This window comes from Hibiscus syriacus, unplaced genomic scaffold (genome assembly GCF_006381635.1).
Source record: "Hibiscus syriacus cultivar Baekdansim isolate YM2019G1 unplaced genomic scaffold, ASM638163v2 tig00111644_pilon, whole genome shotgun sequence".
Classification (NCBI taxonomy): domain Eukaryota; kingdom Viridiplantae; phylum Streptophyta; class Magnoliopsida; order Malvales; family Malvaceae; genus Hibiscus; species Hibiscus syriacus.
This window is the reverse complement of record NW_024063144.1, coordinates 628-72716: the sequence shown is the minus strand read 5'-3', so window position 1 is coordinate 72716 and position 72089 is coordinate 628. Positions and strand designations below refer to the sequence as shown.

The following is a 72089-nucleotide window of genomic DNA, read 5'->3' as shown; positions in this document are numbered from 1 at the left end:
TAAGCGGTCGGAGTCTAGGGGTGTGTGTGTTTTTGATCTCCTCTTGACAAAAAGCTGTTTTAACTTATTTCATTCTATTTATTATCATATGCCATTTATGTCAGACTGAAGATAATAAACAAGCTGCTGCCGATGTACTATTTCAATATTCAAAATTTGCAATGGCATGCATAGGAAACCATGTCCGACCTTGTGATCTGAGGCTGCATTTAATGAAGGTAATTTGGAAAAGGGGTTACAATGATTCTCTTTTCGCTTCTATTATATGCATTGTAAATGGTATTATGGAGTGGCTGCATGTGCTACCATGCATACTGTGATGTGAACTCACCTGTCATGCATATGAAGAGTAAAGGGTTCAATATCAAAGGGCTGAATTTCTGCCCAAATAAATGATAATAGCTTTTTCCACCTGTTTAGGAAATATCAGGGATGCCAACTTCTCTGAAGATAGCTTCATCCTAAGTTGCTGCTTCTCCCGATTCAATGGGTGAGTCATCAAGCTCAGGTACAACAAGACTTGATAAGAAAGCTGATAAATGAGGTGAATTGAGAGTGTTTCTTATGTCACTTGAAGCAGCATTATGATTTGTGAAATTTCAAGTTCTAACAATGTAATTCTTATCGTACTAGATCCTTACTGCAACTCAGGATGTTCATGTAGTACTCGAATCTACCAGATTCATGTGGGTCAGATTAGGGTGTTACATATCCTTTACCTATCTTTCCTATAGGTTTTGGGTTTACTTGAAAATGGTAAGAAATTCTCAATACTAAACTTGGATCACAAACTGTTTTCTCAATGGATCTTTGCTGGTCGCCATCAGATTGGCTTGAAATCAGGATGACAACTTCTCCTCTTCCTTTTCTTTTTGACTTCTATTTTTCTTTACTTTTTCTTTTGATTGTTGATTTGCTTTTCTTATTGTTTTGTTGTTGATATGTACTATCTTGCTAGGTTTCGATTTTGATGCGGGTATGAGGGAGTTAGGGGATAGGTTACGAGTTTATGAATCGATTAGTTTAGGAGAATTATGGTGGCTGAGAGGTCATCTTTAGGTATTTATCATCTTTAGGGATTTAAGTTACTAGGTTTAGGGACTACCTGTGAAAGTTTAGTGGGGTCTAGGGAAATAGTTCCAATATGGTAGCTAGGTATTGAGCGAGGCTAGTGATGGTGATGGTAATGGTAATCTCTGAACAGAGTATCGTTCTTTGACATCTGATAATGAGATGATTAGATTCATCACTGACATTGATTCAAACAATGATGTTATTGTTGGGTGTTGAGCTTGCATTGTTCTACATCAACTTAAATTGGTTTTGTGGTATTGTTCCTCACAAGTTAGTAATTTGATGATATTGTTCTAACTGGATCTTAGAAACAATCAATTCATTAGTAAGTTTCCTAAGGTAGTTATCCGATTTTTGACCCTCAAGTTTATGGATTTGTGGTTTACTGGTTTAGCGAATTCAAAGGAACCATACCTTAAGAGCTTTTTGACAGAATTTGTTAGTTTCAATGATTTGATAAGGCCTTTGCTAGCGAGTATTTGTCGATCTTAGGGCTTTTTTTTGCTAGTATTTCTCAGTTATGTAGGGGGAGTGATGGTCGTTCGATGGTTTGGAGCTCGGAGATAGTAAGTGATGAAGATGGCTCGATGGACAGTGAAGAATGGAGGTCAATAAAGAGTTAAATGATTAATTTATTTTTATGTTCGGAAGTTACAAGTATATTATTTAATAATTTACAGTGTCACGTCAGATTTTCGTGAATAGGGTAATAAAAATTATCGGGTCATTGATTAAATTTTAACCAAATGATATATAAGTGAACAAATACAACAATTGAAAGTTTGATAATCAAAATAAGAAGAAACACAAGCAAAAATGACCTTAAGTGTTTAGCCTTTATTATATGTAAGTTGAAGTTCAATATCGATTCATCAGAGCATTTGATGGGCACGGAAGTATAAATCAAATGACGTTAGTGATTAAAAAAATTTATTATTGTTTTTTAGTTTTAAATTCGAACATTATGCATGTTAAAATATGTTCATTCGTTGTCAATTGAATAAGAATTTTGATCTGTTATAAAAAATTTCTGCATTTTGATATCCAAATCCTTTTTACATTGAACTTACAAAACAAAACAAAGGCCTTAATATTTATCACCTTTACTTCTTCCCATCTTCACATATTTGGTATCATCACATCCACCACCCGATGTCTTCTCACGCGTCACTTTCACTTATCACATATCAATCTAAATTTGCCAAATTAAGAAGCCATTGTCTACTAATTGTTGAGCTTAGGATTAAGAAAACAAGATCTAAGTGTTATTTCTGGGATTGTCTTAGAAAAGGTGGGTTAATAAACGGCGTTACCAGATACATTAAAAGATATTTAACAAATTCGGTTTAGCGTTACCGGAAATGTTGAGTAATAATAATGTAATAGGTCTAAATCATGAAGAAATATTAAAAAATTTGGCAACCGGCAAACTTAGCTTGTCGGTTTATGTCGATACTTTATAAAAATGTATCGATCCACATCAATATAACATGTAAAAATATGACAAAACCGGTCTCGAAAATACAAAACCGGTAAAGCAGTACCAGATATATTGAAAGTGTCGATACTTTAATATAAGTATCGACACTTTGTGAATTTAAAAGAGAAGCAGTTTTAGCGCCTATAAAGTGTCGATACTTTATAACAATGTATCGATCCACAACGATATAACAGGTAAAAATATGACAAAACAGGTCTCTAAAGGACAAAACCGGTATAGAGCGACCGGATACATTGAAAGTGTCGATACTTTAATATAAGTATCGACACTTTGTGAATTTAAAAGAGAAGTAGTTTTAGCGCCTATAAAGTGTCGATACTTTATAACAATGTATCAATCCACAACGATATAACATGTAAAAATATGACAAAACCGGTCTCTAAAGGACAAAACCAGTATAGAGCGACCAAATATATTGAAAGTGTCGATACTTTAATATAAGTATCGACACTTTGTGAATTTAAAAGAGAAGCAATTTTAGCGCTTATATAGTGTCAATACTTTATAAAAATATATCGATCCATAACGATATAACAGATAAAAATATAACAAAACTGGTCTCGAAATGACAAAACCGGTAAAGCACTACCGGATATATTGAAAGTGTAGATACTTTAATAAGTATGCGTAATAAATTATCGATACTTTCAAAGAAATAGGTAATTATACTATCGAAAGTATCGATACCTGACATAAAAGTATCGACATTTTGGTAGTTGTATCGATTAAATATAAATAACATATCCGGTGAAAATATAAAGGGCATAGTTAAATATCCTCTGAAAAATAGATAGAACGGACGAGTTTTTGAAATTGAAGCGTAATTGTTGCTGCATTTCAGAAGGCGTTTCTAAAGCGAAGTTTGTTTGTTTGTTGTTGCAGTCGAATCGAAAAGTACGTTGTTGAAACTCTAGTTTTTTATTATTACAGTAATCGAAAAAAGGGGTTTTATGTGTTGTTTGAGATTTTGGAGTAAATAAGCATTTGAGACCGATTACAGGTAGAAAGTGATATTCTAGGTAAAATATAAATATTGATACTTTTATTAAATATTATAGGTAGAAAATGATATTATAGGTTGTATAAATGTGACAATACTTGTAGTATTGAGTGTTCCTATTCGTTTGAAGGAAATAGGAATTAGGGTTTTTGGATTTGGTTTGGGGGTTTCAAATCGAATCCAAGAAGGATTTGAGACTGTTTATATAATATTGTAGGTAGAAAATAAATATGGATACATGTATATAATATTATAGGTAGAAAATGATATTTTAGGTTGTATAAATGTGCCGACACATTTTATAGTGTTCATTCAAATTCTTTTGAAGAAAACCGTTTTACCACAAGAGTAGTTATCTATATTTGTATATTGAATAAAGTGTATGTAACAAGTATTTGATTTGATTTGCGTAAACTGATATATGAAGGAAAAATAGAGTCGATGGGTGGAAAAATTATTGGTGGCGCAAATGACTTTGAAATTGAGGCCGATACTCGAAAGTAACCAAAGGGTGGATATAAGTATTTCTAGTAAGTATCAATTTTTTGTTATTATTGTTGAAATGGTAATTGAATTAAAGTATTTAAGAACTTTAAATTGATTACAAATTTTAAATGTTGACAGTATGACCGAATTCCAAAGGATGAAGGAAGGTGGAGAACACATCAGTTCAGTACGTAAATTGAAATTTACATTGAGTATTATTTAGCGTTAATGTATTGATTAAGAAACGTTTATGCTTAATATTAGGTGAGAAATGATGTGTTGGAGAAATGGAATTTGATGAGTGATGCTGATAAGGAACCTTACATCGCACAGTCAAAGATGAATAGTGGAGAATACAAAGAATGGAGGAAAGTACATGAAAAGAATGTATTCATTAAACTTGTAAATACGTTGATAAAAAATATATAAGAACTATAACATTATATATTGTTAAAAAATGTAGGAAGTGTCGACAATGTGCAACATTAAAAGGGTGAATTCATTAATTAAACACCTTAAGGAGAAGGGTAAGTTGAATGTGCTGGGAGAAATAGGGTTTGGATCGTTGGTAAGAGTAAGGGATCGACCTATTCGGAGGGAATTGTGTTGATCTTTGATGGCGCAATTTGATGTCGAACAATGTATTGCTAAATATGGTGATTTTTCATTTCCTCTGGGGATCCCATGTGCTGCAGCCGTCTTGGGGGTAGGAAATGAAGGCAAAAGTGTTGTAGAAGTCTTTAAGAGTAAGAATTGGAAAACACTTGCCTCCAAATATGGTTTGCAGCATAAGGTAACATATGTTGAACTTGAAGAGGAAATCAAAAGTGGATCTTACGCGAGGGGGGGTGAGCTGAAGGCCCGAGTTCTATTGTACATTGTTGGGATCTTTCTTTGTCCAACGGGTGATACGTCAACGAACAAGGACTATATGAAGCTCATTTGCGATGAAGGCTTGAAGGGTGAATTCACTTGGGCTGAATATGTCCATTCGAGATTGATTGAATCAATAATCACCTTTAAAAAGGGCAGCCAAAGATACCTCAAAGGGTGCATAGCAATCTTAAAGGTAAATGAGTTGAAGAACGTTTTTGTTTTTTTATATAAAATGATAGTATAGTTATTATATAAAATTATAAATTTTATTATAAATACAGGTTGCACTGTTCGATTTTTGGTCGGGCCGTGAGGCAGTGCCGGCTTATGAAAGAACTGGAGTGGCACACATCCGTGCATGAGGGAAGGAAAAGGTGGTTAGAGTGATGACGAAATTGAAGTTGGATAGACTGAGGAAGCAAGAAAGGGTAATAAATGTAATTAAATAATATTAAAAATATAATCAATGTCTTAATATTGTAATTTAATTTTGAAGGTTATTGGCAAGGAGGTAGAGGAGACAGATGAAAAGAAAGAATAGATGGTTGTATTGGGGGGATGACGGTGAGGGGGATGATGGTGAGAGAAAACAGAGTAAATTCAACATTTTGATGTCTGAATTGGCTGATATAAAAAAAATCCAATTTGATATCATGCAAAGACAATCAAGAGTCGAAGAGACACTTGAGAGGCATAAGGGGGAAATAGAGGGAAAAATAGATGGATTTATGAAAGAAGTTGAGGTGTTGAGGGGTGAAGTGGTGAAAGAAGTTGAGGTGATGAGGGGTGAACTTAAGATGGTAACGGGTGAAAAAATTGATGGAGTGGTGAAGGAGGTTGTGGAATTGAGGAGTGAACTTACGGGGGTGAAGGGTGAAATAAAAGAGATGAAGAGCTATGTAGAGCAAAAATATGATGAACTGAAAAAATATGAAGAAGAAAAGATGGAGGAAGAAGAAAAGATGGAGGAAGAAGAAAAGATAGAGGAAATGATGAGGAAGGATGTCGATGTGATCTATACACCGGAGAGTGTTATAGATGCATATTTGGTTTCGGAATGTCCTGCACCCCTGAAGAATAAGAAGAAGGTAAGTTGAATAAAAGAAAACTTAATTTGATCTTTATCATGTTGTTATGACAAAAATTTGTATACAAAATTGTAGGTTAAAAAAGCGGATATTCCAAGTGGAATTGATGACCTCGAAGCTGCAATTTGTGATTATTTATGGAATAGTGGGTTAGAATCGGGGTAAGTGAAATATATTACTTTGTTAGTGATATTTAAATATTTCATGACAAAGATATTAATCCTAATGATTCATACTAATATTATGTAATCTCAATGGGAAATCAATTCGCTAGTGTATCCGACGTTGCAACGTTGAAGCCTACGGAATGGGTTGGCGGTATGGTAAATAGAAAGTACAAAATGTTAAAACCTATTGAATATGTTCTGATTCTGTAATTAATTTTTTTAGGTTATTGATTTGCTCGCCTGGACAGTATGCTACGATTTAAAAAAGTCACTCCGGAGGATAGGCTACCTTCCATACCACTTAGCGGTGAGTTAAATTAATAAATGTTGAAAAGTAGTGTTATATACGGTAAATTAAAAATTCGTTTGTGGTTAAATTGTTAAAAGTCATAGATTGAATGTTGTGGTTTACAATACTTAACGTATTGACAATTTGAATATAGGTTGTTGGACAGTGGGATCGATCGCGAATATTAAACGATCTCGTTAGCCACAATCAAAATCAACTAAGAGAAAAGATAACAAAAGCTGCCATGAGACACAAGAATAAAAAAAGGAAGCGATGATGTAAATGTAGGGTTAATTTTGTTTAAGATTTATAATTTTTTATACGATTTATAATTTTTGTATGTGAATGTAATTATGTATGATATGAGAAAAGTTAGCAGTATGTTGTTGTACATGTTTCTTATACACAGTAAGAGTCATGTTGATACTTACGATATATGGAGATCGTTGTCTGCATTATTCCAAATGTCATCATAATTGTCATCATGTGCGGCACTGAATGGCCATTCCATATTGAGGGTATGTACAATAACTACAAAATCCAATAACTTTCAAGTAAAAGGTAAATTTACAATGTAGGTGGTAAAAATAAACTTTCTTAATGACAAAATTAATAAACACAAAGATTTGTTTCCAACATTTTGTCCAGTATAGTTCCCAAATGTAAAGTTTCCAAAAAATAGGTAAGCAGATGTGTCGATACATTTATAAAAAGTATCGATCCCAAAAACATCGAAACACATAATTATAATGTAATAGGTACTTTTGTAATATAACCAGTATAAATATACTGGTTTTATGTGAGAATATGTCTATATAATGTATCGAAACTTTTGAAATTGGTGTCGATACTTTTTGTCCAGAATGAATGCCCAAAATGGTGAACGCATAAAGTGTCGATACATTTATAAAAAAGTATCGATCCCAGAAACATCGAAACCCATAATTATAATGTAATAGGTAAATTTACAATGTAAATGGTATAACTATACCGGTTTTATGAGAGAATAGGTCTACATAATGTATCGACACTTATGGAATTTGTGTCGATACTGTTTGTCCAGAAAGAATGCCCAAAAGGGTACACCCATAAAGTGTCAATCCCAGAGGCATCAAAACCCATAATTATAATGTAATAGGTAATTTTGTAATGTAACCGGTATAAATATACCGGTTTTATGTGAGAATAAGTCTACATAATGTATTGACACATTTGAAATTGGTGTCGCTACTTTTTAAAAATCGTGTGTTTTCCCCCTTCATTATTTATAGATTATAATCGATACAAACTCCAAATCGACAAGCCCTAAACCTAAAGGCAGAAGAGAACTCTTCCTCTCCGACGAATACCAACGTTCTCATAACAGTGAAGATCAGATATTCAGGTAAATTTATCGATATTTTATGGGTTTGATTGATTTCTAGATTGGAGTTTTTTTCCTGAATGTGTTTGTGTTCCAATGTAACAGCATCCACACCCAAAATGGCTCCAAAACGTCAGCGTCAAAAGCGCGGTCTTTCTCAAAGCTCTTCTCATCCCAGTTCTTCTCAACCATAACCTCATTCTCAAACAATCGCTTCTTCTGAGGAAATCAGGTCATTCGAAACTCTGAACTTTAGATCCGATACGAAGAAATAAAGATGGCATATGAGTTTTAAACTAAGGAAGATTCGTCCTGAACGTGTCATTGACTTGGGTTTCTTGTTCGATGATAAATATGCATTTAGTTTTAAATCCACATTTACATCTTGGGGTTGACTTGAATTCCTTGGTGTAGAACCAAAATATTACCCCAACCTAGTTAATGTCTTCTACAACAATGCTTCTTTACAGCAAGAGCCTAATAAGACTAATATAATAGGAATTAATACTCATGACATGGAGAAGGATATATATATATATATCTCCAGATACTATTGCAGAGGGTCTAGGTGTCGAGAATAAAGGGGATTCAGATGAAAATGATTTAGATACTACAATACAACAAGTTGCTAGAAATAGCCAAATTCACCTAGATGTAGAGTCGAGAGTGTTTCACAAAATGCTCACTTGTTATATCCGGCCTACTGGGGGAAACATTCAACACTTCGAGACAACGATTATTGGTGGATAGCAAAGTATAAATCCAAAACGGCTCCAAACATTGCTAAACTGATATTTAATACAATTGTATATATGGTCACAAAGGGAGCAACAATTTCAACTTCACTACCATATGGATGTGTCATCACCCATCTGTTGAATAAGAAAGAAGTTGATTTTTCGCATGACGCTCTTGTTCGATTAACCCGTAAGATTGACATATTATTTATTAAAAAAGCGAGATATGATTTTGTTGAAAAAGTCAGTTAGAAGCACGTCAAGAATGTCGGATTAGATCAAGAGAGGGAGGAAATGGACCCCATTGGCCATGAAGACAACCAACCAATTGGAGACGCAATGATGGAAGAAGCTCCAGTTGGAGAGGATGTCACAATTAAGACGGTGATGGAATACATGGTTAATTTTCGGGAGCATATTGATTCCCTTGTGAGTGGAATGCGAGCCGATATTTCATCATTGCGTGATGAAGTCTCCATGTTGTGTGACGAATTACGTCAACGACATCAAACGAGTTAGGCAATTAATTATTTATGTTTCTAAACATTTACACATTTTGAAATGTATTTTATTTTCTTTTAACAGATGTGAACAACCAAGAGGTCAATGAAGATGAAGATGACGATGAAGATGATGATGATGATGATTATGATGATTCAAACAAGTATATCGTGTCTGCAACGTCGCCTGCAAGAAAACTTGTAATTTTTGGTGTCCTTGCTTACTTTCCAAGACATCCAAAAGATTTTAATTCTGTTCTTTTGTATCCATTATTTTAACATATAAGCGTAGAACTTTAATATCATTTTCTTCATGTTGTAGATGTTGTCTTCAGAACATGATTATATGAATTTATGCATTTTTGTGTAGACAATTTTGTTGTTGCCATTTGGTATAACAAGATGAGGTTAGAACTGTTGAGTAATTGAATTACTGTAGTCAAAATCGTTAATATACAATTAAATGTTAACATTCAAACTTGATTACAATCTCAGGCATAACATCAACCCTGTACTTGAGAAACTACCTTTATTGTCTGACCATTTTCTTTTCACTTGGGTAAGATGATTTTTCATTACAGTTTGCTTACTTTTATTTGTCTATGATTCCTACATATTTATGTTCGACTGTTTGTGAACAAGATCAAGCAAATTTCAAAACATACGATAATGTTACCTACTGTAAAGATCTAAATGATGTTTAGAACGTGTTTCCTTATTTTAACAACCTAAATACATTGTTGGTCGATGATTCACCGGAAAAAATGATTTATAATCTGGTAAGTTACATTTATACAATATGTTTTTTCCAGTTAAACAGGTGTTCATACATTGATTGATTAACAATTTATATGTTTATATAGAAATACAATTACGTATGTCCACATTCCTTTGACACAAATTTATTCCTGCTTATGCGAATTTAGTTTATTGTTAGTAAAATTGCATATCATTAGTTTGATAATTGAAATTATTTATATGTGTCCTTAGAAAAGGCGGTAACATACGAGAGTATTTGGAAAATTTGTTGAATGCGCCTAATGTTCCGGACTTCGTTAGAAATAACCCTTTTTCATCGGATTAATTTCGTTGTGGGTACATTATTTGAACATTGTTATGTATAAATTTCTTGTGTATGTATGTTTTGGTTTGATTATATTGTGTATATCTTCAATCGGATGGGATGGGTTGTGCATAACAAAACAATCTATATATCTCTTCCATGTGAGTACTTTATTCCCACCATGTGACAAGTGTGACAACCCAATCAACTCATAACTCAGCTTTGAACTCAATCAATATTGTCTTTTACCCGCTTGATGGTTCATAACGCATGTTACTTGAACAGTATGAATCAATTATGCAATTTCCATGTTCAATTTAACACTGCATTTCAAATTCATTTCATATGTAATTGGAGTTTGAATTTAAATTTCAATTTGAGTTTCAATATAAATTTCGGCTCCACTATAAATATTAGCCCGAGCCTTTGTTACATCCAAACAACAGCTTACTCAATGGAAGCATCGAGAGTGTTTCAAATTTCATTTATAAGGTAACAATTTACTTTTTTCAAAACTTATTAACTTAGCTAATATGCATGTTATCATTGATTATTCCTAATTTCAATTGTTTTTTTTCAACTTTAACTGCGAGGGAAATCCGGACCATCGTAATTTTTGGTTAACAAGTAGGAAGATTGGATATCCGAATAATGCCTTCCGGATACTATCCATTTCAGCCAGCTCACTGAAGTAGATTAACCCTAAACCAAAACTATCTTAGCCAAACATACTTGATGTAGAATCAGTTGCAGATTTAAAATCTCAACGGTGATGCATTTGGTTCTGAAACAGTTAAATCGTCAGAAACGTTTCGGACGTATGATCTAGGTGGTATACGGAAAATGCAACAAATGACAACTAAAAATCCCGATAATTGAGGGCTACAACTTGTAATAATAACAAAAAAAATTGAAGGGTACATGTGTATAAACTATCGATACTTTGCTAAATTAACAATGTAAATGGTAAAATTCTACCGGTGCAATGGTAATAGGCGTACATGACAATCGTCGATACTTGTCATTTACGGTTATTTTCATTATACCAGAGAACTTTTATCCGTTTACATTGTTAATTGTATCGGTACTTATGCTTTACGTGTGTATCTTCAATTATTTTAACATTATTATTAAAAGATCTAGCGTTTAATTATCGAGAATTTTTTTATGCATTTTGTTGCATTACTCGTGTACCACCCAAATCATAAGTCCGAAATGCTTCCGATGTTTTAAATGTTTGAGAACTAAATGGATCGCCTTCGAGATTTTAAATATACAACTGCTATGTTTCTCTCAGACTGTTCGGTTTACGGTTATCATATCTTCATGAGTTGAATGAAATGAATAATATTCGAAAGACATTCTTCGTATATCCAGTCTTCCTGCTTGTTACTCAAAATTATGATGGTCGAGATTTCCCTCGCGTTTCATTTAGGTTGATTGCTCCGAATAAATAACGACATTTGATCTCTGAATCGTTGTTGGTTGATTGGTCAGACTTTTATATCCATATTTGCTTCTCTGTATCAATACTAGTTATTAATGTATTTTACATCTGCGTGCAAATGTATCGAAACACATTATTAAAGAATCGTTTCTATAATCTCCACAACAAAGTTTTCATACTTAGAAATATCGATAACTTACAAACATGTATCGACACATAAAGTTTCTAAACTTAAAGTTTCCCATAAAGTGTCGATACATTTTTAAAAAGTATCAATCCCAAAAACATCGAAACCAAAAATTATAATATAGTAGGTAAATTTACAATGTATCCGGTATAAATATACCGGTTTTTTGAGAAAATAGATATACATAATGTATCGACACTTGTGGAATTTGTGCCGATACTTTTTGTCACAAATGAATGACAAACGTGGTGGACGCATAAAGTGTCGATACATTTTTAAAAAGTATCGATCCCAAAAACATCGAAACCCATAATTATAATGTAATATGTAATTTTGTAATATAATTGGTATAAATATACTAGTTTTATGTGAGAATAGGTCTACATAATGTGTCGACACTTTTGAATTTTGTGTCGATACTTTTTGTCCAGAATGAATGCCCAAAATGGTGAACGCATAAAGTGTCGATACATTTATAAAAAGTATCGATCATAGAAACATCGAAACTCATAATTATAATGTAATAGGTAAATTTACAATGTAACCGGTAAAACTATACCGGTTTTATGAGAGAATAGGTCTACATAATGTATCGACACTTGTGGAATTCGTGTCGATATTTTTTGTCCAAAATGAATGCCAAAAGGGTTGCACGCATAAAGTGTCGATACATTTTTAAAAAGTATCGATCCCAAAAACATCGAAACTGATAATTATAATGTAATAAGTAAATTTACAATGTAACCGGTATAAATATATCGGTTTTATGAGAAAATAAGTGAACATAATGTATCGAAACGTTTTAGATTTTTGTCGGTATATTTTGTCCAGAATGAATGCGAAACGGGGTGCAGGCATAAAGTTTCGATACATTTGAAATTGTATTGATCCCAAAAACATCGAAACAGATAATTATAACGTAATAGGTAAATTTACAATGTAATCGGTATAAATATATCAGTTTTATGAGAGAATAGGTCAACATAATGTATCAACACTTTTAAATTTGTGTCGATACTTTTTAAATAGCACGTTTTTTTCCTTCATTATTTATATGTAACACTATACAAACCTTAAATTGACAAACCCTAAAGGCAATTCTCTTCTCTTCCATCGAATACCATCGTTCATAACAGTTACGATCAGTTATTCATGTAAATTTATCGATATTATGGTATTGATTTCCAGATTGGACACTTTTTTCCCTTCTTGTGTTCGATAGGTATGTTGTCGAAACCCTAATATTTTTAGAAAGTCTTCGAAAAGAGGGGTTATATTTTAAAGTTTGTTGTTTGTGAATGGTTATAGGTTGAAGGTTCAATCTTTGTTCGCGAAGATGATGACCATCAAATAGAGCCCTAGCGTATCAATATTGAAGAAAATCGAAAGCGACCAATAAGTATCAATGTATTCATGTAATTGTTCTTGAAATGGTAATTGGATTAAAGTATTTAATCTAATTTAATTGATTCAAATCTCTACAGTCTGACTGAATGCGAAAGGATAAAGGAAGCTCATAATCATGTTTACAACATAGCCAATAAAACCCCTTGCAGGGTCCAAATGGTAAGCTAGGAATTGGTAAGGCAAGCTTTCTTTGAGGGTTTAAGGTTTAGAGCCCTCCAACGTAAGGAGTGCATGATTGAACATTACATATAATAGTTGTATTCAGTTGTTGAAGAATTGTTCTTAATATATATAAGGATAGTTGTTATGATATACGTTCACATTTCGGGACTAATTAGTTAGATGCGTTCAGTAGCCTATATCCTCGAGGCAGAGCACAAGAAATCTGACACTTAAAGATTTATCAAGAGCGGTAGCTTTTGCTATGCATGAAGACCAAACCTAGAATCAACTTTGCAATTATGCCTATCATGCTGAAGAGAACCTGCTGAATAATAGGATTTGCACATAACTGCAAGTATTTTAAACCCTAAACCCAACTACTCACATGAAAATTATACAACAGAGATGTCAATCATTTTATGGGAAATCCTGACATCTCTGTTGTATAATTTTCCATGTGAGGAGTTGGGTTTAGCATTTAAAATGCTTGCAGTTGTGTGCAAATTCTATTTTCAGCAGGTTCTCTTTAGCATGATAGACATAATTGCAAAGTTGATTCTAGGTTCGGTCTTCATTCAGAGCAAAAGCTATCACTCTTGGTAAATCTTTAAGTGTCAGATTTATTGTGCTCTGTCTCGAGGATATAGGCTACTGTACGCATCTAACTAATTGGTCCCGAAACGTGAACATATACTATAACAACTATCCTTATATAAAATTAAGAACAATTCTTCAACTACTGAATACAACTATTATACGTAATGTTCAATCATGCACTCCTTACGTTGGAGGGATCTAAACCCTAAACCCTCAAAGAAAGCTTATCTTACCTATTCCTAGCTTACCATTTGGACCCCCAGGTTTTATTGGCTATGCAGTCAACATGATTAACCTGGATAATCCCAGTTACAGAACTGATTCTGGCCATGATTGCAGGAGACTATAGTCTACAGATTGTTTGGCATTTATGTGATGATGCGGATGAAATATTAAACGGTCTCGTAAGCCACAATCAAAATAAACTAAGAGAGAAAATTTTGTTAATGTAGGGTTAATTTTGTATAAGATTTATAATTTTACATACGATTTATAATTTTGTATGTGAATGTAATTATGTATGAGATGAGAAAAATTAACAATTGATTGTTGTACATGTTTCTTATACACAATAGGAGTCTTGTTGATACTTATAATATATGGAGATCGTTGTCATCACGTGTGGGACTGAATGGCCATTTCATTCCATCTTCAAAAAACTCAGTTGATGTATGTTGTGTGCTTGTATTCAAAATGAGCTTGACTTGAGGACATGTTAGTTTGTTATGTCTCTAACCGTTGCAGTACCCACATCGCCTAATTTTCTTCTAGACCTTATTATTCGGTACTTCTTTTCGCTTGCATTGTTTTCATTGAGGGTCGCAAACGTTGTTTACTACACTGCTCTGGTTGACTGAATCATTCAAACCAAACGAGTTTTCAAATTCTTCTATTAGTCTTTTCATCTCATCTCTTGCGGTTTTGAAAGACGCGTCTCTCTTTGATGCAATGTAGCATAACCTACTTGACGTTGAACGTAGAGCAGCGAACCTTGCCATTTGCATCACTTCTGGAGGCACATTCAAGTTAACATACCTGGGTACAGAAGCCTTCGCATCCTTAGTCCACCTACTTTGAATCAAAGTCCCGAACAAATATGTGTAATCCAAGTGCTTCAAAATGTGAAGTTGATGGCGACACGGAAGTACAACGGTCTTGAACTTTTTGTAAGAGCAAATTAGGGTTTCTGTACGAGAATCAAAACAAATTTCAAATGTCCTATTTTTTTCTTTGTACTTTGTCAAAATATAATGTTGACATTCATCTGATAAGGACTGAATCTCTTCGTCAATCCGGTACAATGTCTCCCCTTGAAGTTCATCTTGGAACGCACGAAAAGATTCGAGGGTAAAAATCTCAGCAATATGGCTTTCAAGGTCGACCAGTTTTGTGATCTGAAAGGGCTTCGTCTGGGAACTTAAGTAATCCGCTTTCAACTTTTTCATACGCATTCTACTAATTCCATCTTCAATTGCATGGATAACATCTAAATATGTTTTCTTGTGTTTCAGTGAAATCGCTAGTGAAGCATTTATAGACTCGCACTTTTGTGTGGAGCGAATATTGGCAAATAAATTATCGGTTAGATATGCTTGTGCCCATAAGTGCCGAGTATTTCCCTTCTCAATCACCCATGGATACTTTTCGACGTTGAATTCTGAAACAACCGAACGCCATTGAATATCAAATTCCTCGATTGTCCACCAGGAAGCCATGCATTTTTAGAATGCTGCTGTAAATTTTGGGTTACCAATGTTTGCTTGTGCATTGCGAGAAAGATGCAAAGAACATAATATGTGCTTAGTATAAGGGATAACAGATTTGATTGTCCTCTGCATTGCCCTATCCCCATCGGTGACAACTGAAATAGGTGATTTATTCATCATGGCTTCTAAAAAATTCTGTAGCACCCACTCGAAAGATTGTGACGTCTCATCAGTGATTATGGCAGTGGCAAACACAATTGTGTTATGGCGATGATTGACACCGATAATAGGCATAATTGGTCGACCATATAAATTATCTTTGTATGTTGTGTCGAACGTAATTACATCACCAAAGCATGTCTAATATGATCTCGATGTAGAATCCGACCAAATAAGATTATGCAATGCCCCTGATTCGTCTACCGAGTATGTCATAAAAAACCCGGGATCATCATGTTTCTTATAATCAATGTACGTAATAAGCACATTCACATCCCCATTGACAAATTCCTTTGCTTTACCTCTTTGAAGTGCATTGTAGAGGTCTTTATGTGTAAATCCAACATTATGATAGCCTCATGCCTGCTGCGTTAAATAGTTCATTACTTGTGACGTGCCAACACCGACCTCTTTCAATGTTGTTACCTCATCGATATCAGCCTTACTTACAACTCTATTAGAACGAATAAATGGTGTCATAGCAGGTGTGCACAATGCATGATTATGTTTCTGATAAGACTTACTTATAACCCAGTGATAGTTTGTATTTGTTGCTATAACTACGACTCTAGCCTTGCATCATGTTCTTGTGACTGGCGTATGAGCACGTTGACGATCAACAGTATTGACTTTTGATACTCGAAACCCTTCTTTGGAACAACAAAATTCTTGTGTCTTCACATTCCCTTCTACGCCAAACCGTGTTGTTCCCTTACGTGCACTAAACCCATGTTCCCGTGTGTATCCCTTGTAAAAGTACCAAGCTTGATCACGTGAAGAGAAGAGCTGACCAACCAATCTGTCAAATTCATCAACATTATGTACTTTGGCTTAATATTGTCTGCATCAGTATGATCCATGACAAAAAAAATTTTGTGCAAGTTCAGTGGTCCCAGAGTTGATGGAGATGTAAGTAAAGGTTCATTGAACATGTTTCAGTCATGCTTTCAATAGGATGTGGTATTGGTAGTGGTAGTTGAAGGGTGAGTACAACATTAAATTCGCATGACATATTTAGGTATGTACAATAACTACCTAAAAATGTGTCGATACATTTTCTAAAAGTATCGACCCAAAAAACATCGAAACCAATAATTATAATGTAAGAGGTAAATTAACAATGTAACCGGTATAAATATGCCAGTTAATTAGAAAACATGTCAACATTATGTATCGACACCTGTGGAATTGTGTGTCGATACTTATTGTCCAGAATGAATGCCCAAACGAGGTGCACGCATAAAGTGTCGATACATTTATTAAACATATCGATCCCAATAAAATCGAAACTGATAATTATAATGTAATATGTAAATTTACAATGTAACCGGGTATAAATATACCAGTTTTATGAGAAAATAGGTCAGCATAAAGTATCGACACTTGTTAAATTTGTGTCGATACATTTTGTCCATAATGAATGCCAAACGGGTGCATGCATAAAATGTCGATACATTTATTAAAAGTATCGATCCCAAAAACATCGAAATCGATAATTACAATGTGATAGGTAAATTTACAATGTACCTGATAGAAATATACCAGTTTTATGAGAAAATAGGTCTAAATAATGTATCAACACTTTTTAAGTTTGTGTCGATACTTTTTTCCAAAATGAATGCCCAACGATGAGCACGCATAAAGTGTCGATACATTTCAAATTGTATCGATCCAAAAAATATTGAAATCGATAATTATAATGTAATAGCTAAATTTGCAATGTTAACGGTATAAATATACCGGTTTACTTATAAAATATGTCAATATAAGCGTTATCTATTACATTATATAAGCGCTACCTATTACATATATAAGCGCTACCTAATATGTTATTGTACTTGATAATATTTCCGTTAAATGCCTATTTTATTATATAAGCGCTACCTATTACATTATATAAGCGCTACCTAATATGTTATTGTACTTGATAATATTTCCGGTTAAATGATATAACATAACCGGTCTAAATTTTAATCGGTCACTTATTTAACCAGTCACGCCGTTTTTAGCCGTTTTTTAGGCGCCACACATCAGAAGTTCCCGTTATTTCTTATTTATAAGTTTTAGGAATAAAGTGATCTCAATAATTAATGGATTGTAGTTATCTTTTGAGATCTTGGGTTCAAGCATGATGTTTGTTATTTCGAACATATAAATTTTAGTATTTGTTTGATCCAATGAGATCATTTTTTATTAGTATTTATTTAATTAATGAATGTAATCAAATGGTTGAGTTTTTTAAATCGATATTATTATTTATCTCATACTAATAAAAAAAGTTATCTCTTAAATATAATTATAATAATTAATTGAATTAAATTTAAAATGTTAGACCCAAAAGCTCCTCATATTGACCATGTCTTGAATTGGAGTAAGAGTACATTTACAATGACGAAATTTGAACTTTTATTGCACTTTAAGTAGTGCAAACAACAAAAAGTGACACAAAAGGATTCCTTTAGGTTTCAAGTTTGAAGGAAGTCCCCCAGAATTAATGGGTGGAAGATGCAAGGGCAAGGAACAGCTACGTAGAAGATGCGTAAAGGTGGATATATAATAATAATAATAGATTTTTTTTTACATAGAATGACCGCAAACAAAATTTTAAAGTGAATATTATTAATAAAATAAACTTGTGATACATTGGATTTCAACATGAGTAACTCGGGAATGCTTGCATCGCCACTAAGTATTAGGTGGTGCTGCATTTCCCCCACAACCTGTAAAATAGATGCAAATTCAATTTGATGGTTTTACAACCTTAAAGCGTAGGGGTCATTTGTCTTGTAGCGAGCAACCTCATTTCCCAAGCACAGCCTTAATACCGGCTGAAAGAATATAGAATTCTATGCAGATTCCAATTCAAAATCACATATAGTTGGATTAGTGTATTTGCCCATCAAACCACATGGACAGCATCAACCCAAAACCTAATGAAATAGTACTACTACCAATACTAAAAGGTTCATTTCTGTATTTATTTCAATTTCTAGCATATGCGATGGTTGGGTATGCTTTTCTTTTTAGGTGGAATATCACCCCGTGACATTCATCTGTATATTTTATTTCAGCTTGCCCGAGAACATTCATTATTCCTATTAGGATACTAAAATCCGAATATAGACTGAATTAAAGAATCGAATTCAAATACTTTACCCTAATAACGTCCTATTGTCAGGATACCATTTATGTACTTTACCCTAATAACAATGACCTGCAAACCAAACGACGCGTGAACTACTAGTCAGGTAATTTGATCACGTCGCGTGTTAAGGAAAAAGCAAAATCTTTTATCAAAGAAAACTACCAGCTAAATCAACCAACTTTGTTAATCTCCAAAATAGACCCTTCATCTTTAAATAACACTTCCATGCAATCCTCAAGTGACAACTAACATTGCTTCCAATGTTTTCTTGTTGGGAGAGGAGTATTGTCAATCGTGTTTCCACCGCCTAACATTCATTACCCATACAATTCTAACTAATGTTGTAAACTGACGGATCCAAAATTTTAAGAACGAGGTCCAAAATTTTAATTTTCTTTTCTTAAAAACAATGGGTATGCAAGATTTTTTATTTTTTCTATTTTTCTTTAACATATTAAATTGAATTTCACTTTTTTTCCTTAAATAATGGGATGCACTTGACCCCCTAAGGAGCTTAGTGCATCCGCCCCCGGCTTTAGAATGAAGTCGAATTTATCATATCATTAATTTATTTATAATTTATTAATATAAATTTATCTATAATGATAATGTATAATTATATATACTTCTAATTTAATTAATAACAATGCACGAATCAAACGATCTTAGTGATTAAAGAATTATTTTTATCCTGTTAAAATTCTTTAATCATATACTATCTTCTTTTATAGTGATTATATATAATCTTATATTCACTCCAAATTAATCAAAAAAGAAGTAGATAATAACATTATTACTATAACAATTTTGTTAATGGAAAAGTGAGATTGTGAAGGTTATAAATAATTCATTTTGTTAAAATTTAAATGGACATTCACATTCCATGATTCTACAAACAAACTTAAATGCATGAAGATAAAAATACATAATAGTTTCTAATTTGATTATCTCAGCTGAGGCACGAGCTCGTCAAAAGAAGTCAGAGAGAGAGAGATTATATATTATAGTTGTTGCTCTGCTTACTCTGTGCAAAGCAATGGCCGTTAGTTCCTCAATTTAATGCACCTCTTCTCCTAAATCCTCACTCCTTCTCTTCTTGAAGATATAAAACGAAAGCAGAATGAATTTAATAAATTAATTAAAGCAAGAGAAAAAGTCCCGCTCAGAAGCAGGTGTGTGTCTCGGCGCATTCTCTCTAATTTTCTTTCTTTTTACTATAATGCAATTTCTGGCTCTGAAGAAATATGTAAACGATCTTCATCACAGTTCATAATGGGTTTCAGATTTGATTAAAGAGGAAAAGGATGGCATCTTGGGAACATTTTGGAGAACTTGCAAATGTAGCCCAGCTCGCAGGATTTGATGCAGTGCGGTTAATAGCAATGATCGTCAAAGCAGCAAGCACTGCCCGAATGCATAAGAAGAACTGCAGGCAATTCGCAAATCATCTCAAGTTGATTGGTAACTTGCTGGAGCAGCTCAAGATCTCGGAGCTTAAGAGGTATCCCGAGACACGTGAGCCGTTGGATCAACTGGAGGATGCATTAAGGAGGGCTTACGTATTGGTACATAGTTGTCAGGATAGGAGCTATCTCTATCTCCTGGCCATGGGGTGGAACATCGTATATCAGTTTAGGAAAGCCCAGAATGAAATTGATCAGTATTTGAAGATTGTTCCTCTTATCACTCTTGTGGATAATGCTCGAGTCAGGGTATTTATTCGCTTTTCTTATTGTTGTTTTGATATTTACCCCTTTTTATTTTATTTTTCCTTATTTGCATGACTCTCGAAACAATTTTGAAATGATGTTTGGGGTTGGAATTGGTACTTGAAAATGAAGGTAAGCTTTAGAAATGCATGTATGATTCCTTTATTGAAATTCAGTGCTGTAAATACTATTGTCTTGTTGAAATTCAGTGCTGTAAATACTATTGTCTTCTTATGGATCTCTCCATAGCTTTTGTTTCTTTGTTTGGCCATTGTAAATCAAGGGATGATTTTTGATTCCTTGCTACAATGGTCAACCATCGAAAACCGACTAATTTACATTTTAATATCTGGTTCTTCATTAGCTTGGGGAGGGTTGAGATAGGTAGTGGAGAAGGCAAAATAGGGTGGGACCAGGGATTTAAATAGAAGTCTGTTATCGGAATAGTGATTGTTATATAGTGGTAAAGGTGATGTCCAATACCATTATTGCACGACTTAGATACCGCAATTGCGATTGCCGCAACCGCGATAAACACAACGCAATAAAAAACGAGACTGTAACCGCAATTTAAATCCCTAGGTGGGACAAACTTCATACCTTCAGTCATATGTCCTTTTGAATTCCTTTGATATTTAAATTTTTTGGAAGGATAGGCGATCATATATGTTTTCCTCCCTATTAATTCTTTTCTAGTTAATTAACGTTCCTTCCCTTCAGCCACTTGTTCTTCTATCTTCCCCTGTTTTTTTAATGAAAATCTAAACCATTCAGGCCCGATATCAGCTTCTCTAAAGATGAATCCATCGGCCAAATAGTTTGTACACGGCTTCTGATTTTGTCAAGGAAGGATACAGGTCAAGCCTTTACTGCCAAGAAAATGTACTGAATTATATAGAACTTTTTGTGCAGATAAAAAATGTTGTATTGGAAGATTTGGATATGTTTCTTTCCAGAAATATCATTGGAAAATAATTAATCAATGGGATTACTGAAGGGACTAAAATCTCCAGTGGTTGGACAGTATTTTTAATCTTTAGTTTGCCTGCTTTACTAATTTTTAAGTTCTCTCAAACCTGCAGGAGAGACTAGAAGTTATTGAGAAAGATCAACATGAGTACACACTGGATGAAGAGGACAGGAGAGTGCAGGATGTTATACTGAAACCAGATCCGTCGACAAATGATGCCTTGATTTTGAAAAAAACTCTTTCTTGCTCATATCCAAACATGTGTTTTAATGAAGCACTTCGTAAGGAAAATGAAAAGCTTCAACTGGAGCTACAACTATCGCAAGCCAATTATGATGTTCAGCAGTGTGAAGTAATCCAGCGTTTGCTTGATGTGACAGAGGTTGCGGCTATAACTTCTATTCCAGATAAGAGTTCATCCATGAAAGTAGAGCGTAATTTCTCAGATGCCAATAGTGAGAAAGGTCATTCATATAATGAAAACTCTCCTAAGAAACCTGGTTCACGCACTACTTCTAGGTTAGTTTTCCTTACATTTATAGTCTTGTGTTGTTAAAATATAATTGTAGTTATACTCAAAACAACTTCCCATGTAGCAATATCCTTTGCAACCTTTCCCCTTTTCCATTGGCCTTATACCTCGAGTTGAAAGCTGATGTATGCATATATTAAGAAAGTACAAAAAGCTTTTTGAACTGCCATTGTAATTAAAAATGATAACTAATTTGCCTTCATTCTTTTGATAAAGTTAAAACTTTGGTCATAATTTTTAGTTGCCAACAACTTGATCCCTTTCATTCTCAAGGAATTTGGCATTTGAATTACAGTCTTGGTGTATTCAAGTCCACGAGCTTTTGAATATACACCCATGGTTTACGTACTTCATGTGCTCGGAGCTTAAATTCGGATTCTAAAAGTTGTATGTGCGTACCTTTTTTCTCAGAAATACATCTTCAGTTTCATCAGGACATGATCTGCTCTCTAACAGAGGTTCGCATCAATGTGGCGAATGGCATGCAGATTTGCTCGGTTGTTGCTCAGAACCATATCTATGTAAGTCTTTCTTACATCATTGTTGCCCCATTTTTGTATGAAATGCCTACCTTCTACTCTGTTAGACTCTGTAGAAGTTACAAATTATACCTTGAGATAGCTAAGCTCCAAGAAAAGGGATAGGAACATTTATTTTAAATATGGATTTATGTTTCTTTTGCAGTTATGGAGGAAAAGAGGAACACAATTTTTAATAAGATTTGTAGGACAAACTTCTCATGCAGAACTGACCAGTATTTGCTGTCATGCATCTGGTCTCCTAAGCCACATTTTTTGGTTGCAGGTATAAAGACATTCTTTTGTCCTTGTGCTACATTTTCAAAGATTGCTACTGTGGCAAGGAACAGACATATGTGTAAGTATTTTGGATTATATTTTAATTCGTAATTATGTTTTACTTGCTTAGGTAAAATTCTTTTTGATCTTCATTTGTGCAAGAATTTGATTTGTTTAGTTCAGTTTACCCTGATAATAAGGATGCATGTGCATTTCCATATTGCTTGGGATGTATATATAACAGGATAAGTCCATTAATGGTTTTCCTTAGGAAAGGAAATTACCTTCTCTCTTGATGTCTTACCACAGAAAAGTGTTATACAAACAGCAACGCCTTTGGATTTTTTCTTTGATTTTGGTATTATTTCGAAGCTAACATAGAAACTTTCTTCAGCTTCCGCAGAAGCATGCAATGAACTGATGGCATATTCACTGATATTGTCATGCTGTTGCTACACATGCTGTGTTAGAAGGAAACTACGGAAGGCATTGAACATTACGGTATTTTCTCTTCCAATGAAAGAGTAATCTTCTTTTGCAAAGTATGAAACTCTGAGTTACAAGTCTCGGCTATTTTTAGTGCCATGCATGCAAGTAGAGATGCTTTTATGTTGTGTTCATTAGCTTATAGACTATAGTCCATTATCCCGAGTATTCTAATTTGATTGTAGCCATTAGTCATCATCACGAGTATATGATTTTGAGCTGTCTGAACATGAATAGCATATCAGATGATGCACTGCCATTTGAAATTATATACCTCCATGTGATTAACTGATGATTACTTCCTCCACACTTATTTTTGGTGTAAGGCTAGAAAGTTGCCATCTTAATTGAATTGGGTTTCCGTAATATGCTCTACTTTTTCTTTCTTTCTTTCTTTCGGCAGGGTGGATTTATTGATGATTTCCTCTCACATTTGATGTGTTGCTGTTGTGCCCTTGTTCAAGAATGGCGAGAAGTACAAGTACGTGGGGCTTATGGTATGTCCTATATACATATTTATGCATGGTCAAAATATCCAAATCCCACCTTATAATAAGATTATTCAAACAAAAAAAAAAGTTCGAGGTGAGGTTTAGGAAAGATTTTTATGGGACGGAGGTAGTACTTTATAATCACTCGAATTATTAAAAAAATAGGGAAAAAGCGTGAAAGGAGTAGATAAAGAGAGAGTTTGGAGAACAGTGAGGGAGGAAAAATATGAAGAAAAAAAAGAGAAGAGTTATTTTATAGACAAAATTTTGTGTTTAAGGATTATAGATGGTAATTTATCTTGAGTCGGGTCAGATCGAAAAAAATTATTCTAAATTTGATTATGCTAGGACCTTGACTATATTCTTCATAAGACTCATCTCGATTGACCTAAATCCTAGTTTCAAGAGAGAGAAAATATCTTGTAAGATCGAATCACATCAAAATTGATAGAATTAAGTTAGTTTGAACATTAGTACAGCATAATGCTTGTGATAACCGTGGTCTGGTTTCATGGTACAATAAACATGAGAATTCACATGAACTTTCAGGTTTAGAGAAGACTAAAACAAGCCCTCCACCATCACAATTTATGGAATCGTAAGTATCAGGTCAGGGAAGTGTTGATTTTTTAGGAGGTTTTAACACTAACCTCAGTTAGTCGCCGTTGTGAAATTGGAACTGTACTAGAATATATTGGCTTTGAACCTACATATATGTAAATTAGTCCAATTAATTGGGAAGATTCTTCACTTCATGTTGTATCGTACACTGATTTTTTTATGGTGGTTTTGATTTAACCGTGTATTAAAAAGTTGTTTATATTTTGAGTCGGAATCACGACCTATAAAAAAAAGTGCATTTGAACATTTAAATCTATGAGATCTTTTAAACCATTTCTTTGTTTTTTGGTGGAAAAATAGTTCAAATTTTAATAAAATTATGAAATTTGTTATAAGAACAAGAGAAATACATATCACACTATAAGAGGGAAAACATTTTCCCCCCCCATATGTTGCATTGTTTTTTTTTTTTTTTGAGTAACCCTTATGTTTTTTGAATGTCATTATATGACTAAACACATATCAATGTATCATGTGGGATCGACCCGATAAATATAACCATTAGAGCAAACTAATCCTATATCTATTAAAGCTCTCGCTGGTCCCTTTATTATTTGGATCATTGAACAAAGCTCTAGATCTTAAAGAAGCCAAAACCTAAATCAACCATTTATAATAAAATTAGTTATTTGCATTGATTAAAACTACTTATAATATAATGATTCATTTGTATACTTTGTGATAATTTAGTGACCTATAGTTAAGGGGGACATGAGTCAGGTAATTAGGTTTTTTTTTAATTCGAATCTGATTAGAAAAATTAAAAAATTTCCATTTAAATTTGACTTGATTTGATATTTTGTTATTTTTTCATCTAACCTCAATTTGATCAGAAATTTAAGTTAAGATCCACCTCAACCTAATCTAAGATAAATATTTCTCCCTATTCTTTTTTTTATTAATTTGGTGCAAGTATAATATAATATTTGTTCAAATAACACTCTTAACCATTTGACATTAAACGCTCACAGTCCTCGTATTCCTAGTACTCAAACTAGAACACCTTAAGGAATAACAACAATTCATTTACCACTGAGGTCGCTTAGTTTGTGTGCCCTATTCTTATTCTAAAAAATAGTAAAGTATATATATATAGAAAGAGAGAAATTATAATAATTATATCTAGTTTTTATTTGATGAGAAGTAATATATATATCATTATAATAATTGTTCCTAAATATAAAAGAGATGATTATACTATTATCTTGAGTTAGAATAAGTCAAATATTTTTCAACTTAAACTCGAACATGCAAGACCAACTTTATCTTTATAAACTTAACTCGACTTGAACATGATTATTATTTTGAAAATGGTCCTATATGATCATATCATGTCAGATCAAAACTCTTTAAATTCGAGTGATTCCATCCATGCATGTAGTATAATTTATTATTATTATTATAAACAAATTATATATATATGAGATTATTATTTGACACACTAACTATATACAAATTATTTTGTATAATTTATCTTTTTAATCTTAATTTTTAATTATAAAACCCTAAATTTTACTCTCTAAATTCTAGTTTATAAACATATATTCTAAACTAGGATTGTAAATGAGACAAAACATATCGCGAGTTATTCTAGTTTAACTTGATTCAAGTTTGGTCAACATGAATCGAATGGATTCAACTCAACCTCAAATTCAACTCAAGTTCTTAATGAGCCGAAGCGAATTATTTAATACTCGACTAAAAAAATATTAAAATTTAAAATTTAAATTAAATTCTTAATAATATTAACATTTACATGTTATCTTTTTTAAAAGTACAATATAAAATTTTCATGTTATTAAGGTTCGAGCTTGAATTCGAGTTTGGATGGAGCTTGAGTTTAAGCTTTAATTGAGCTAAGTCTGAGAATGTTTTGAGTTCGAGTCTAGCTTGAAATTTTAAGCTTGTGAGATTTCGAGTCGGATATCAAGTAGCTTGTGGGCCTTTTTTTAGAAAAAAATATAAGCTTGTGAGCTTTCGAATCATATATCAAGTAACTTGTGCGCATTTTTTAGAAAAAAAATATAAGCTCATGAGGTCGCGAGCTTCAATTTTTTATTTTGAGTTCTAATCGAGCTTAAAAATTTTAAAATTATAAACTTATGAGTCGAGTAAAACTGAACATTAAATATTTTAAATCGAGTTGAACTCAACAATACTCAGACTCGAGTCATTTCAACCTTATTCTAAACTATAAACTTAAACACTTAAATCATAAATTTATGGGTAAAGTACGTATTTAGGACATAAACTATCAATTTTAGTACCTAAAGTTTCAATTTTTTTAGAATCATGCTTAACATTTTATTCTCATTTCATTTTAATACCCTTCCATTAAAAGTTTAATGCGTTTAGTACCTAAACTATCAATTTTGGTCATTTTAGTACCTAAACTTTTATTCTTTTCAAAACTTAGTGTTAAATTTTGAACTGGGTACTAAAATGAAACATAAACTATAATTTTTAACGGCATATACTAAAATGAACCAAAAACTAAACTTTAGGCATGGTTTTGAAAAAATCAAAAATTTAAATACTAAAAAGAATCAAAACTAATAGTTTAGATATTAAACTCATAATTTACCCTAAATTTGTATATCCTACTATAGTAATTTTGCGTAGGCCATGAGGACAATTTAAGGGGAAAATCCCAAGTTTGGTTATGCTTGCTATTCACAACAACTCGTGTCAATAATTAATTGGCTGAAGATGCTCCACGTGGATGATTTAAACCATCTTATCAAGATAACCCGCCCTCTATTTAAGAGTAAACTCGTCGACTAGGAGGACTCCCGCCCTCCCCCTAAAAAAACCAATTAGTTCAATTTCTTACTTTTAATCTATTGGGGAATTGATAGCAAAAGATATGTCAGGTAGGAAGATCACTTTGAAGAGCTCCAAAGGTGAATCATTCGAGGTCGACGAGGCGGTGGCTTTGGAATCTCAAAACCATGAAGCATATTGTTGCAAATTAGTGAAACTTACTATCATAGTTGTTGAATTAGTCTTTGCTGAAAAAATCTATTCTGTTTGAAGTTTTCCTTTTATTTAGGAAGCTAATGTTATTTTTCTTTTATTTAGGAGTTAGTGGCTTTTATTTAGGCAAATAAACTCTGAAGACACGTTTGTGTTAGTTGAGATATTTTAGTGCATTTTTTAGTATTTATAAAGTTGTAATTGTTGTTTGATTTATTCATTGAGTAATAAAAGTTCAATTTCAAAGGATCTTCTCTGCTTTCTCTTTGGCTGCTTCTTGTCTTTATATTTGTTTCATGGTACCAGAGCCATGTTGCTTATTAAATGTTTGATTTTATTACTCAATAAAGATGAATGGTGGAAGCAATGTCTTTGTAGACAAGCTTGTTGGTAACAATTATAGTTACTGGAAGCTATGCATGAAAGCTTATCTACAAGGGTAGGATTTGTGGGATCTTATCTCTGGTGATGAAGCTGTAATTCCAGGAGATACACCATAGAATGCTGAGTTGCGAAGGAAGTGGAAGATTAAGTGCCGCAAAGCTTTGTTTGCTTTACGAATATCGATCAGTCAGGAGTACATAGAGCACGTTTGTGATGTGAAGTCGCCAAAGCAAGTGTGGGAGACATTTGAAAGGTTGTTCACTCAAAAGAACACAATAAGGATGCAATATTTGGAGAACGAACTTGTTGGGATGACTCAACACAATATTTTAGTTTCAAAATATTTTATGAAACTTAAAACCTTGTGTTATGAAATTTTAGAATTTGATACATATGATCCGGTGAGTGAAGCTCGTTTACGTCATTATCTTATCTGCAGATTGCGGAAAGAGTTTATGCCCTTTATCTCTTTTTTACAAGGGTGGCAAACCAACCTTCTATTATTGAGCTGGAGAATCTGCTCTCAAATCAGGAAGCATTGGTGAAACAAATTGGCAGCAACAACAAGCTATCTCCCTCTCAAGTGGATGATGTTCTTTACACAAAAGAAAAAGTAAAAAGCAATTATTCCTCCAAGCATGCTTCAGGTGACAACAAGCAATTCAAAACTAAATGGCAGTTCGGAGGTAATTCCAAAAATTGTTATAGTTGTGGAAAGCTGGGACACTTAAAGCGTGATTTTCGTGTGAATGTGGTGTGTAATCGGTGCAGGAAATCAGGCCATATTAAACAAATTTGTCGTGTAAATCTCACGGGAGCAAATGTTAGCCATGAAACTAGTAAGTTTAAACAACTCAAGTAGGAGCAATGCTTATCCATTGAAGTTGTTGAACAACCTGTTATTGTGAATTCTGTTGTGCAACAAACCAATGCAGAACCATATGCTAATGCTTCCATAGACTATAGCAAGGATTGAATTATTGATTCTGGTTGCTCTCATCATACAACGAGACATGATTTTTTACTCTCTAATGTTTGTCTGCATTATGGAAACATAGCTATTGTTACAGCTGATAATTCATTACATCCTATCGTGAACGAAAGACAATTTAATGTCAAGAAAAATATTTCCAATGCTGGTGGCGTTTCTCTCGAAGATGTTTATCATGTTCTAGGCTTAAAGAAGAATCTTGCTTCAGTTTCTCAGATTGCTGATTCTGGGTGGTATGTTCTTTTTGGTCCAGATGATGTGAAAATTATTTCCAATATAAAACACCTTTAAGATGATGTTTTATTAATGGAAAAAGAAAAGAGTCACTCTATGTATTGTCTACAAGTGATGTATATGTGGAAAAGATAGGTCAGAATGCAAGTGCAACACTTTGGCATGCTCGGTTAGGCCATGTTGGTTATCAATTGCTGCAGAATATCTCTACAAAGAAGCTTCTTGATGGTGTTCCTCTTTTTAAAGAAATTTATCAAGATGTGGTTTATCCTGGTTGCCAATATGGAAAATCGCATCGTCTTCCTTTCCCGAATTCGAAAAATAAAGCTATTGCTACACTACAACTGATACATTCAAATCTGATGGGGCCAACTAGAATACCCAGTTACAACGGTTTTCATTATGTAATGGTTCTTGTGGGCGACTTTTCTCGGTTCACTTGGGTGTTTTTCTTGGAATACAAAAGTGAGACTTTCTTCAAGTTATTCAGTTCAAGGAGCATGTGGAGAAAGAATTTGGGCTGTCTATAAAGTGTCTACACACCAATAATGGTGGAGAAAACATGTCTGATCAATTCCTAAATTATTGCAGAGAATATGATATTCGGCGTCAAATGACTTGTCCAGAACTCCACAGCAAAATGGAGTTGTTGAGCGCAAATTGTCACATCTCACATCCATGTGCTTGTCATGGTTGCATGCAAAGAACCTTCCAAGAGAGCTATGGGCAGCAACTATTTAATCAGCTTGTCATGTCATAAATCATCTACCTCCGTATCCAGGGACAAAATCATCTTCTTCTGAAGCACTATACCATCACAAACCCAATGTGAGTTATTTTTGAGTTTTGGCTCAGTTTGTTATGTCTATGTTTCAAAAACTAATCGAACTAAACTTGACCCAAGGGCAAGGCGTTGTATTTTTGTTGGTTATGACACTCATAGGAAAGGATGGAGTTGTATGGATCCAGAAACAAAGAAAGTTGTTGTTTCTCGTGATGTGGTGTTTGATGAAGTTTCATCACATCAGATTGATGCATATACAAATAGAGGCACAACTGATCTTTTCCATTTTTTTTGTGACAATGCATCTAGTGAAAAGGGGAGCAATATTACTCCTTCTGGAGAAAATATTCAACAAGATGAGATTATAGGGACTACTATTCGGGGGTCCTCTAGGCAAAGAAAGCAACCTAATTATTTAACTGATTATGAAGTTCAGTTAAATCACTGCTCTATTGTGTCATGTTTTCTTATGGGAGAATCATATGTTAATGAACCTAAGTTTTACAATGAAGCTAAAGGTATTTTTAAATGGGAAGAAGCAATGTGGGAGGAAATATCAGCTTTGAACAAGAACTGCACATCAGAGCTTATTCCGAAGCCAAAGAATATTGAATTAGTTACTTGCAAATAGGTTTACAAGTTGAAGAAAAGGGTTGATGGCACTATCGACATGTATAAAGCTCATCTTGTTGCTCGTGGTTTTTCTCCGCAATATGGTTTAGATTACGAGGAAACTTTTAGTCATGTTGCTAAAATGGTGACGATTCGAATAATTATATCACTGGCTACTTACAAAGGCTGGAAATTGTGGCAATTAGACGTGAAGAAAGCATTTATTTATGGAGAGTTGGATAGAGATATCTTTATGGAGCAACCACATGGATTAATTTCTAAGGAGTTTCCTGATTATGTGTGCCACTCAAGAAGGCTTTGTATGGCCTCAAACAAGCTCCACGTGCTTGGTATGGTAAAATCGCTCAATACCTTGATTTTTGTGGTTTCAAGTCTTCAATTGCATATTCAAGTTTATTTGTTAAGAAAACATATGCAGTGTGCACAATGCTCCTTCTTTATGTGGATGACATGATCATTACTGGTGATGAAAATATTGAAATAACTCGTCTTCGAGATGCTATGTCTCTTCGATTTGAAATGAAGAGTTTGGGAGAGGTTAGTTTTTTTCTTGGCTTGGAGGTTAAAAGGTCAGATGGATATTTTCTCTCTCAAAGAGGATATGCATCAAGTTTACTGAATTGTTTTCGTATGGGGGAGTCAAAAGCAATGACTACTCCCATGGAACCTTGCTTGAAGTTAACTAAAGATGAATGAAAACTATTGGAAAATGCAACACTTTTCCGACAGCTTGTTGGTAGTTTATTCTATTTAACTATCACAAGGCCTGATATTTTATATTTTGTAGGAGTCATCTATCAGTTTATGGAAAAACCATGTGAGAGCCATTTAACTGCAACAAAGAGGATTCTTCGCTATGTAAAAAAACACTATGAATTTTGGGTTATTGTATATACAGCATGTATCATTTTTTCTGACTGGTTTTGTAGATGCAAACTGGGCTGGTGATGTGAATGATTGTCGCTCCACAACAGGGTATTGTTTTAATACAGGTTTAGCAGTAGTCTCATGGTGCAGCAAAAAGAAAACTAATGTTGCTCTTTCAAGTTGTGAAGCTGAATATTTAGCAGCTACTATGGCCACTCAAGAGTATATTTGGCTTAAGAGGCTTATTCAAGAAATGTTCTTTGTCTTGGATTATGCAGTTCTCATTCACTGTGATAATGAAAGTGCAATTAAGCTTGTTGGAAATCCAGTGTTTCATGCCCGCACAAAACACATTGAAACACATTATCATTTCGTTCGAGAAAAGGTTTTGACTCAGGACATTCAGCTGCAGAAAATACGAACTGAAGAGAAAGTTGCTGATATATTTACCAAAGCACTTGGCAAAGGAAATTTTGAAGTGTTTCGAAGTGCTCTTGGTGTTGTTGACAGTAAATTTGCATTAAGGGGGAGTGTTGCAAATTAGTGAAACTTACTGTCATAGTTGTTGAATTAGTCTTTACTGAAAAAGTCTATTCTGTTGAAGTTTTCCTTTTATTTAGGAAGGTGATGTTAGTTTACTTTTATTTAGGAGTTAGTGGCTTTTATTCTTTAAGTGACTTCTATGTTATTGCATGATCAGCTTGTTCATACAAATACCATTTCACCAAATGATGTTCTTTATATCTGTTCCTTAATCTTTGGTTTTTGAGGTGAATGGGCCTGCTTCTCTAAGTCTTCTTCTTTCTCCATGTTCATTATTCTTTTTCAATATTCTGCCCCCATACCAAACAAAGCCCTAGAACTAACATGAGTGGAGCAGAGAATCAGATATCTTAACTCCTCTACTGAGTTGAGCTTTGAGCGAATGGTCTCTGTTCATATTTGTTTATTAGCTTATTCATGTTTGGTTTGACGAAGAGTGGGAGAATAAGGTTGGCGTTGCCGAGAGAAAAAGAAACAAATTTATATTTTTCAATTTGGATTGAGTACTTACACTTTTCTCATTTGTTGACAGAGATTTTATAAGAAGTAAAATAAACAAACAAACAACAATATTATTAAAAATATTATAACGAAACAACTCATAAATCATAATGAACATAGATGATTTGTTAAATAAATTTTAAATTAATATAAGAAAATTTTGTCCAAAGAATGTTGTTGATGGAAATAAAAATGGATTTTGTCAATAGGTGATTTTTCACTCCTTTTGATTTAGATGGATAATTGCACCTGGTGATGATGCAACAATTGATTAATAAAATCTAAACGAAAAAGAACATAGATTATTTATTAAATAAATTTTAAATTGATATGAGAAAATTGATTAGTAAAAATTGTTATAGTTGTTTATATATTAACTTTTTAGTTTTAGTGTTAGATTTTGGACCATGATGGCTACTCACATGCAGACAAACTAAATAGATATATATATTTGATAGTATATCATAGATCAAGTGAAGTTGTTATATGTCACATCATGAGATTATAGTTGGTTGGAGGATATACAATTTCAGAGATTTCGAAGAATTTTTAAGGACATGAAACGCAGGAGTGTATCTTGATGTAAACTTTTAGTGTTAGTGTCAGGTGTATGATTGTGATGGCTACTCGTATGTGTCATAACGTTTTTTAAACGAAGTGCCCTTTTTAAAAGAAAATCCAAGTTACGATTTATTTTGAAATTTTTGGATTAATTTGATTTGAAGTCATCATTGACCTTTAGGTTAGATAGGTCGAATATCTATAATCGTTTTTAAAATAATTTTAAGAAAAATCATTTTCAAAGTCAACAATTGGTATGCGTTTTATCAAAAACTCATTTTAAAGGGTTCGTGAGTCGATTACGTGTGAGAAAAGATTAGTACTCACAATGTCCTAAATTGGTATCTAATCGCTTATACGTTGTCGTAATAGTAAAAGTTGCATATTCAAATCTATATTTAAAACGTGATCCTTTTACTTTGAAAAAAAAAACCAACGAGATTTGACTTAGAAGTTTATCCTATTTATTTTTCAAATAAGATCATGTTGCCTCTTTATTTATGAAAACAAAACTAATCATGATTCAAACATAAATGCGTCAGAAAGTAGAATAAAATAGTAAAGCATGTTAATTAAAGAATTAATGCACACAATTATTAATAATATTAAGAGAAAATCTATTTAGAGAAAATAAATAAATATAAAGTCAAACAAAAACATTTACAGAATATTGAATAAATAATTAAAACTATAGCATCTATTTAAAATATAATACGTATACACACATGGACATATACAAGAGATATGAGGGGCCTAAATGCTAACATTCAAATGTGATGGGTTGGAATGCAAAATAATAAAAATTTACCAAACTATGCAAATGAGTGACTAAATGAAAAAACAACTTTAAACGAAAAATTTTAAACATGACAAAAATCAAAGATCCCAAAGTAAATATCATACAATACAGGTACTTGAATCTAAAAAAAAAAACTATAAATAACATACATGGCTAAAATGAAAGATGCAAAAATAAGGTATCAAATGTATAAAACAACAAAACATAAACAAACAAGCAAAAAGGGACTAAAATGAAAAACAAACAAGTTTAAAACCCAAATCATAAGTATTAATAAAATTCATTAATGTACAAGAAAGGATCAAAATCAAATAAAGTGAACATAAAAAGCTAGAAACATGAAAATAAAAATTCCATTCATAAGGGGGAGCCCTTAGCATGCAAATTATTTGATGAACCTGAATCACCACGTCATCCATTGTCTCAACCAATAAAACTCGTATATGTCAGAGTAACTTCTAAATAACAATAAACTCCTTATTTACAAGTAGGAAATAGGTGAAGATTCACCTTGAAAAAAAATGAAATGGATAAATTTTATTGGTTAAGACCACAGATGACATGGTGAATCAGATCAATCTAATAATTTTTTCAAGGGAAAACCTCTCGTTCTCTTCTTCTCTTCGAACATAGGGAAAACTCTCAAACTTTTTGTGAGAAGCTAAATGAGATCACCTCTTTTTTAAATTCCAAACTTACAACAAACTCCAAAACTCATAGAAACCAACATGTAAAAGTATATTTCTTAAAGAAAATACATTTAAAAAGTTTTTTTTAAAATAATATATTTAAAAAACATTTTTTTCTAAAAACAATCCCCTACTATTCATCTCAGATTAAGGTTTATTTTCAGATTAAGGGCTATTAGTTTTAGAGATTGAGTTTTAGGCATTAGAGATTTAAGTTTAGAAATTTAGGAATTTTGAGGTTTGAGATGATAACAATGATGATGATCGATCATTGGGTGGCTAACAACAAATAGATGATCAATCGACGATGGATGGGTGATCGGAGAAGACCGGCTACCGGAGCAAAGGGATTAGAATAAGAAATTTTATGAATTGTAGGGTATTTTGTGTAAAAAAGAAAAGTTTAGGGTTTTTATAATAATAATAATATTTTGAAGTTAAATGATCATCCAGCTCAGTTGGTAGAGCACAAGGCTTTTAACCTTGGGGTCGTGGGATCGAGTCCCACAGAGGGTATTTCATAATTTGGAGGTCTCCTACGGAAGCTGCTCTCAACCTGGCGTTGGGAGTAGCCAACTATTTTACCTCCCCCTTATCCCATTACATATGGGAATAAGGATCAACTAATTTAATAATATTTTGAAGTATTTTTCAAAAATAAAATTTTTAAAATTACCAGAGAGTGACATATGTTACTTAACAATGAAATTTCACGGCTTACATCCTAAGCACCTAAAATGATACCAATTGTAACGTTAGACACAAGAATTCAAAAATAGTTTAGGCATCAATTCGTGAAAATCGGTATAGTTTAGGTATTAATTTTATAATTAAGCCATAAACATAATATAAAATTTTCATCCAACGTGCTGATTTACAAGTGATTCTTGCATCTATATCATTACCTCCTCAACTTCTTCAACAAGCTCTAGAAGAACATAAATTTTAGGCATGTAGTCAAGTTTGTCTTATACCAAATTTATTGATCATTTGGCAAGAACAATTTTATCGTTTGTTAACACCAACTAAAGGGAATAATGGCACCTTCTCCTCTAACCCTGAATTGCAGTGCCCTAAGAATCATTGCTATTCCAGCAAACAAAGATTTCGATCTAATCTAATGTACAAAACAAATGATTATAATAATTAAAAGATTATTGTTATTTTTAGAGATTTTAAGTTTGATTACGTCTATAAAAATATTTGGACGTTTATTATTAAATAAATTTTTTTTAAATATATACTATTTTATAATAATCTCAAATTATTAAAAAATCGATATGGTACATCCTGCATAGCAGAGCTACATAACCCATATATCATCCACGAACCCAATTCCAAACAGCCCTCCGCCCCACCAGAACCCAAAAGCAAACTAGACCCGAAGCTCACGCAAACCATTGAGTGCTGTGAGGACCTGTACCATCGCTAGTATCGCACGAGCTCAAAGTGAAGGCAAAAAGGGGGAAAATGGTGAGATTAACCAACTGGCTACTAAAAGATGCAGGAACCGGACTTAGCAAAACTCTTTCGGAGATCCTCGTATGTCCACTCTCTAAACAAACTCTAAGGTGCTCTCTCCTTCGCTTTCCCTTCCCTTTTACGATGCTTCTGTTTCCTGACTTTGTTTCTTTTGGTTGGTTGATTGATTGCTACTGGGACAGGGTTTGTGAGGAATCGACTTCTCTTATCAGTGATTCTGTTGGGGTCTCTTTTCCCGTGAGCTATATTCCCATTTCCCCCTTTTTGATTTCGATTGTTTGAACTTGGTTGCAATTCCACCTTTTTATTGACATCAAAGCCCTATACAATTTCTGGGTATATGCTAGATGTATAAATGGGGCTGTAACTTATGTTTATATGTGGTTTTATTAGATAAAGGATGGGATCCCATGTTTGGTGCCGACCGACGGGAAGATGCTTGATAAAGATAACGCTCCTCAGGACTCAGCTGCAACAAATAAGGAATAGGAAAGGGAGTTGAGATCCTTTTATCTTGTTATTTATTATTGTAAACTGCTGCTTCATCTTACTCGAATTGCATTTTCGAATGGAGAATCGTTCTTGGGATTTAGAAATTATGATTGGTGTTCCTCAAAGCTACATGAATGAGCATACAAGCATATTGTCTGTACTAGTGTTATCTAATTCATGGTTCACGGAATCGGTACGGGATCACAATTAGTTAGTTTCACCGTTTACGGTTTGTTGGAGGTGGTTTTGTTTGGAACAGATTTTGGGGTCATGATTCGTTGGGTGGGATAATTTGGTGATGACCGATTCATTTTATAGATTAGAAATGGATTTTTCTCCTCCCATTGTTTAATTGAACGAAGAGTTGTGCAAACACTGCAACTTAAATTTATTTTCTTCCGATGCCTCTTTCTGTTTTCTTATTATCGACTTTGTTTGCTTTTGCTGTGTTGGGTTTTCGGTACGCCAATTTGATCGTTCCAGCATGCCTTCCTTAACGAAGGAACAGGAACAAATCCCGAATGAGTTCAAACAAGATTCATGGGGTGGGGGGTGAATTAGGTAACACTGGTATGCTCATTTGAAGTCTTATGGGGTCATCTTTTAGTGCTATCTTTATGTACGGTAGCTTATCTTGAAAACATTTCTGCCTGTAAACTGCACTAGAAATCAGCCAGGTTTCCCAAGGGCTGAAAAAGATTCATGCTGTATGCAGTCGGTTACATTTCATCTTTTATTGCTTCCTTAGAAGCATGGTTGTCCAATCCACTTTACGATGTTGTTGCCATTCGGGTTTGAATCTTTGGAATAAATCCGATTACTGGAAGCTGTTTACACTTATCAGTCGATCAAGTGGCATGCATAACTGTTATGTTAGCTTCTATTGAAACAATTTCAGCTGTACATCAACCACTCACTGACCTGGGTTTTCAAAGGCGCGCCTCGGCGCTATACGAATGGCGCCGGGCTCAGCGCCTGCGCGCTTATGGAAGGTTTTTTTTCTTTTTTCTTTCAGAATTTAATATTTTAATAAATAATAATAAAAGAAATAGAAGAAGGCTGCAGAAGACCGACGAAAGAAAACAGAAAAGAAGGCAGTGGATCTCTCTCGAAAACGATCAGGTGCCACAGTCTTAATAAATAATAATAAAATTGATTCATGTAATATATATAATTAATTTAAAATATTAAAATATTAAATAAAATAAAATTTAGTAATCAAATTTATTAAATATAAAATTTAATTTTTATAATAACTTAGAGTTATATAAGATAATAAAATTAATTTGTAATATTTAAAAATAAATAAAATTATTGAATATAAATTATTGTTCCATGATGACCATATAATTGTCCTATATCCATGTTTTCTTATCAAAATTAAGATATTTACTCTATGTTGAAATACTTTAGAAACTAGGGTAAACGAGTCTTGACACTTTAATGAAAGGAAAGGGTGTGAAGAGATAAGTATTTTAGGAGTGAATTAGTGGGTAATGGGTGTGAATGTACTCTAGAATAAATTATCTAACTTATTAACATAAAAAGTGCGCATCTCCTATGAAAGGTGCGTGCCTGCGCCTTACGCCTAGACTCCAGAAACCTTTTACGTCTCGATGCGCCTAGCGTCTTTATAAACCAAGGTTGCTTCCTTTGCTAGCTTGAAGAACCTCTCCATCTGTAGGAAGAAGAAGATTATATATATATGGTGACAAAATTAGTCTCCAGCATTTGTTCAATTACTTTGATTTCTAACCTTTAGTATTTTAGTCTAAATATTTCAATTTTTATTAAAATAACAGGGATGAAAATTGTTACTTGGCTAACAATTAACGTATACCACTCTAGTGAAGTGACATATGATATGTCATTAATTAAGCAAGTGTGAAAATATTATATCAATAACATTCATTGACTGTTAGTTAACTGGTAGTTTTCATCTAGTAATTGATATTTAGATAAAAACTTAAAACGCTAAAGATCAAAATGCTAAGAAATAAAGACTAAAATGATCATTTAACAAACGATAGATGTCAAAGAAAGATTGGGTTACTGTTAAAAGGAAAGCATGGACGGATCTATTTTTCCTCAAAATGGAGCCGTTAACGTAAGCGTGCGCTTTTTAGAAAGCGGAGAGGCACCACCTGCGCGTAACTTACAAAGCAAGGGCAGAATGTCAACTACTGTATTACTAATTCACGAATCCTTGATTTGATCAGCCTTACCTGTTCTTGCTCTCTCTTAGTCTTGCATTCTCTTCCATAAGATGTGAAACTTCAATCTCCAACTCATTGGTGTAAGCCTGCATATAAAAAGGATGATCAATTTCAAGATTAATGACGCTTTCAATAACCGAAGAAAACAAGGTGCTTACCTGTTTCCTAGCTCTTGATCGAGCTGCAGATTCACGGTTCTTGATCATACGCCTGTGCCGGCGATCCCATCGGATTCTTGGACCCTTTTATTATCAGAAGGTGGTGAGGCTACAACATCAAATGGACAGTTATCGTGTATAGAAGCAAGGTTAATGTCTTTCCATACCTCTTCCTTATTTTGGGGTCTATGGGTTTGGAGGTAGATATGAAGCAGTATGAAGTGAAGTTAATTACTAGTTCCCAGAAGTAGTGGAACTCAGTTTAAGACCAAAAAAGAGAGGATTTCGAGGGAGAGTGATAATGGAAAAAGAATATTTGTACTAAGAAGCTGCCTCCACTTCAATGACGAACGTGGAATGCTTTTAGGCATTGGTTTGTCCCATTTGGTCGTTCAAAAGTGTGCAAACTGGAGCCACGTCCCTGTAACTTGCTCCAAATTGGGTTGGGTTAAAATTTTGGGTAAATTATTCTTTTAGTACCTAAGATGTCAATTTTGGTTTGAGTACATAAATTTTTAATTTTTCAAAATCATACCCAAAATTTAGTTTTTGTTTCATTCAGTACCCTACAGATAAAAACTTTAGATTTTATTTCATTTTAGTATCCCGTTCAAAATTTAACGTTAAGTTTTGAAAAAAATTTGAAAGTGTAGGTACTAAAACGAACCAAAATTGATAGTTTAGGTACTAAAAACATTTAGTTTTTAAAGGCGAGTCGCTAAAATAAAATGAAAACTAAACGTTAGATATGGTTTTAAAACAATTAAAAGTTTAGGCACTAAAACTGATAGTTTAGGTACTAAATGTGTAATTTACCTTAAAATTTTCAACTCATTTTGATTTTGATTAATTTTAAATTCAAGTCGTTTTAAATTTCAACTATTTTTTAGGTAAATTAGCTATTTTGTCACTGTAACATCCCAAACTACGGGTTAGCGACTAAACTGTAAAACTTCAGAATTTGGTGATTAAAGTAGAAAAGTTGAATAGTTCAATGACTTAATTGAAAATATTTCCCGAAGGGTTGTTAGTAATTATTAAAAGAATTAAAGGGCAAAATGATCATTTGAATTGGAAATGATAAGATAATGATATATATGGGGATAAGGTTGAGAGATTTCTCCAGAAATATCTTCCTTCTTCTTCTTCTTCTTCATACGTGAGAGAGAGAGTCAAGCAAAGGTAAGTTTTCTGATTTGTTGATTATTTGTTGATTTTAAGTATGGGTTAGTGATACTTAAGTTTAAGGAAAGCTTAAGCTGTCTTAAAATCAAAAGATGAAGAAGTTATGAGAGATTATAGATAAGAAGTTTCTAAATGAATTTCTGAAAAAAAGTTGATAAAAGAACTTTGAGATTGAATTTGACTTGTCATATAGGAGAATAAGAAGTAATAAGTGTTAGAATTAAGTTTGGATAACATGGAAAATTTGATGTGATTCTTAACTTTAAGAATTTGAATGAAGTAAGGGATATAATAAAGTGTTAGAATGATAGAAGTTAGTTAAAATGGTTGTAGTTGAGTTTGGTGGTATGAAAGGAGTTTTGTATGAGGAAATTCAGTGAAGAGTTAATGAATTTTCGAGTGAAAAAGTATGTTTTGGGCAGAGTGTATCGATACCCTATGTATGTGTACCGATACCCTCTTGAACAAAAATTCCCAGAATGTAATAAGGGTACCAATACCTTAAGGAGTGTATCTATACCCCTAAATAAAAAAGTGAATATGGGTCTATTAAATTCGTTTAAGTTATTAGCATCAAATTACAAGGTGTAGATATCTGATATGTATAAATGTATGATTGTGTAGATATCAAGCACAAACAAGTTCTGAAACGACTACAAAGTTAGGATCAATCCAAAGAGAAAAATCATAGAAGTGGATTTGGATATATAAAGTGTCAAGGTGAGTGCATTTTATTTTGATATAGAATTATATGGAAATTGGACTTGTGATAAGTCTATTTCCTATAATTATAGTACATGAAGTTGTAAATATAAGCATGTGAATAATATGATTTGTATGATGTATGAATTCATGAGTAAAGACATGTGTGAATATGATTTGTATGCATTATATGTCATGTGAACATAAGAGGACAGAAAATAAATTATATGATATGAGATAAGTGAAGGTATGCGTATATGATATATGTATGAAATAAGATATATATGATTATATGAGATATATGAGAAAAGGTACATGTGACAAGTGAATTATATGGAAATGATCTACTTGTAATTGAACTACGTGACTATGTGATTCTTATGTGTGCATGAATACATGAATACATGAAAACATGTATATGTTATTATATATGACATGATCTATATGAATATGTAAAATTGTGAGATAAGTTATATGACATTGATATACGGACTATATGAAGGTATGTATATGAGTACATGTATAAGTTTATATGTTATTCTATATGCTATGTGATGTATATATGAACATATATGAACAAGATATGACATACGTACATGAACAAATGAGAAATGATGTAAGCCATATGAAACAATCTACGTGATTACATGAATACGTGATTATATGCACTTGTGATATTTTTTATATAACATGAACCTATGTGATTATGTGAATAGGTGATATATGTTATATGATATGAGATAGATGGTTACAAATACATGTGGTATGTGACAGAAGAGAAGAAATATGTGATCATAAGAGCAATGATATGACTCACAATAATAGTGCCTATGTTATGTAATATGAGAGCTAAGGGTATAGTTGGCATGCCAATAGTCGAGGGTTACCTATGTCTTTCGGGACATATGGACATGATTACCTATGTTCTTCGGGACATATAGACAGGATTACCTATGTTCTTCGGGACATATGGACAATTTACCTATGTTCTTCGGGACATATGGACAATTTACCTATGTTCTTCGAGACATATGGACAGTTTATTAAACGAGTTGTGGTGACAGTATATGTGTGCACAACCTCAGTGTACTCACATACCTTAAGTTCTCAATACTATACATGGGTTAATGCATGGTCCTATAAAGGATATCAAAAGTATTTGCATTATTATATGATATCGTGTTATTATTGTTTACACTGAATGATATGGGTACATGGTCTAATAAAGAGATAATAACAAATACAATATATGTTATATATATATATGCTTTTGGTGATATGAAATGTTTCACATGAATTATATGATGTTATATGTGTTTCTTTGTGAAATTATATATATGTGTTATATGATACACATAAATGATAAGTATAAGATCATATGATAAAAGAGTTAATGATAATGATGTTGATGTTGATAATGATAGTATATGTACATGTATACATTCTGTTATATGAAATGTTCTATGATTTCTATTATGTGTTTTATATGCCTCACTAAGTTAATGACTTAGCATGTGATTGTTTTACACGTAGGTTCAGAGAAGAGGAAGATTGATAAAAGTTATGCAAGACATGTCAGTTTCTCCTTTCCAAAGATCAGATCATAAAAGAAATGAATAGTTTGTATTTTGTAATACTGATTGTGGTTGGCATGTAAATAAAGGTTTGAATCCGATATGTTCTAATCGGTTTTGTAAAATCATATGATTGAGTTTTGTAATGTTTTAAACGTATTTATGTAAATGATAACTTTATAGTGATGAAATGTTAAGTTTTTATGAGTTTTATATATGTTGGCCGGAATTACTGTAGCAGAGTATCGATACACCATAGCAGGGTATCGATACCCCTGTAGTATTCTGGAAACTTTTTTAGCATCGGTACTATTCACGATAATGTTCATTAATGTTCATGGTACTATTCATACAGTATAGTACTATTCATAAAAACATTTTTGCCTTAAATTTTTTTATAATGAAACATAATTCAACAGTATATGATCGTATTTTATTCATATAAGTTTAAATGTTCTATTATTTTGTAAGAATATTGTTTTAAAAAGTCAATATGACATCTCAGACTCGTATCCAGGTTGGGTACGGGTTGGGGTGTTACAGTCACCAGCCTATTATTTAGTTTTTGTTTTGGTTATCCAACTATTTTTTCAAAGGCATGATATCAAAAAATGTCATTAACAATTGACTAAATAGTCTATTTGACCTCTATCCTTTTTTGGAGTATTTTGGCCCTCAATGTTTTATTTTAGGGGGAAAATGTCCTTTTTTGGATGGAAACTATTAGTCAACAAATAATAAACGCTACAAATAGTGAATTCTTAACCCTAAAATGAAACATTAAAAGGCAAAATGCTCTAGAAAGAAAGAATAAGGGCCAAAATGATTATTCAACCAAAAGTTAGAATCAAAATGATTCAAAAAAGAACATACCAAAGTGACTATTTAGTCAAACATTATGTCTTTCTCAAAATCATATCTAACATTATGTTTTGGTTCTAATTTAGTCATCCGTCGTTAAAAGATTAATGATGATGTTGGTGCGTCATCATAAGGTAATGTTACATCAACATTACAAAATTTGGATATGATTTGGCAAATGGTGTTTATGGGTTTGACAACATCGACACGGAGATCGACGATTCGGATTCAATCTCTTCTTCAGATGAAGAGTGGGAAAAAGAGGCAATAAAGTACATAGTTGAGAAGCATAAGAAGAATATGATGAAAATAGAAGATAAGAAGAAGAAGATGTATGAAGATTTACTGAAGTGACGTAGCAAACAACTCGTTGAGAGGGAAGAAAAAATTAAAAATTTTAGTCTAGAAATTGAGAAGAAGAACACGACAAAAGAAAAATATGAAGGTGTCTTAATTAGACGTATTGAACAAATTGAAGAGAAATATAAAAAAATAGAAAATGACATATGTACAAATATTGATTTGCATGGTTTTAATTTATGTATGAAGTTGTCTTTATTAATTAAGTAATTATTGGATTAAGTAAACTTATTTAGTAATAGTTTGCAATTATATAAGAATTGAAGTGAAAGTTTGAAGTAATGATGTTCAACTAAAAAAACTCATAAACATAGTTAGAGTTCAAACTAAAAACATAATTAAAAGAGTAAAAGTAAAAAATATAACATAATATTTTTAACGGTTATTTTAGCGTCCAGCCCGATATTTAGGAAGATGAGGACAAAACTTTCTGTTATGTCCTTCACTTTCCACAAAGTTTTGGTAGACCTGGCTTTCTTTGAGGATAATCCATATCGGTATGAATTTGGCTAGATTCAGGTCGACCTTTTAACTTCCTATGCAATTCAAGATTTGAAAACCATTCTTCAGAAATTCTTGATGTAGACCAATATGCTTCATTTGGGAGGTACTTAAAATCACAAATATAAATGTTATGCATAGTGTGCAAGCTATAACAGTCATCACCATATAAGTATGAGTCAACATTAATGTGCATACATGCAGCAACAACGTGAGCGCATGGAAATCTAAAAGCTTGAAATCGACCACAATCACACCATCTTCTATTCATATTACTAGTGTACGTTGTAAAATTACCTACCACATGTGGTCGAACTAGTACTTGGACAACGAAATCATAATCAAGTCTAGCAAAATTATGGAAAAACATCAATGTCGTGTGTGTTTGATTCTTTTGCACTGCCTTCTCTAAATCTGGAGCTCAATTTCTCCCATTGCTGATCATGGCATCTATTTGTACACTTTTGTTTGCCATACTTTGCCCGACCTAAAGTAAGTCTCCCTAACAATACTTGCTATTGGGAGATGTCGAATCCCTTTTTCAGCACTGAGTTGATACATTCAGCAAGGTTGGTAGTCATATGGCCGTAACATCGACACTCGACATCATATGCTTGCGACCATCTCTCCCTAGGTATTTCAGCAGGGAATTCATACACATCATATCCGTATCTTCTCAAATTTTCTAGCCGTACACGGAAGTTTGGTTTTAGTAAAGCGTACCCTAAAAAGCGGTAAAATAAATGTTATTGAAAAATACAAAAAATAACATAAATGAAGCAAAAATAATTAAGGAGAAATGACATAATAGTTACCCATGTTGATAATCTTTTTTTTGATCTTTTTCTGCTTAAACCTCTTCATAGCATTAGATGCAATATGACTAGGGATGTAAATGAGACGAGACAGATCGCGAGCTACTCGAGATCGACTCGATCAAGGCTCGAGTATGTTCTTTTTGGTCCAGATGATGTGAAAATTATTTCCAATATAAAACACCTTTAAGATGATGTTTTATTTAATGGAAAAACAAAAGAGTCACTCTATGTATTGTCTGCAAGTGATGTATATGTGGAAAAGATAGGTCAGAATGCAAGTGCAACACTTTGGCATGCTCGGTTAGGCCATGTTGGTTATCAATTGCTGCATAATATCTCTACAAAGAAGCTTCTTGATGGTGTTCCTCTTTTTAAAGAAATTTATCAAGATATGGTTTGTCATGGTTGCCAATATGGAAAATCGCATCGTCTTCCTTTCCCAAATTCGAAAAATAAAGCTATTGCTACACTACAACTGATACATTCAAATCTGATGGGGCCAACTAGAATACCCAGTTACAATGGTTTTCATTATGTAATGGTTCTTGTGGACGACTTTTCTCGGTTCACTTGGGTGTTTTTCTTGGAACTAAAAAGTGAGACTTTCTTCAAGTTATTCAGTTCAAGGAGCATGTGGAGAAAGAATTTGGGCTGTCTATAAAGTGTCTACACACCGATAATGGTGGAGAAAACATGTCTGATCAATTCTTAAATTATTGCAGAGAACATGATATTCGGCGTCAAATGACTTGTCCAGAACTCCACAGCAAAATGGAGTTGTTGAGCGCAAATTGTCACATCTCACATCCATGTGCTTGTCATGGTTGCATGCAAAGAACCTTCCAAGAGAGCTATGGGCAGCAACTATTTAATCAGCTTGTTATGTCATAAATCATCTACCTCCGTGGCCAGGGACAAAATCATCTTCTTCTGAAGCACTATACCATCACAAACCCAATGTGAGTTATTTTTGAGTTTTTGGCTCAGTTTGTTATGTCTATGTTTCAAAAACTAATCGAACTAAACTTGACCCAAGGGCAAGGCGTTGTATTTTTGTTGGTTATGACACTCATAGGAAAGGATGGAGTTATATGGATCCAGAAACAAAGAAAGTTGTTGTTTCTCATGATGTGGTGTTTGATGAAGTTTCATCACATCAGATTGATGCACATACAAATAGAGGCACAACTGATCTTTTCCATTTTTTTGTGACGATGCATCTAGTGAAAGGGGGAGCAATATTACTCCTTCTGGAGAAAATATTCAACAAGATGAGATTATAGGGACTGCTATTCAGGGGTCCTCTAGGCAAAGAAAGCAACCTAATTATTTAACTGATTATGAAGTTCAGTTAAATCACTACTCTATTGTGTCATGTTTTCTTATGGGAGAATCATATGTTAATGAACCTAAGTTTTACAATGAAGCTAAAGGTATTTTTAAATGGGAAGAAGCAATGTGGGAGGAAATATCAGCAATTGAACAAGAACTGCACATGAGAGCTTATTCCGAAGCCAAAGAATGTTAAATTAGTTACTTGCAAATAGGTTTACAAGTTGAAGAAAAGGGTTGATGGCACTATCGACATGTATAAAGCTCATCTTGTTGCTCGTGGTTTTTCTCCGCAATATGGTTTAGATTACGAGGAAACTTTTAGTCATGTTGCTAAAATGGTGACGATTCGAATAATTATATCACTGGCTGCTTACAAAGGCTGGAAATTGTGGCAATTAGACGTGAAGAAAGCATTTATTTATGGAGAGTTGGATAGAGATATCTTTATGGAGCAACCACATGGATTAATTTCTAAGGAGTTTCCTGATTATGTGTGCCACTCAAGAAGGCTTTGTATGGCCTCAAACAAGCTCCACGTGCTTGGTATGGTAAAATCGCTCAATACCTTGATTTTTGTGGTTTTAAGTCTTCAATTGCATATTCAAGTTTATTTGTTAAGAAAACATATGCAGTGTGCAAAATGCTCCTTCTTTATGTGGATGACATGATCATTACTGGTGATGAAAATGCTGAAATAACTCGTCTTCGAGATGCTATGTCTCTTCGATTTGAAATGAAGAGTTTGGGAGAGGTTAGTTTTTTTCTTGGCTTGGAGGTTAAAAGGTCAGATGAATATTTTCTCTCTCAAAGAGGATATGCATCAAGTTTACTGAATTGTTTTCGTATGGGGGAGTCAAAAGCAATGACTACTCCCATGAAACCTTGCTTGAAGTTAACTAAAGATGAATGAAAACTATTGGAAGATGCAACACTTTTCCGAAAGCTTGTTGGTAGTTTATTCTATTTAACTATCACAAGGCCTGATATTTCATATTTTGTAGGAGTCATCTATCAGTTTATGGAAAAACCATGTGAGAGCCATTTAACTGCAGCAAAGAGAATTCTTCGCTATGTAAAAAAACACTATGAATTTTGGGTTATTGTATATGCAACATGCATCATTTTTTCTGACTGGTTTTGTAGATGCAAACTGGGCTGGTGATGTGAATGATAGTCGCTCCACAACAGGGTATTGTTTTAATACAAGTTTAACTGTAGTCTCATGGTGCATCAAAAAGAAAACTATTTGTTGCTCTTTCAAGTTGTGAAGCTGAATATTTAGCAGCTACTATGGCCACTCAAGAGTGTATTTGGCTTAAGAGGCTTATTCAAGAAATGTTCTTTGTCTTGGATTATGCAGTTCTCATTCACTGTGATAATGAAAGTGCAATTAAGCTTATTGGAAATTCAGTGTTTCATACAAAACACATTGAAACACATTATCATTTCGTTCGAGAAAAGGTTTTGACTCAGGACATTCAGTTGCAGAAAATACGAACTGAAGATAAAGTTGCTGATATATTTACCAGAGCACTTGGCAAAGCAAAATTTGAAGTGTTTCGAAGTGCTCTTGGTGTTGTTGACAGTAAATTTGCATTAAGGGGGAGTGTTGCAAATTAGTGAAACTTACTGTCATAGTTGTTGAATTAGTCTTTGCTGAAAAAGTCTATTCTGTTGAAGTTTTCCTTTTATTTAGGAAGGTGATGTTAGTTTACTTTTATTTAGGAGTTAGTGGCTTTTATTCTTTAAGTGACTTCTATGTTCTTGCATAATCAGCTTGTTCATACAAATACCATTTCACCAAATTATTTTCTTTATATCTGTTCCTTAATCTTTGGTTTTTGAGGTGAATGGGCCTGCTTCTCTAAGTCTCCTTCTTTCTCCATGTTCATTATTCTTTTTCAATATTCTGCCCCCATACCAAATAAAGCCCTAGAACTAACATGAGTGGAGCAGAGAATCAGATATCTTAACTCCTCTACTGAGTTGAGCTTTGAGCGAATGGTCTCTGTTCATATTTGTTTATTAGCTTATTCATGTTTAGTTTGACGAAGAGTGGGAGAATAAGGTTGGCGTTGCCGAGAGAAAAAGAAACAAATTTATATTTTTCAAGTTGGATTGAGTACTTACACTTTTCTCATTTATTGACAGAGATTTTATAAGAAGTAAAATAAACAAACAAACAACAATATTATTAAAAATATTATAACGAAACAACTCATAAATCATAATGAACATAGATGATTTGTTAAATAAATTTTAAATTAATATAAGAAAATTTTGTCCAAAGAATGTTGTTGATGGAAATAAAAATGGATTATGTCAATAGTTGGTTTTGCACTCCTTTTGATTTAGATGGATAATTGCACCTGGTGATGATGCAACAATTGATTAATAAAATCTAAACGAAAAAGAACATAGATTATTTGTTAAATAAATTTTAAATTGATATGAGAAAATTGATTAGTAAAAATTGTTATAGTTGTTATATATTAACTTTTTAGTTTTAGTGTTAGATGTTGGACCATGATGGCTACTCACATGCAGACAAACTAAATAGATATATATATTTGATAGTATATCATAGATCAAGTGAAGTTGTTATATGTCACATCATGAGATTATAGTTGGTTGGAGGATATACAATTTCAGAGATTTCGAAGAATTCTTAAGGACATGAAACGCAGGAGTGTATCTTGATGTAAACTTTTAGTGTTTGTGTCAGGTGTATGATCGTGATGGCTACTCGTATGTGTCATAACGTTTTTTAAACGAAGTGCCCTTTTTAAAAGAAAATCCAAGTTACGATTTATTTTGAAATTTTTGGATTTTTGGATTAATTTGATTTGAAGTCATCATCGACCTTTAGGTTAGATAGGTCGAATATCTATAATCGTTTTTAAAATAATTTTAAGAAAAATCATTTTCAAAGTCAACAATTGGTATGCGTTTTATCAAAAACTCGTTTTAAAGGATTCGTGAGTCGATTACGTGTGAGAAAAGATTAGTACTCACAATGTCCTAAATTGGTATCTAATCGCTTATACGTTATCGTAATAGTAAAATTTGCATATTCAAATCTATATTTAAAACGTGATCCTTTTACTTTGAAAAAAAAACCAACGAGATTTGACTTAGAAGTTTATCCTATTTATTTTTCAAATAAGATCATGTTGCCTCTGTATTTATGAAAACAAAACTAATCATGATTCAAACATAAATGCGTCAGAAAGTAGAATAAAATAGTAAAGCATGTTAATTAAAGAATTAATGCACACAATTATTAATAATATTAAGAGAAAATCTATTTAGAGAAAATAAATAAATATAAAGCCAAACAAAAACATTTACAGAATATTGAATAAATAATTAAAGCTATAGCATCTATTTAAAATATAATACGTATACACACATGGACATATACAAGAGATATGAGGGGCCTAAATGCTAACATACAAATGTGATGGGTTAGAATGCAAAATAATAAAAATTTACCAAACTATGCAAATGAGTGACTAAATGAAAAAGCAACTTTAAACGAAAAATTTTAAACATGACAAAAATCAAAGATCCCAAAGTAAATATCATACAATACAGGTACTTGAATCTAAAAAAAGCTATAAATAACATACATGGCTAAAATGAAAGATGCAAAAATAAGGTATCAAATGTATAAAACAACAAAACATAAACAAACAAGCAAAAAGGGACTAAAATGAAAAACAAACAAGTTTAAAACCCAAATCATAAGTATTAATAAAATTCATTAATGTACAAGAAAGGATCAAAATCAAATAAAGTGAACATAAAAAGCTAGAAACATGAAAATAAAAATTCCATTCATAAGGGGGAGCCCTTAGCATGCAAATTATTTGATGAACCTGAATCACCACGTCATCCATTGTCTCAACCAATAAAACTCGTATATGTCAGAGTAACTTCTAAATAACAATAAACTCCTTATTTACAAGTAGAAATAGGTGAAGATTCACCTTGAAAAAAATGAAATGGATAAATTTTATTGGTTAAGACCACAGATGACATGGTGAATCAATCAATCTAATAATTTTTTCAAGGGAAAACCTCTCGTTCTCTTCTTCTCTTCGAACATAGGGAAAACTCTCAAACTTTTTGTGAGAAGCTAAATGAGATCACCTCTTTTTTAAATTCCAAACTTACAAGAAACTCCAAAACTCATAGAAACCAACATGTAAAAGTATATTTCTTAAAGAAAATACATTTAAAAAGTTTTTTTAAAATAATAATATATTTAAAAAACATTTTTTTCTTAAAACAATCCCCTACTATTCATCTCAGATTAAGGTTTATTTTCAGATTAAGGGCTATTAGTTTTAGAGATTGAGTTTTAGGCATTAGAGATTTAAGTTTAGAAATTTAGGAATTTTGAGGTTTGAGATGATAACAATGATGATGATCGATCATTGGGTGGCTAACAACAAATAGATGATCAATCGACGATGGATGGGTGATCGGAGAAGACCGGCTACCGGAGCAAAGGGATTAGAATAAGAAATTTTATGAATTGTAGGGTATTTTGTGTAAAAAAGAAAAGTTTAGGGTTTTTATAATAATAATAATAATATTTTGAAGTTAAATGACCATCCAGCTCAGTTGGTAGAGCACAAGGCTTTTAACCTTGGGGTCGTGGGATCGAGTCCCACAGAGGGTATTTCATAATTTGGAGGTCTCCTACGGAAGCTGCTCTCAACCTGGCGTTGGGAGTAGCCAACTATTTTACCTCCCCCTTATCCCATTACATATGGGAATAAGGATCAACTAATTTAATAATATTTTGAAGTATTTTTCAAAAATAAAATTTTTAAAATTACCAGAGAGTGACATATGTTACTTAACAATGAAATTTCACGGCTTACATCCTAAGCACCTAAAATGATACCAATTGTAACGTTAGACACAAGAATTCAAAAAATAGTTTAGGCATCAATTCGTGAAAATCGGTATAGTTTAGGTATTAATTTTATAATTAAGCCATAAACATAATATAAAATTTTCATCCAACGTGCTGATTTACAAGTGATTCTTGCATCTATATCATTACCTCCTCAACTTCTTCAACAAGCTCTAGAAGAACATAAATTTTAGGCATGTAGTCAAGTTTGTCTTATACCAAATTTATTGATCATTTGGCAAGAACAATTTTATCGTTTGTTAACACCAACTAAAGGGAATAATGGCACCTTCTCCTCTAACCCTGAATTGCAGTGCCCTAAGAATCATTGCTATTCCAGCAAACAAAGATTTCGATCTAATCTAATGTACAAAACAAATGATTATAATAATTAAAAGATTATTGTTATTTTTAGAGATTTTAAGTTTGATTACGTCTATAAAAATATTTGGACGTTTTTATTAAATAAATAATTTTTTTAAATATATACTATTTTATAATAATCTCAAATTATTAAAAAATCGATATGGTACATCCTGCATAGCAGAGCTACATAACCCATATATCATCCACGAACCCAATTCCAAACAGCCCTCCGCCTCACCAGAACCCAAAAGCAAACTAGACCCGAAGCTCACGCAAACCATTGAGTGCTGTGAGGACCTGTACCATCGCTAGTATCGCACGAGCTCAAAGTGAAGGCAAAAAGGGGGAAAATGGTGAGATTAACCAACTGGCTACTAAAAGATGCAGGAACCGGACTTAGCAAAACTCTTTCGGAGATCCTCGTATGTCCACTCTCTAAACAAACTCTAAGGTGCTCTCTCCTTCGCTTTCCCTTCCCTTTTACGATGCTTCTGTTTCCTGACTTTGTTTCTTTTGGTTGGTTGATTGATTGCTACTGGGACAGGGTTTGTGAGGAATCGACTTCTCTTATCAGTGATTCTGTTGGGGTCTCTTTTCCCGTGAGCTATATTCCCATTTCCCCCTTTTTGATTTCGATTGTTTGAACTTGGTTGCAATTCCACCTTTTTATTGACATCAAAGCCCTATACAATTTCTGGGTATATGCTAGATGTATAAATGGGGCTGTAACTTATGTTTATATGTGGTTTTATTAGATAAAGGATGGGATCCCATGTTTGGTGCCGACCGACGGGAAGATGCTTGATAAAGATAACGCTCCTCAGGACTCAGCTGCAACAAATAAGGAATAGGAAAGGGAGTTGAGATCCTTTTATCTTGTTATTTATTATTGTAAACTGCTGCTTCATCTTACTCGAATTGCATTTTCGAATGGAGAATCGTTCTTGGGATTTAGAAATTATGATTGGTGTTCCTCAAAGCTACATGAATGAGCATACAAGCATATTGTCTGTACTAGTGTTATCTAATTCATGGTTCACGGAATCGGTACGGGATCACAATTAGTTAGTTTCACCGTTTACGGTTTGTTGGAGGTGGTTTTGTTTGGAACAGATTTTGGGGTCATGATTCGTTGGGTGGGATAATTTGGTGATGACCGATTCATTTTATAGATTAGAAATGGATTTTTCTCCTCCCATTGTTTAATTGAACGAAGAGTTGTGCAAACACTGCAACTTAAATTTATTTTCTTCCGATGCCTCTTTCTGTTTTCTTATTATCGACTTTGTTTGCTTTTGCTGTGTTGGGTTTTCGGTACGCCAATTTGATCGTTCCAGCATGCCTTCCTTAACGAAGGAACAGGAACAAATCCCGAATGAGTTCAAACAAGATTCATGGGGTGGGGGTGAATTAGGTAACACTGGTATGCTCATTTGAAGTCTTATGGGGTCATCTTTTAGTGCTATCTTTATGTACGGTAGCTTATCTTGAAAACATTTCTGCCTGTAAACTGCACTAGAAATCAGCCAGGTTTCCCAAGGGCTGAAAAAGATTCATGCTGTATGCAGTCGGTTACATTTCATCTTTTATTGCTTCCTTAGAAGCATGGTTGTCCAATCCACTTTACGATGTTGTTGCCATTCGGGTTTGAATCTTTGGAATAAATCCGATTACTGGAAGCTGTTTACACTTATCAGTCGATCAAGTGGCATGCATAACTGTTATGTTAGCTTCTATTGAAACAATTTCAGCTGTACATCAACCACTCACTGACCTGGGTTTTCAAAGGCGCGCCTCGGCGCTATACGAATGGCGCCGGGCTCAGCGCCTGCGCGCTTATGGAAGGTTTTTTTTCTTTTTTCTTTCAGAATTTAATATTTTAATAAATAATAATAAAAGAAATAGAAGAAGGCTGCAGAAGACCGACGAAAGAAAAACAGAAAAGAAGGCAGTGGATCTCTCTCGAAAACGATCAGGTGCCACAGTCTTAATAAATAATAATAAAATTGATTCATGTAATAATATATAATTAATTTAAAATATTAAAATATTAAATAAAATAAAATTTAGTAATCAAATTTATTAAATATAAAATTTAATTTTTATAATAACTTAGAGTTATATAAGATAATAAAATTAATTTGTAATATTTAAAAATAAATAAAATTATTGAATATAAATTATTGTTCCATGATGACCATATAATTGTCCTATATCCATGTTTTCTTATCAAAATTAAGATATTTACTCTATGTTGAAATACTTTAGAAACTAGGGTAAACGAGTCTTGACACTTTAATGAAAGGAAAGGGTGTGAAGAGATAAGTATTTTAGGAGTGAATTAGTGGGTAATGGGTGTGAATGTACTCTAGAATAAATTATCTAACTTATTAACATAAAAAGTGCGCATCTCCTATGAAAGGTGCGTGCCTGCGCCTTACGCCTAGACTCCAGAAACCTTTTGCGTCTCGATGCGCCTAGCGTCTTTATAAACCAAGGTTGCTTCCTTTGCTAGCTTGAAGAACCTCTCCATATGTAGGAAGAAGAAGATTATATATATATGGTGACAAAATTAGTCTCCAGCATTTGTTCAATTACTTTGATTTCTAACCTTTAGTATTTTAGTCTAAATATTTCAATTTTTATTAAAATAACAGGGATGAAAATTGTTACTTGACTAACAATTAACGTTTACCACTCTAGTGAAGTGACATATGATATGTCATTAATTAAGCAAGTGTGAAAATATTATATCAATAACATTCATTGACTGTTAGTTAACTGGTAGTTTTCATCTAGTAATTGATATTTAGATAAAAACTTAAAACGCTAAAGATCAAAATGCTAAGAAATAAAGACTAAAATGATCATTTAACAAACGATAGATGTCAAAGAAAGATTGGGTTACTGTTAAAAGGAAAGCATGGACGGATCTATTTTTCCTCAAAATGGAGCCGTTAACGTAAGCGTGCGCTTTTTAGAAAGCGGAGAGGCACCACCTGCGCGTAACTTACAAAGCAAGGGCAGAATGTCAACTACTGTATTACTAATTCACGAATCCTTGATTTGATCAGCCTTACCTGTTCTTGCTCTCTCTTAGTCTTGCATTCTCTTCCATAAGATGTGAAACTTCAATCTCCAACTCATTGGTGTAAGCCTGCATATAAAAAGGATGATCAATTTCGAGATTAATGACGCTTTCAATAACCGAAGAAAACAAGGTGCTTACCTGTTTCCTAGCTCTTGATCGAGCTGCAGATTCACGGTTCTTGATCATACGCCTGTGCCGGCGATCCCATCGGATTCTTGGACCCTTTTATTATCAGAAGGTGGTGAGGCTACAACATCAAATGGACAGTTATCGTGTGTAGAAGCAAGGTTAATGTCTTTCCATACATCTTCCTTATTTTGGGGTCTATGGGTTTGGAGGTAGATATGAAGCAGTATGAAGTGAAGTTAATTACTAGTTCCCAGAAGTAGTGGAACTCAGTTTAAGACCAAAAAAAGAGGATTTCGAGGGAGAGTGATAATGGAAAAAGAATATTTGTACTAAGAAGCTGCCTCCACTTCAATGACGAACGTGGAATGCTTTTAGGCATTGGTTTGTCCCATTTGGTCGTTCAAAAGTGTGCAAACTGGAGCCACGTCCCTGTAACTTGCTCCAAATTGGGTTGGGTTAAAATTTTGGGTAAATTATTCTTTTAGTACCGAAGCTGTCAATTTTGGTTTGTTTTAGTACATAAATTTTTAATTTTTCAAAATCATACCCAAAATTTAGTTTTTGTTTCATTCAGTACCCTACAGATAAAAACTTTAGATTTTATTTCATTTTAGTATCCCGTTCAAAATTTAACGTTAAGTTTTGAAAAAAAATTTAAAGTGTAGGTACTAAAACGAACCAAAATTGATAGTTTAGGTACTAAAAACATTTAGTTTTTTAAAGGCGAGTCGCTAAAATAAAATGAAAACTAAACGTTAGATATAGTTTTAAAACAATTAAAAGTTTAGGCACTAAAACTGATAGTTTAGGTACTAAATGTGTAATTTACCTTAAAATTTTCAACTCATTTTGATTTTGATTAATTTTAAATTCAAGTCGTTTTAAATTTCAACTATTTTTAGGTAAATTAGCTATTTTGTCACTGTAACATCCCAAACTACGGGTTAGCGACTAAACTGTAAAACTTCAGAATTTGGTGATTAAAGTAGAAAAGTTGAATAGTTCAATGACTTAATTGAAAATATTTCCCGAAGGGTTGTTAGTAATTATTAAAAGAATTAAAGGGTAAAATGATCATTTGAATTAGAAATGATAAGATAATGATATATATGGGGATAAGGTTGAGAGATTTCTCCAAAAATCTCTTCTTTCTTCTTCTTCTTCTTCTTCATACGTGAGAGAGAGAGTCAAGCAAAGGTAAGTTTTCTGATTTGTTGATTATTTGTTGATTTTAAGTATGGGTTAGTGATACTTAAGTTTAAGGAAAGCTTAAGCTGTCTTAAAATCAAAAGATGAAGAAGTTATGAGAGATTATATATAAGAAGTTTCTAAATGAATTTCTGAAAAAAAGTTGATAAAAGAACTTTGAGATTGAATTTGACTTGTCATATAGGAGAATAAGAAGTAATAAGTGTTAGAATTAAGTTTGGATAACATGGAAAATTTGATGTGATTCTTAACTTTAAGAATTTGAATGAAGTAAGGGATATAATAAAGTGTTGGAATGATAGAAGTTAGTTAAAATGGTTGTAGTTGAGTTTGGTGGTATGAAAGGAGTTTTGTATGAGGAAATTCAGTGAAGAGTTAATGAATTTTCGAGTGAAAAAGTATGTTTTGGGCAGAGTGTATCGATACCCTATGTATGTGTACCGATACCCTCTTGAACAAAAATTCCCAGAATGTAATAAGGGTACCAATACCTTAAGGAGTGTATCTATACCCCTAAATAAAAAAGTGAATATGGGTATATTAAATTCGTTTAAGTTATTAGCATCAAATTACAAGGTGTAGATATCTTATATGTATAAATGTATGATTGTGTAGATATCAAGCACAAACAAGTTCTGAAACGACTACAAAGTTAGGATCAATCCAAAGAGAAAAATCATAGAAGTGGATTTGGATATATAAAGTGTCAAGGTGAGTGCATTTTATTTTGATATAGAATTATATGGAAATTGGACTTGCGATAAGTCTATTTCCTATAATTATAGTACATGAAGTTGTAATATAAGCATGTGAATAATATGATTTGGATGATGTATGAATTCATGAGTAAAGACATGTGTGAATATGATTTGTATGCATTATATGTCATGTGACATAAGAGGACATAAAATAAATTATATGATATGAGATAAGTGAAGGTATGCGTATATGATATATGTATGAAATAAGATATATGATTATATGAGATATATGAGAAAAGGTACATGTGACAAGTGAATTATATGGAAATGATCTACTTGTAATTGAACTACGTGACTATGTGATTCTTATGTGTGCATGAATACATGAATACATGAAAACATGTATATGTTATTATATATGACATGATCTATATGAATATGTAAAATTGTGAGATAAGTTATATGACATTGATATACGGACTATATGAAGGTATGTATATGAGTACATGTATAAGTTTATATGTTATTCTATATGCTATGTGATGTATATATGAACATATATGAACAAGATATGACATACGTACATGAACAAATGAGAAATGATGTAAGCCATATGAAACAATCTACGTGATTACATGAATACGTAATTATATGCACTTGTGATATTTTTTATATAACATGAACCTATGTGATTATGTGAATAGGTGATATATGTTATATGATATGAGATAGATGGTTACAAATACATGTGGTATGTGACAGAAGAGAAGAAATATGTGATCATAAGAGCAATGATATGACTCACAATAATAGTGCCTATGTTATGTAATATGAGAGCTAAGGGTATAGTTGGCATGCCAATAGTCGAGGGTTACCTATGTCTTTCGGGACATATGGACAGGATTACCTATGTTCTTCGGGACATATAGACAGGATTACCTATGTTCTTCGGGACATATGGACAATTTACCTATGTTCTTCGGGACATATGGACAGTTTACCTATGTTCTTCGAGACATATGGACGGTTTATTAAACGAGTTGTGGTGACAGTATATGTGTGCACAACCTCAGTGTACTCACATACCTTAAGTTCTCAATACTATACATGGGTTAATGCATGGGCCTATAAAGGATATCAAAAGTATTTGCATTATTATATGATATCGTGTTATTATTGTTTACACTGAATGATATGGGTACATGGTCTAATAAAGAGATAATAACAAATACAATATATGTTATATATATATATATATGCTTTTGGTGATATGAAATGTTTCACATGAATTATATGATGTTATATGTGTTTCTTTGTGAAATTATATATATGTGTTATATGATACACAGAAATGATAAGTATAAGATCATATGATAAATGGGTTAATGATAATGATGTTGATGTTGATAATGATAGTATATGTACATGTATGCATTCTATTATGTGAAATGTTCTATGATTTCTATTATGTGTTTTATATGCCTCACTAAGTCAATGACTTAGCATGTGATTGTTTTACACGTAGGTTCAGAGAAGAGGAATATTGATAAAAGTTATGCAAGACATGTCAGTTTCTCCTTTCCAAAGATCAGATCATAAAAGAAATGAATAGTTTGTATTTTGTAATACTGATTGTGGTTGGCATGTAAATAAAGGTTTGAATCCGATATGTTCTAATCGGTTTTGTAAAATCATATGATTGAGTTTTGTAATGTTTTAAACGTATTTATGTAAATGATAACTTTATAGTGATGAAATGTTAAGTTTTTATGAGTTTTATATATGTTGGCCGGAATTACTGTAGCAGAGTATCGATACACCATAGCAGGGTATCGATACCCCTGTAGCATTCTGGAAACTTTTTTAGCATCGGTACTGTTCACGATAATGTTCATTAATGTTCATGGTACTATTCATACAGTATAGTACTATTCATAAAAACATTTTTACCTTAAATTTTTTTATAATAAAACATAATTCAACAGTATATGATCGTATTTTATTCATATAAGTTTAAATGTTCTATTATTTTGTAAGAATATTGTTTTAAAAAGTCAATATGACATCTCAGACTCGTATCCAGGTTGGGTACGGGTTGGGGTGTTACAGTCACCAGCCTATTATTTAGTTTTTGTTTTGGTTATCCAACTATTGTTTCAAAGGCATGATATCAAAAAATGTCATTAACAATTGACTAAATAGTCTATTTGACCTCTATCCTTTTTTGGAGTATTTTGTCCCTCAATGTTTTATTTTAGGGGGAAAATATCCTCTTTTGGATGGAAACTATTAGTCAACAAATAATAAACGCTACAAATAGGGAATTCTTAACCCTAAAATGAAACATTAAAAGGCAAAATGCTCTAGAAAGAAAGAATAAGGGCCAAAATGATTATTCAACCAAAAGTTAGAATCAAAATGATTCAAAAAAGAACATACCAAAGTGACTATTTAGTCAAACATTATGTCTTTCTCAAAATCATATCTAACATTACGTTTTGGTTCTAATTTAGTCATCCGTCGTTAAAAGATTAATGATGATGTTGGTGCGTCATCATAAAGTAATGTTACATCAACATTACAAAATTTGGATATGATTTGGCAAATGGTGTTTATGGGTTTGACAACATCGACTCGGAGATCGACAATTCGGATTCAATCTCTTCTTCAGATGAAGAGTGGGAAAAAGAGGCAATAAAGTACATAGTTGAGAAGCATAAGAAGAATATGATGAAAATAGAAGATAAGAAGAAGAAGATGTATGAAGATTTACTGAAGTGACGTAGCAAACAACTCGTTGAGAGGGAAGAAAAAATTAAAAATTTTAGTCTAGAAATTGAGAAGAAGAACACGACAAAAGAAAAATATGAAGGTGTCTTAATTAGACGTATTGAACAAATTGAAGAGAAATATAAAAAAATAGAAAATGACATATGTACAAATATTGATTTGCATGGTTTTAATTTATGTATGAAGTTGTCTTTATTAATTAAGTAATTATTGGATTAAGTAAACTTATTTAGTTATAGTTTGCAATTATATAAGAATTGAAGTGAAAGTTTGAAGTAATGATGTTCAACTAAAAAAACTCATAAACATAGTTAGAGTTCAAATTAAAAACATAATTAAAAGAGTAAAAGTAAAAAATATAACATAATATTTTTAACGGTTATTTTAGCGTCCATCCCGATATTTAGGAAGATGAGGACAATACTTTCTGTTATGTCCTTCACTTTTATAGTGGCCACAAAGTTTTGGTAGACCTGGCTCTCTTTGAGGATAATCTATATCGGTATGAATTTGGCTAGATTCAGGTCGACCTTTTAACTTCCTATGCAATTCAAGATTTGAAAACCATTCTTCAGAAATTCTTGATGTAGACCAATATGCTTCATTTGGGAGGTACTTAAAATCACAAATATAAATGTTATGCATAGTGTGCAAGCTATAACAGTCATCACCATATAAGTATGAGTCAACATTAATGTGCATACATGCAGCAACAACGTGAGCGCATGGAAATCTAAAAGCTTGAAATTGACCACAATCACACCATCTTCTATTCATATTACTAGTGTACGTTGTAAAATTACCTACCACATGTGGTCGAACTAGTACTTGGACAACGAAATCATAATCAAGTCTAGCAAAATTATGGAAAAACATCAATGTCGTGTGTGTTTGATTCTTTTGCACTGCCTTCTCTAAATCTGGAGCTCAATTTCTCCCATTGCTGATCATGGCATCTATTTGTACACTTTTGTTTGCCATACTTTGCCCAGCCTAAAGTAAGTCTCCCTAACAATACTTGCTATTGGGAGATGTCGAATCCCTTTTTTAGCACTGAGTTGATACATTCAGCAAGGTTGGTAGTCATATGGCCGTAACATCGACACTCGACATCATATGCTTGCGACCATCTCTCCCTAGGTATTTCTGCAGGGAATTCATACACATCATATCCGTATCTTCTCAAATTTTCTAGCCGTACACGGAAGTTTGGTTTCAGTAAAGCGTACCCTAAAAAGCGGTAAAATAAATGTTATTGAAAAATACAAAAAATAACATAAATGAAGCAAAAATAATTAAGGAGAAATGACATAATAGTTACCCATGTGATAATCTTTTTTTTGATCTTTTTCTGCTTAAACCTCTTCATAGCATTAGATGCAATATGACTAGGGATGTAAATGAGACGAGACAGATCGCGAGCTACTCGAGATTGACTCGATCAAGGCTCGAGTATGTTCTTTTTGGTCCAGATGATGTGAAAATTATTTCCAATATAAAACACCTTTAAGATGATGTTTTATTTAATGGAAAAACAAAAGAGTCACTCTATGTATTGTCTGCAAGTGATGTATACGTGGAAAAGATAGGTCAGAATGCAAGTGCAACACTTTGGCATGCTCGGTTCGGCCATGTTGGTTATCAATTGCTGCATAATATCTCTACAAAGAAGCTTCTTGATGGTGTTCCTCTTTTTAAAGAAATTATCAAGATATGGTTTGTCATGGTTGCCAATATGGAAAATCGCATCGTCTTCCTTTCCCGAATTCGAAAAATAAAGCTATTGCTACACTACAACTGATACATTCAAATCTGATGGGGCCAACTAGAATACCCAGTTACAATGGTTTTCATTATGTAATGGTTCTTGTGGACGACTTTTCTCGGTTCACTTGGGTGTTTTTCTTGGAACTCAAAAGTGAGACTTTCTTCAAGTTATTCAGTTCAAGGAGCATGTGGAGAAAGAATTTGGGCTGTCTATAAAGTGTCTACACACCGATAATGGTGGAGAAAACATGTCTGATCAATTCCTAAATTATTGCAGAGAACATGATATTCGGCGTCAAATGACTTGTCCAGAACTCCACAACAAAATGGAGTTGTTGAGCGCAAATTGTCACATCTCACATCCATGTGCTTGTCATGGTTGCATGCAAGAACCTTCCAAGAGAGCTATGGGCAGCAACTATTTAATCAGCTTGTTATGTCATAAATCATCTACCTCCGTGGCCAGGGACAAAATCATCTTCTTCTGAAACACTATACCATCACAAACCCAAAGTGAGTTATTTTTGAGTTTTTGGCTCAGTTTGTTATGTCTATGTTTCAAAAACTAATCGAACTAAACTTGACCCAAGGGCAAGGCGTTGTATTTTTGTTGGTTATGACACTCATAGGAAATGATGGAGTTGTATGGATCCAGAAACAAAGAAAGTGTTGTTTCTCATGATGTGGTGTTTGATGAAGTTTCATCACATCAGATTGATGCACATACAAATAGAGGCACAACTGATCTTTTCCATTTTTTGTGACGATGCATCTAGTGAAAGGGGGAGCAATATTACTCCTTCTGGAGAAAATATTCAACAAGATGAGATTATAGGGACTGCTATTCAGGGGTCCTCTAGGCAAAGAAAGCAACCTAATTATTTAACTGATTATGAAGTTCAGTTAAATCACTACTCTATTGTGTCATGTTTTCTTATGGGAGAATCATATGTTAATGAACCTAAGTTTTACAATGAAGCTAAAGGTATTTTTAAATGGGAAGAAGCATGTGGGAGGAAATATCAGCTTTGAACAAGAACTGCACATGAGAGCTTATTCCGAAGCCAAAGAATGTTAAATTAGTTACTTGCAAATAGGTTTACAAGTTGAAGAAAAGGGTTGATGGCACTATCGACATGTATAAAGCTCATCTTGTTGCTCGTGGTTTTTCTCCGCAATATGGTTTAGATTACGAGGAAACTTTAGTCATGTTGCTAAAATGGTGACGATTCGAATAATTATATCACTGGCTACTTACAAAGGCTGGAAATTGTGGCAATTAGACGTGAAGAAAGCATTTATTTATGGAGAGTTGGATAGAGATATCTTTATGGAGCAACCACATGGATTAATTTCTAAGGAGTTTCCTGATTATGTGTGCCACTCAAGAAGGCTTGTATGGCCTCAAACAAGCTCCACGTGCTTGGTATAGTAAAATCGCTCAATACCTTGATTTTTGTGGTTTCAAGTCTTCAATTGCATATTCAAGTTTATTTGTTAAGAAAACATATGCAGTGTGCAAAATGCTCCTTCTTTATGTGGATGACATGATCATTACTGGTGATGAAAATGCTGAAATAACTCGTCTTCGAGATGCTATGTCTCTTCGATTTGAAATGAAGAGTTTGGGAGAGGTTAGTTTTTTTCTTGGCTTGGAGGTTAAAAGGTCAGATGAATATTTTCTCTCTCAAAGAGGATATGCATCAAGTTTACTGAATTGTTTTCGTATGGGGGAGTCAAAAGCAATGACTACTCCCATGGAACCTTGCTTGAAGTTAACTAAAGATGAATGAAAACTATTGGAAGATGCAACACTTTTCCGAAAGCTTGTTTGGTAGTTTTCTATTTAACTATCACAAGGCCTGATATTTCATATTTTGTAGAAGTCATCTATCAGTTTATGGAAAAACCATGTGAGAGCCATTTAACTGCAGCAAAGGATTCTTCGCTATGTAAAAAAACACTATGAATTTTGGGTTATTGTATATGCAACATGCATCATTTTTTCTGACTGGTTTTGTAGATGCAAACTGGGCTGGTGATGTGAATGATAGTCGCTCCACAACAGGGTATTGTTTTAATACAGGTTTAACTGTAGTCTCATGGTGCAGCAAAAAAAAAACTACTGTTGCTCTTTCAAGTTGTGAAGCTGAATATTTAGCAGCTACTATGGCCACTCAAGAGTGTATTGGCTTAAGAGGCTTATTCAAGAAATGTTCTTTGTCTTGGATTATGCAGTTCTCATTCACTGTGATAATGAAAGTGCAATTAAGCTTATTGGAATTCAGTGTTTCATACAAAACACATTGAAACACATTATCATTTCGTTCGAGAAAAGGTTTTGACTCAGGACATTCAGTTGCAGAAAATACGAACTGAAGATAAAGTTGCTGATATATTTACCAGAGCAATTGGCAAAGCAAAATTTGAAGTGTTTCGAAGTGCTCTTGGTGTTGTTGACAGTAAATTTGCATTAAGGGGGAGTGTGTTGCAAATTAGTGAAACTTACTGTCATAGTTGATGAATTAGTCTTTGCTGAAAAAGTCTATTCTGTTGAAGTTTTTCCTTTTATTTAGGAAGGTGATGTTAGTTACTTTTATTTAGGAGTTAGTGGCTTTTATTCTTTAAGTGACTTCTATGTTCTTGCATAATCAGCTTGTTCATACAAATACCATTTCACCAAATTATTTCTTTATATCTGTTCCTTAATCTTTGGTTTTTGAGGTGAATGGGCCTGCTTCTCTAAGTCTCCTTCTTTCTCCATGTTCATTATTCTTTTTCAATATTCTGCCCCCATACCAAATAAAGCCCTAGAACTAACATGAGTGGAGCAGAGAATCAGATATCTTAACTCCTCTACTGAGTTGAGCTTTGAGCGAATGGTCTCTGTTCATATTTGTTTATTAGCTTATTCATGTTTAGTTTGACGAAGAGTGGGAGATAAGGTTGGCGTTGCCGAGAGAAAAAGAAACAAATTTATTTTTCAAGTTGGATTGAGTACTTACACTTTCTCATTTGTTGCAGAGATTTTATAAGAAGTAAAATAAACAAACAAACAACAATATTTATAAATATTATAACGAAACAACTCATAAATCATAATGAACATAGATGATTTGTTAAATAAATTTTAAATTAATATAAGAAATTTTGTCCAAAGAATGTTGTTGATGGAAATAAAAATGGATTATGTCAATAGTTGGTTTTGCACTCCTTTTGATTTAGATGGATAATTGCACCTGGTGATGATGCAACAATTGATTAATAAAATCTAAACGAAAAAGAACATAGATTATTTGTTAAATAAATTTTAAATTGATATGAGAAAATTGATTAGTAAAAATTGTTATAGTTGTTTATATTAACTTTTTAGTTTTAGTGTTAGATGTTGGACCATGATGGCTACTCACATGCAGACAAACTAAATAGATATATATATTTGATAGTATATCATAGATCAAGTGAAGTTGTATGTCACATCATGAGATTATAGTTGGTTGGAGGATATACAATTTCAGAGATTTCGAAGAATTCTTAAGGACATGAAACGCAGGAGTGTATCTTGATGTAAACTTTTAGTGTTTGTGTCAGGTGTATGATCGTGATGGCTACTCGTATGTGTCATAACGTTTTTTAAACGAAGTGCCCTTTTTAAAAGAAAATCCAAGTTACGATTTATTTTGAAATTTTTGGATTTTTGGATTAATTTGATTGAAGTCATCATCGACCTTTAGGTTAGATAGGTAATATCTATAATCGTTTTTAAAATAATTTTAAGAAAAATCATTTTCAAAGTCAACAATTGGTATGCGTTTTATCAAAACTCATTTTAAAGGGTTCGTGAGTCGATTACGTGTGAGAAAAGATTAGTACTCACAATGTCCTAAATTAGTATCTAATCGCTTATACGTTGGCGTAATAGTAAAATTTGCATATTCAAATCTATATTTAAAACGTGATCCTTTACTTTGAAAAAAAAACCAACGAGATTTGACTTAGAAGTTTATCCTATTTATTTTTCAAATAATCATGTTGCCTCTTTATTTATGAAAACAAAACTAATCATGATTCAAACATAAATGCGTCAGAAAGTAGAATAAAATAGTAAAGCATGTTAATTAAAGAATTAATGCACACAATTATTAATAATATTAAGAGAAAATCTATTTAGAGAAAATAAATAAATATAAAGTCAAACAAAAACATTTACAGAATATTGAATAAATAATTAAAGCTATAGCATCTATTTAAATATAATACGTATACACATGGACATATACAAGAGATATGAGGGGCCTAAATGCTAACATACAAATGTGATGGGTTAGAATGCAAAATATAAAATTTACCAAACTATGCAAATGATTGACTAAATGAAAAAACAACTTTAAACGAAAAATTTAAACATGACAAAAATCAAAGATCCCAAAGTAAATATCATACAATACAGGTACTTGAATCTAAAAAAAGCTATAAATAACATACATGGCTAAAATGAAAGATGCAAAAATAAGGTATCAAATGTATAAAACAACAAAACATAAACAACAAGCAAAAAGGGACTAAAATGAAAAACAAACAAGTTTAAAACCCAAATCATAAGTATTAATAAAATTCATTAATGTACAAGAAAGGATCAAAATCAAATAAAGTGAACATAAAAAGCTAGAAACATGAAAATAAAAATTCCATTCATAAGGGGGAGCCCTTAGCATGCAAATTATTTGATGAACCTGAATCACCACGTCATCCATTGTCTCAACCAATAAAACTCGTATATTCAGAGTAACTTCTAAATAACAATAAACTCCTTATTTACAAGTAGAAAATAGGTGAAGATTCACCTTGAAAAAAAATGAAATGGATAAATTTTATTGGTTAAGACCACAGATGACATGGTGAATCAAATCAATCTAATAATTTTTCAAGGGAAAACCTCTCGTTCTCTTCTTCTCTTCGAACATAGGGAAACTCTCAAACTTTTTGTGAGAAGCTAAATGAGATCACCTCTTTTTTAAATTCCAAACTTACAACAAACTCCAAAACTCATAGAAACCAACATGTAAAAGTATATTTCTTAAAGAAATACATTTAAAAGTTTTTTTAAATAATAATATATTTAAAAACATTTTTTTCTTAAAACGATCCCCTACTATTCATCAGATTAAGGTTTATTTCAGATTAAGGGCTATTAGTTTTAGAGATTGAGTTTTAGGCATTAGAGATTTAAGTTTAGAAATTTAGGAATTTTGAGGTTTGAGATGATAACAATGATGATGACCGATCATTGGGTGGCTAACAACAAATAGATGATCAATCGACGATGGATGGTGATCGGAGAAGACCGGCTACCGGAGCAAAGGGATTAGAATAAGAAATTTTATGAATTGTAGGGTATTTTGTGTAAAAAAGAAAAGTTTAGGGTTTTTAATAATAATAATAAATATTTTGAAGTTAAATGACCATCCAGCTCAGTTGGTAGAGCACAAGGCTTTTAACCTTGGGGTCGTGGGATCGAGTCCCACAGAGGGTATTTCATAATTTGGAGGTCTCCTACGGAAGCTGCTCCCAACCTGGCGTTGGGAGCAGCCAACTATTTACCTCCCCCTTATCCCATTACATATGGGAATAAGGATCAACTAATTTAATAATATTTGAAGTATTTTTCAAAAATAAAATTTTTAAAATTACCAGAGAGTGACATGTGTTACTTAACAATGAAATTTCACGGCTTACATCTAAGCACCTAAAATGATACCATTTGTAACGTTAGACACAAGAATTCAAAAAATAGTTTAGGCATCAATTCGTGAAAATCGGTATAGTTTAGGTATTAATTTTATAATTAAGCCATAATAATATAAAATTTTCATCCAACGTGCTGATTTACAAGTGATTCTTGCATCTATATCATTACCTCCTCAACTTCTTCAACAAGCTCTAGAAGAACATAAATTTTAGGCATGTAGTCAAGTTTGTCTTATACCAAATTTATTGATCATTTGGCAAGAACAATTTTATCGTTGTAACACCAACTAAAGGGAATAATGGCACCTTCTCCTCTAACCCTGAATTGCAGTGCCCTAAGAATCATTGCTATTCCAGCAAACAAAGATTTCGATCTAATCTAATGTACAAAACAAATGATTATAATAATTAAAAGATTATTATTATTTTTAGAGATTTTAAGTTTGATTACGTCTATAAAAATATTTGGACGTTTATTATTAAATAAATAATTTTTTTAAATATATACTATTTTATAATAATCTCAAATTATTAAAAAATCGATATGGTACATCCTGCATAGCAGAGCTACATAACCCATATATCATCCAAACCCAATTCCAAACAGCCCTCCGCCTCCCAGAACCCAAAAGCAAACTAGACCCGAAGCTCACGCAAACCATTGAGTGCTGTGAGGACCTGTACCATCGCTAGTATCGCACGAGCTCAAAGTGAAGGCAAAAAGGGGGAAAATGGTGAGATTAACCAACTGGCTACTAAAAGATGCAGGAACCGGACTTAGCAAAACTCTTTCGGAGATCCTCGTATGTCCACCTCTAAACAAACTCTAAGGTGCTCTCTCCTTCGCTTTCCCTTCCCTTTTACGATGCTTCTGTTTCCTGACTTTGTTTCTTTTGGTTGGTTGATTGATTGCTACTGGGACAGGGTTTGTGAGGAATCGACTTCTCTTATCAGTGATTCTGTTGGGGTCTCTTTTCCCGTGAGCTATATTCCCATTTCCCCCTTTTGATTTCGATTGTTTGAACTTGGTTGCAATTCCACTTTTTATTGACATCAAAGCCCTATACAATTTCTGGGTATATGCTAGATGTATAAATGGGGCTGTAACTTATGTTTATATGTGGTTTTATTAGATAAAGGATGGGATCCCATGTTTGGGCCGACCGACGGGAAGATGCTTGATAAAGATAACGCTCCTCAGGACTCAGCTGCAACAAATAAGGAATAGGAAAGGGAGTTGAGATCCTTTTATCTTGTTATTTATTATTGTAAACTGCTGCTTCATCTTACTCGAATTGCATTTTCGAATGGAGAATCGTCTTGGGATTTAGAAATTATGATTGGTGTTCCTCAAAGCTACATGAATGAGCATACAAGCATATTGTCTGTACTAGTGTATCTAATTCATGGTTCACGGAATCGGTACGGGATCACAATTAGTTAGTTTCACCGTTTACGGTTTGTTGGAGGTGGTTTTGTTTGGAACAGATTTTGGGGTCATGATTCGTTGGGTGGGATATTTGGTGATGACCGATTCATTTATAGATTAGAAATGGATTTTTCTCCTCCCATTGTTTAATTGAACGAAGAGTTGTGCAAACACTGCAACTTAATTTATTTCTTCCGATGCCTCTTTCTGTTTTTCTTATTATCGACTTTGTTTGCTTTTGCTGTGTTGGGTTTTCGGTACGCCAATTTGATCGTTCCAGCATGCCTTCCTTAACGAAGGAACAGGAACAAATCCCGAATGAGTTCAAACAAGATTCATGGGGGTGGGGGTGAATTAGGTAACACTGGTATGCTCATTTGAAGTCTTATGGGGTCATCTTTTAGTGCTATCTTTATGTACGGTAGCTTATCTTGAAAACATTTCTGCCTGTAAACTGCACTAGAAATCAGCCAGGTTTCCCAAGGGCTGAAAAGATTCATGCTGTATGCAGTCGGTTACATTTCATCTTTTTATTGCTTCCTTAGAAGCATGGTTGTCCAATCCACTTTACGATGTTGTTGCCATTCGGGTTGAATCTTTGGAATAAATCCGATTACTGGAAGCTGTTTACACTTATCAGTCGATCAAGTGGCATGCATAACTGTTATGTTAGCTTCTATTGAAACAATTTCAGCTGTACAACCACTCACTGACCTGGGTGGCGCGCCCTCGGCGCTATACGAATGGCGCCGGGCTCAGCGCCTGCGCGCTTATGGAAGGGTTTTTTTCTTTTTTCTTTCAGAATTTAATATTTAATAAATAATAATAAAAGAAATAGAAGAAGGCTGCAGAAGACCGACGAAAGAAAAACAGAAAAGAAGGCAGTGGATCTCTCTCGAAAACGACAGGTGCCACAGTCTTAATAAATAATAATAAAATTGATTCATGAATAATATATATATTAATTAAAATATTAAAATATTAAATAAATAAAATTTAGTAATCAAATTTATTAAATATAAAATTTAATTTTTATAATAACTTAGAGTTATAAGATAATAAAATTAATTTGTAATATTTAAAAATAAATAAAATTATTGAATATAAATTATTGTTCCATGATGACCATATAATTGTCCTATATCCATGTTTCTTATCAAAATTAAGATATTTACTCTATGTTGAAATACTTTAGAAACTAGGGTAAACGAGTCTTGACACTTTAATGAAAGGAAAGGGTGTGAAGAGATAAGTATTTTAGGAGTGAATTAGTGGGTAATGGGTGTGAATGTACTCTAGAATAAATTATCTAACTTATTAACATAAAAAGTGCGCATCTCCTATGAAAGGTGCGTGCCTGGCGCTTACGCCTAGACCCAGAAACCTTTTGCGTCTCGATGCGCCTAGCGTCTTTAAACCAAGGTTGCTTCCTTTGCTAGCTTGAAGAACCTCTCCATATGTAGGAAGAAGAAGATTATATATATGGTGACAAAATTAGTCTCCAGCATTTGTTCAATTACTTTGATTTCTAACCTTTAGTATTTTAGTCTAAATATTTCAATTTTTATTAAAAACAGGGATGAAAATTGTTACTTGACTAACAATTAACGTTTACCACTCTAGTGAAGTGACATATGATATGTCATTAATTAAGCAAGTGTGAAAATATTATATCAATAACATTCATTGACTGTTAGTTAACTGGTAGTTTTCATCTAGTAATTGATATTTAGATAAAAACTTAAAACGCTAAAGATCAAAATGCTAAGAAATAAAGACTAAAATGATCATTTAACAAACGATAGATGTCAAAGAAAGATTGGGTTACTGTTAAAAGGAAAGCATGGACGGATCTATTTTTCCTCAAAATGGAGCCGTTAACGTAAGCGTGCGCTTTTTAGAAAGCGGAGAGGCACCACCTGCGCGTAACTTACAAAGCAAGGGCAGAATGTCAACTACTGTATTACTAATTCACGAATCCTGATTTGATCAGCCTTACCTTCTTGCTCTCTCTTAGTCTTGCATTCTCTTCCATAAGATGTGAAACTTCAATCTCCAACTCATTGGTGTAAGCCTGCATATAAAAAGGATGATCAATTTCGAGATTAATGACGCTTCAATAACCGAAGAAAACAAGGTGCTTACCTGTTCCTAGCTCTTGATCGAGCTGCAGATTCACGGTTCTTGATCATACGCCTGTGCCGGCGATCCCATCGGATTCTTGGACCCTTTTATTATCAGAAGGTGGTGAGGCTACAACATCAAATGGACAGTTATATCGTGTGTAGAAGCAAGGTTAATGTCTTTCCATACATCTTCCTTATTTTGGGGTCTATGGGTTTGGAGGTAGATATGAAGCAGTATGAAGTGAAGTTAATTACTAGTTCCCAGAAGTAGTGGAACTCAGTTTAAGACCAAAAAAGAGAGGATTTCGAGGGAGAGTGATAATGGAAAAAGAATTTTGTACTAAGAAGCTGCCTCCACTTCAATGACGAACGTGGAATGCTTTTAGGCATTGGTTTGTCCCATTGGTCGTTCAAAAGTGTGCAAACTGGAGCCACGTCCCTGTAACTTGCTCCAAATTGGGTGGGTTAAAATTTTGGGTAAATTATTCTTTTAGTACCGAAGCTGTCAATTTTGGTTGTTTTAGTACATAAATTTTTAATTTTTCAAAATCATACCCAAATTTAGTTTTTGTTTCATTCAGTACCCTACAGATAAAAACTTTAGATTTTATTCATTTTAGTATCCCGTTCAAAATTTAACGTTAAGTTTTGAAAAAAAATTTAAAGTGTAGGTACTAAAACGAACCAAAATTGATAGTTTAGGTACTAAAAAATTTAGTTTTTAAAGGCGAGTCGCTAAAATAAAATGAAAACTAAACGTTAGATATGGTTTTAAAACAATTAAAAGTTTAGGCACTAAAACTGATAGTTTAGGTACTAAATGTGTAATTTACCTTAAATTTTTCAACTCATTTGATTTTGATTAATTTTAAATTCAAGTCGTTTTAAATTTCAACTATTTTTAGGTAAATTAGCTATTTTGTCACTGTAACATCCCAAACTACGGGTTAGCGACTAAACTGTTAAAACTTCAGAATTTGGTGATTAAAGTAGAAAAGTTGATAGTTCAATGACTTAATTGAAAATATTTCCCGAAGGGTTGTTAGTAATTATTAAAAGAATAAAGGGTAAAATGATCATTTGACTTGGAAATGATAATAATGATATATATGGGGATAAGGTTGAGAGATTTCTCCAAAATCTTCCTTCTTCTTCTTCTCTTACGTGAGAGAGAGTCAAGCAAAGGTAAGTTTTGATTTGTGGTTGATTATTGTTGATTTTAAGTATGGGTTTGATCCTTAGTGATACTTAAGCTAAGGAAAGCTTAAGCTGTCTTAAAATCAAAAGATGAAGAAGTTATGAGAGATTATAGATAAGAAGTTCTAAATGAATTTCTGAAAAAAAGTTGATAAAAACTTTGAGATTGAATTTGACTTGTCATATAGGGAATAAGAAGTTATAAGTTTGAATTAAGTTTGGATAACATGGAAAATTTGATGTGATTCTTAACTTTAAGAATTTGAATGAAGTAAGGGAGATATAAAGTGTTGGAATGATAGAAGTTAGTTAAAATGGTTGTAGTTGAGTTGGTGGTATG

At 33.0% G+C, this 72089-nt stretch overlaps 3 protein-coding genes and 3 long non-coding RNA genes across 6 annotated transcripts in view; 4 read left to right on the top strand and 2 right to left on the bottom strand.

The window, feature by feature from the left end:
- The window catches only part of LOC120166768, a 1838-nt gene extending 989 nt beyond the window's left edge, over window positions 1-849 (top strand). The window contains exons 2-3 of the long non-coding RNA XR_005519958.1: window positions 105-218; window positions 421-849. This is a non-coding gene — a long non-coding RNA (uncharacterized LOC120166768). The remainder of the gene's footprint in view (window positions 1-104; window positions 219-420) is intronic.
- A 19190-nt stretch (window positions 850-20039) lies between these two features.
- Window positions 20040-24662, top strand: LOC120166756 (protein MID1-COMPLEMENTING ACTIVITY 1-like). Its single transcript, XM_039175966.1, has 8 exons — window positions 20040-20186; window positions 20298-20726; window positions 21806-22212; window positions 22637-22746; window positions 23030-23101; window positions 23417-23523; window positions 23912-24005; window positions 24549-24662. Exons 2-8 carry the CDS (start codon window positions 20319-20321, stop codon window positions 24599-24601), a joined length of 1251 nt encoding a protein of 416 aa, XP_039031897.1. The 5' UTR covers window positions 20040-20186; window positions 20298-20318; the 3' UTR covers window positions 24602-24662.
- Window positions 24663-35912: 11250 nt separating this feature from the next.
- Window positions 35913-36675, top strand: LOC120166761 (UPF0434 protein Mmar10_2939-like). The gene is made up of 3 exons (XM_039175970.1): window positions 35913-36153; window positions 36247-36301; window positions 36458-36675. The coding sequence occupies exons 1-3, from the start codon at window positions 36053-36055 to the stop codon at window positions 36551-36553; spliced, it is 252 nt and encodes an 83-aa protein (XP_039031901.1). The 5' UTR covers window positions 35913-36052; the 3' UTR covers window positions 36554-36675.
- A 1927-nt stretch (window positions 36676-38602) lies between these two features.
- Window positions 38603-39013, bottom strand: LOC120166781. The gene is made up of 3 exons (XR_005519965.1): window positions 38931-39013; window positions 38782-38858; window positions 38603-38710 (listed from the first exon to the last, which is right to left on the bottom strand). It is a non-coding gene; the product is annotated as an uncharacterized LOC120166781 (long non-coding RNA).
- Window positions 39014-51783: 12770 nt separating this feature from the next.
- Window positions 51784-52535, top strand: LOC120166764 (UPF0434 protein Mmar10_2939-like). Its single transcript, XM_039175973.1, has 3 exons — window positions 51784-52013; window positions 52107-52161; window positions 52318-52535. Exons 1-3 carry the CDS (start codon window positions 51913-51915, stop codon window positions 52411-52413), a joined length of 252 nt encoding a protein of 83 aa, XP_039031904.1. The 5' UTR covers window positions 51784-51912; the 3' UTR covers window positions 52414-52535.
- Window positions 52536-54463: 1928 nt separating this feature from the next.
- LOC120166780 lies at window positions 54464-54874 on the bottom strand. Its single transcript, XR_005519964.1, has 3 exons — window positions 54792-54874; window positions 54643-54719; window positions 54464-54571 (listed from the first exon to the last, which is right to left on the bottom strand). It is a non-coding gene; the product is annotated as an uncharacterized LOC120166780 (long non-coding RNA).
- Between the last annotated feature and the right edge of the window lie 17215 nt (window positions 54875-72089).

Excerpts from the sequence above, each read along its gene's own strand:
- LOC120166756 (XM_039175966.1), top strand. The coding sequence starts at position 20,319 with ATGGCATCTTGGGAACATTTTGGAGAACTTGCAAATGTAGCCCAGCTC. Across the intron at positions 20,727-21,805 it reads TGGATAATGCTCGAGTCAGG|GAGAGACTAGAAGTTATTGA; the intron begins GTATTTATTCGC and ends TCAAACCTGCAG. Across the intron at positions 22,213-22,636 it reads GGTTCACGCACTACTTCTAG|AAATACATCTTCAGTTTCAT; the intron begins GTTAGTTTTCCT and ends CTTTTTTCTCAG.
- LOC120166761 (XM_039175970.1), top strand. The coding sequence starts at position 36,053 with ATGGTGAGATTAACCAACTGGCTACTAAAAGATGCAGGAACCGGACTT. Across the intron at positions 36,154-36,246 it reads CTCTCTAAACAAACTCTAAG|GGTTTGTGAGGAATCGACTT; the intron begins GTGCTCTCTCCT and ends CTACTGGGACAG. Across the intron at positions 36,302-36,457 it reads CTGTTGGGGTCTCTTTTCCC|ATAAAGGATGGGATCCCATG; the intron begins GTGAGCTATATT and ends TGGTTTTATTAG.
- LOC120166764 (XM_039175973.1), top strand. The coding sequence starts at position 51,913 with ATGGTGAGATTAACCAACTGGCTACTAAAAGATGCAGGAACCGGACTT. Across the intron at positions 52,014-52,106 it reads CTCTCTAAACAAACTCTAAG|GGTTTGTGAGGAATCGACTT; the intron begins GTGCTCTCTCCT and ends CTACTGGGACAG. Across the intron at positions 52,162-52,317 it reads CTGTTGGGGTCTCTTTTCCC|ATAAAGGATGGGATCCCATG; the intron begins GTGAGCTATATT and ends TGGTTTTATTAG.